General features: G+C 46.7%; 4 protein-coding genes across 6 annotated transcripts in view; 1 reads left to right on the forward strand and 3 right to left on the reverse strand.

The window, feature by feature from the left end:
• Positions 1-7,725: 7,725 nt before the first annotated feature.
• LOC142590068 (glucose-induced degradation protein 4 homolog) lies at positions 7,726-13,206 on the reverse strand. The gene is made up of 5 exons (XM_075701911.1): positions 12,944-13,206; positions 11,205-11,372; positions 10,625-10,726; positions 9,600-9,730; positions 7,726-8,760 (listed from the first exon to the last, which is right to left on the reverse strand). The coding sequence occupies exons 1-5, from the start codon at positions 13,091-13,093 to the stop codon at positions 8,697-8,699; spliced, it is 615 nt and encodes a 204-aa protein (XP_075558026.1). The 5' UTR covers positions 13,094-13,206; the 3' UTR covers positions 7,726-8,696.
• A 311-nt stretch (positions 13,207-13,517) lies between these two features.
• l(2)k14505 (ATP synthase mitochondrial F1 complex assembly factor 2 homolog l(2)k14505) lies at positions 13,518-33,496 on the forward strand. 3 transcript variants are annotated; one of them, XR_012830029.1, is made up of 9 exons: positions 13,518-13,739; positions 13,991-14,038; positions 14,132-14,277; positions 15,816-15,913; positions 17,484-17,564; positions 19,748-19,860; positions 21,124-21,239; positions 23,280-23,509; positions 28,906-29,035. XR_012830029.1 is itself a non-coding variant. In XM_075701910.1 (8 exons), exons 1-8 carry the CDS (start codon positions 13,649-13,651, stop codon positions 23,451-23,453), a joined length of 867 nt encoding a protein of 288 aa, XP_075558025.1. In that variant the 5' UTR covers positions 13,519-13,648; the 3' UTR covers positions 23,454-25,326. The 3 variants fall into 3 exon arrangements, 1 of the variants encoding a protein (XP_075558025.1); XR_012830028.1 differs by lacking the exon at positions 28,906-29,035 and adding an exon at positions 32,941-33,496 and having other exon boundaries at positions 13,519-13,739; XM_075701910.1 differs by lacking the exon at positions 28,906-29,035 and having other exon boundaries at positions 13,519-13,739; positions 23,280-25,326.
• hoip (NHP2-like protein 1 hoip) lies at positions 27,744-43,369 on the reverse strand. The gene is made up of 5 exons (XM_075701912.1): positions 43,214-43,369; positions 42,232-42,349; positions 41,070-41,173; positions 34,799-34,832; positions 27,744-28,105 (listed from the first exon to the last, which is right to left on the reverse strand). The coding sequence occupies exons 1-5, from the start codon at positions 43,214-43,216 to the stop codon at positions 27,981-27,983; spliced, it is 384 nt and encodes a 127-aa protein (XP_075558027.1). The 5' UTR covers positions 43,217-43,369; the 3' UTR covers positions 27,744-27,980.
• Positions 43,370-55,453: 12,084 nt separating this feature from the next.
• LOC142590070 (uncharacterized) overlaps positions 55,454-71,123 on the reverse strand; it is an 87,949-nt gene continuing 72,279 nt past the window's right edge. Inside the window, exon 3 of the mRNA XM_075701914.1 lies at positions 55,454-57,047. Coding sequence (XP_075558029.1) covers positions 56,886-57,047 — 162 coding nt within the window. The 3' untranslated portion in view covers positions 55,454-56,885. The remainder of the gene's footprint in view (positions 57,048-71,123) is intronic.

The raw sequence follows: 71,123 nt of genomic DNA on the forward strand, positions 1-71,123 counted from the left end.
ACAGATTAAATAAAAATGTTCTATTATTTAATGTGCCTGCAAAAGTCCTACTCACAAATTAGTGGTACTTCAGCGTGCGGTGTAATGCGACAACTTAATCTGCTTTAGATGTCTTAAGAGGTGCAGTTTATAGAACTTTTATGTTGTTCCTTACTTCTGGTTTACAGAGTTGTAAGCTTGATGCTTTTTGTATTGTGCAATTAGAAAAAAAGATATGCTTGTAAAAAAAGAATCTGCTCCATACACTCTGTTGATTGTAACCTTTCCTTCTAAACACAATAAACCTAACTGAGCTCAGTCGATGCTACAAAAAGACTGCTTCTCTGTACCCAATTATTTGGATAGGAGTTCTCGAGCTAAAGCTTTCTCTTAAACTCGTAAAGAAAGAAAGAAACAAAAACTTCAACACTGCCCATAGACACTTGTGTGTCAAAGCAAAGAAAAAAGAATCGACGCAATTCTTTTGAACCACAGAAAATATTTTATTGGGTCTTCTGCCACACTGTTCAACGAAACACCCGAGGGCAGTCCTCCCAACCACTTCATTGTAAGTGCACTGTCGTTTATAAACACAGCTTCACAGGTTGCGCGCGCGTGTATAAATTACTGTACAAAAACGAAAGCCCTGCTGCAATTCAGGTTGTTCTAACTTCCTCGTGATGGGCCGTCCTGTGTGAACCGCACAAACAAACAGCGCTGCCGGGGAGGCCATTCCTTCGCGAGGTACACGTGGAAAAACTAGGTCGCCACCGGCAAACCTGCCGCGCAGTACTGGCGTTGCGTAGTGGTTAGCGGGACCACAAAGACGGCCTTGTCACATGCGCCTTGGTTAATGTGATCTTACGTGAATAAGTGCATGCTTCGCACCATTTGTTAAACCAATAAGACGGCGAGAGACCATGCGTCCGTTAAACTGGGCACAGTTAAAAGCCATTTTATAGAAATGGGTGCGCATGCAAAGGCCTTTGAGAAACCAACGAGGCAGCACCAAATCAGATGTGTTCTTTATAAAAAAGAAAAAAAAAACCACGAACTGCTGCCATTAATGTTGATATATCACAGCTCTTGATGGTGCTCCGACAAATGCTCCAAAGAAAATTAGTTTATCTTCAAATGGTATTGAAACATTCCTGTCACACGAGCCTAGGTTACGGTCATCATCGTTAACCTATTTTTATGTCCACTGCCAGGAAGAAGGCCTTTCCCAGCAATATCCAATTACCCCTGCCTTGCACACTAGCAGATTCCAACTTGTGTCTGCAAATTTACTGATTTCGTGACCCCACCGAATTCTCTGCAGTTAAAGGTGATGTTGTGTAAATGAGCGCATGCTTGCCAGTGTTTGTTAAACCAACAAAACAGCAAGGGAGCACGCATCCATTAATCCAAACGTATATGAGTCATCTTAAGGAGGATTCATTCAAAAATGATAATGCACTAACGAAACAGCAACAAACCAGACATGCAACAAGCGTGGCCAGTGTACTGCTCTGATCAGTGCCAATTCACCACACTTTTAGATGGTTCACAGACGATAGTTTTCCAGAAAACTCATTTATCTCAAAACGGCATTTGAGTGAATGTAGACGGAGGATGTTTTGTGTGCACTAGCTGAAACTCAAGACCAGTACGAAACAAGAAATGCATGGATGCTTTGAAAGTAGCCAATACTGGTGTCATCAGTGCTGTCAGACCATGGTTTCAGGTCCCGTGCAGTTTTTCAGCGTCATATACCTGCTTTCGAAGTTGTAAAAAAACTCTGCCATGGCAAACTCGTCTCGCAAGTAAAAGGATTTCACTCTGCAAGTATGACAGTCGCCAAAGCTGGAGTAGCACAGAGGATGTGCTCACGGACAAATTGGACATGTGACGTGCATTGGATCACTTCGTAGCAAGCCTCCGGCGCAAACGTGACGAAGCCAACGATCCCAAAGGTGAATGGGCTTCCCACTGCATTGAACAACGCTTTGTGGGGACTGGGGGAGCATCATGCGGAACAGGTGACGTATGATCATGCGATATGCAATACACAAGTTCAAATCACAATTTGCTCTGCCATGCGAATACAGCTTAAATGCAAGATATTTTTGCTTGATACTGAAGTGTGTCTCTAACTGCCAATGTGGCATCGCTGACATCATGCAGCCGGTGGGACACGCAGCAGAATTTGCCGACATCGTGTTACAGTAAGGCTACGTATGATGACGTTGCTCACTATACAATAAAAATGGCATACGTTTTCTTTTGGCAGCACTCTCGTATGGCAGCTGCAGGAGCGAAGGGAGCCATTGACATCAAGCTCTTGCGACACGTACAGATTCTGGGCGCTGAAACCAAATATTGTTCGTAGAAACAAGTATTATAGTTAATCATTCAGGTTGCTTCAACGCCTGCCGTCATTTCTTAAGGACTTAAAGGGTTATTACCTTCACTTGATGCAAAAAGCAAGACAAGAAAGAAAGTGAAAAGCCAGTCGAAAACATGTCGTTACTCCTTTACAAGGATAAAGTGTTGCGACAGTGTGACACTAGTGACAGCGACACTTCAATGCAACAAATTGTGCTTTCAAGCGTGATCACAAAAGACCGCTTTAAACGGGAGCTCATGGTGTCACACGCACTCTGCAAACAAGTCTAATGACCATATTTGGACTGTGCAACAGTGCGAGAAACATTAATTTGCAATAGTCCTGCCACGCAACCAAGACGATAGTGTCAGATGACCGAAAACTAACACTGCGTGCCAAACTGCACATAGATGTAGTTTCGAGTGACAGCACCTATAGCTACTACCTTGTTTGCCAAAGCACTTGTAACAGCTAAGCTCTTGATAGCTCAAATAGGCATACATTTCTATAAAAGCGGCCACAAATACTTGGTGCTTGAATAAATAGACTCAAGCAAATGATTTTTTTCACGTTTTGCAGATGTCTTTTAAAGTGTTTCTGTCCTGAAATGGAAAAAAAAAATGCAGGCTGTTACATGGTTCACACATATGAAAATGTAGCCCGAATGTCATGCAGCTACAGTAATTTTACGAGGTCCAGTGTGAAGGTTGTGCCATTGTGGTCTGGGTTGGTTTGTGAAAGGCAAACAAGTCTTCTGGACAGCCCTAAGAAATAGGTTCAGAACTACTGAATTTCAGTCGGTGCAGGTAAGCACGTAAACTTGAATGTGCCCCATTGATGACAATTGCTAATACATATTTTGAAAAACTGAAGAATGAGCCGTGAAGGGCACGAGACAGGGCAAGCAAGAGCTAACACAAAGATGTGCACAGGTCTACAGGAAGAAAATTAAGGTACATTGAGATGTACGATTTGCGAAATATTGTTCAGCTGCACGGCATCAAATGTAAAAGAAATAAGGACTAGAAGCAGCCTTGATCTTGACAATCGTTGTTTCTTCAAAGAAATATTCTTCACTGATGTAAGCTGAGTAGTAATGGCAATGCAAGCTTCGCTATGCGATTCTGACAGCAAGTTGATGGGTGCTCTCGACAAACAACACTTCTGTGTTACAAATACCGACAGCCATGACACAATCTAAGGCCAGCTTAGTTGAAGACAGCAAAATAACTGCAGCAGAAAAGGAAATGCAAATTGATGACCTGCATGTCTCTGTCACTTTTAAAGTTGTACACCCTTTTGAGTGTAATTCTGCTGTACAACCATCAATCACGTGTACAGCTCCATTAATGCTGTGAGCCTCATACGTTTGTGCTGGAAATGCTATGGTATGCTGATGTGCCCGTGCCTTTCTTGACAGGAATGCACCAGATGCGTAGTGTTGTGATTGGAAAACACACGCAATGTTGACAATAATTCAGTGGCTAACGACACTCCGAAAGGTTTTCTTTTTTTAGATGATAAATGGGGTGCTGCAACTCCTTTATACTACAAAGTATTTTCTTTAAAATTATGCAGGTGTGCTGTGACCCCTATACACCCCGAAGGGTTTCTTTTTTTGAAGTGAAGGTAAATGGGTGTTGCTGCACATGAAGACACCTAATGGGAGCACCACAGAGGTGTAAACAAAAACTTGACGTCGCTCAAGCTTTGCCTTCAAGAGTGGAACGTGCTAGCATTAAAAAATACCCAGACTGCTCCTTGCGCTTTCTAGCAACTGCAGCTTATGTAACCGTAATGTTTACCGAGAAATGCTGGCGGGGAACGATATGCGCAAAGGCGAGCTTTCTGGTAGAAACACGGCGGCCTCTTGCGTGGGCCAATCCCGGAGGTAGTGCGCAACCGCGCCAAGAAAATTACATCATTTTAAGCTTTCTTTTATTGTTTAGCACCTCTAATATTTAAGTCTGAGAAGAGTTAACATAAAAGGCATGCGCTGTCGGTGTTTCATTTCGTGACATTTGTTTGTGGGCTGTCATTCTCAAAATTGCAAGGAATAACTTTGCCAAGAATGTAAGACAAGGTACGAGAAGCTTTGGTGACAGAATGGTGTGGCAGTATAACCGTCGTATACCGCAAGTCATATAGCAAGGCGTGGCATATACGTATACTTAAGTATGCGCGGAAATTTTCACTTGTGGACAACTTTGCTGGCACTGGATTTCCTGCGACATGGGGCCCTTAATGCTCTCGCTTTAAAAGTGGACAACCGCGCCGACTTCACGCTGACAATTACTGTGCGCCAGCTACACGCCAAGTTTTTTTTTAAGATGATAAAGGGGTGTTACAACTCCTTTACACTCCAAAGGATTTTCTTTAAAATTGTGAGGGCGCACTGCAACACCTTTACACCTTTACACCCCAAAGGGTTTTTGAGACAATTAACTCATGCTGAGACGCCTATGCACCCCGTTTTTTTTTTTTTTTTTTATATGTGGAGGCAACGGGGCGGTTACACATGGTGAGGATGGACACCTGATGCGGGCATCAAGGCATCAACAAAAGGAGACAAACATGTTGACTTCACGTTTCTTCCTTGTTATCAGCTGGAGCTGTTTTTCACAATGATTCTTTTCCTTTATGTTCTTAGCCTTCGTTGTACTGAGTGGCTTATCCTAGCGATAACAGCATGCTAGGTCCACGTGCCACTGATAAAGGGTGAAAAGAATGAATAAAGGAGCTGTTGCGAAATCAGCTCATTGCTTTGAACGATAACATCCAGCCGAAAACTAGTCGTAGCCTTTCTCAAGCTAGCTTAAAGAATAAATGTGGGCCTGGACGTCTTTTGCAGATGCGTTCTCTCACATGCATCTGTTATGCCAAACTAATTTTGAAGCAGTGGCAAGTTGACGTAAGTTGCTGTCAATGAATTAAAAGGCGGCACAATTGATGCACTTGTACGATGAATGAAATTTCAAGAATGTTAATGGTCAGTGTAAATTATCCTTGCCTCTCTCTCTCAAGCAAAGCTGAAGTACTCTCTACAGCTGTTAACCCATTAAGTATATTCTTATGTCTACTGTGTTGCAAGATCTGTTCCTGGCTTTGAACTACTGTTCAAGGCCTTCAGCAGAGAACTTATAAAGGCCTTCCATAGATTACCTTACAAAAACGAAAACAGCTGCGCCACGCGCCCTTGCAGACTTGTATGCAACATTACAGCTAAAAATCCTATGCATCTGGTGATGCTAGACTCACTTCAAGGAATTAGCAAACTGATGTATCACATAGTTGATGCATTAAAATACAGTAGAATGTTGTGCACTCTGTATTGATCGTTATTGTTTTTATGCTTCTTAAAGTGAGGTACAAAATATACTTCACGAGTATTGTTTGAAACATACTTTTGTATCCCCCCTCCGCCACGTAGTGCAAGGGAGGTTGTTTAAACGTAGATAAATCTGCGACACCATACTAGCGACACCGTCGATGTGGTCTGCGTGTGTCATTTTTAAAGAAATGTTCAGCATCCATTACCTCCTGCGACAAGGTTTTTCTGCCACATCAGTTCAAACAGTTTTGGACCTATAGTTTGCCAATGTACTAACTCAGTTTTGTTTTTAGCACGCCTTTAGAGCTGTATCGGCCAAGGCAGAAACCCATGATGTCGACTTGTGTATCACATGCTCAACAGATTTGATAATGTGCTATGTTCTGAAGATGCTCTGTGGGCTAGAAGAAAAACAAAAGATGTCATTATGGAGCACTTTGAATCAATCTTGAAGACCCGTGGTTCTTCAGTGCCTACATGAATGCTTCTGCATTCTGTCTAACATTGTTGCCACTCGTAACCCTTCTATCCCCCTGGATTTATCCTGGTGCAGAGAAGCCGGTTAATGATCTGCAGCCCAACAGGATGGAGACAAGGAAATGATGCACAGAGATCACGGCACCCGTAAAATTGCTGAATCTTTATGGAATGAAAAGCACGTGCAGTCTTGAATGAGCCAGCCACCCATTCCTCTAAGATGCAGTTTGCCTTTTTAGATAATACATAACTGCACTTCGCCCATGTGACCGTTTTGCCATCCTAGTTTTGACACTAATGTTTTTTTTTTGTGACCTTGTATATATAATCGGCGCACGTTTTCAATAAAACTTGCATGACGATGCTCATGTCCACCCTATTTCTTTCCCCCATCTGTGTTGTGTAGTAAATTATGAACCTGTTCCAACTTGCCCTGCAGTCCATTTTTATTCAGAGCAGCGGGCTAGAGGAGTTGAAGTCAGGCCGACCTCATAGCCATTTCTTAAATAATCCTCTCTCCCTGCATATTTCCTTAATTTAGAATGTGCAGCCAGGAGACTACAGCCTGCAACATGGTGCTTGGAGGCAGAGCACCAGAACCACTGCAGTGTTTCATCAAATGCTGCAAGAGCAGTGTTGGCAACTTAGCTACAAAGTTGCCAAGCTAAACGATTTTTTGGCAATTTTAACGATGGTTTCACATTTGTGGAGTCTTAGAGATTATGCTAGCGACAAAAATGGCCAGCAAATTGCCCCGGCAAAATTCCTCGAGGAACGCTGACTAAAGGGGACATGGTATGCGTCTTTATTTGGTCACTACTTCTAAGGATGTACTGAAGAGCTCACTAGTGGGGCGTATCAAAGCTGTTTTATCTTGGCAAAGCAGAATCTTAAGATCTGAGAGTGTTCTTAGGAAAACAGGTCTTTTTTCTCGTCCTTTTTCACATTCCGACCATTAACCTGTAACAGCTAGAAGTAATTCAAAGTTGCAGTTTAAAAATAATAAGGAAGACATTTAGGAATTGAACAAGTCACCATTGTCACTTAGCAACTTATTTTTCTAAAGATTGAGCGTTTTGGGATGTGAAGTGGCGATTTTGTCCAGACGAATGTTACCAACACTGTGGAAGAGGGACCATTAAATAAAAAAGAAAGGGAAACAATAAATTCAGATGGGCACGAAATGCAAGACTGGGCTGAAATTGAAACTCCGAGCACATAGTGGCTACAGGCATCTTCTGCAGACCTCGTGCACACCTCTAATTTCTGGATTACTAAGCTGAATATGCTTCGTTCACTTAAATGCCTTGAGGAGTAAATGCTCCTAGCCTCAGACTTTGGTGACACCTCGCAGGATGTTCCAAATGCACCAATTAAGTCAAATATTGGAAGCAACAAAAAAAAAATAAGACCACAACTTGGTCCTCACTTGGGCGTCAACACTGTGACAGGTGAAGTCGCGCTGATGTTCGAAGTGCAGCACCCTATAATACGCACACACGGCATACCGCAACTTAACAATTGTAAATGAAAACCCTCGGTGGCTTCCTGCCATCTGTAAACACATCTGTCACAGCACAGCCTTTCTTTAATTTTACGTGCATACATAACCGGGATGCATACTGCATGCAGTAATGTCTTTTTTTTTTTTTTTGTAGAACAGTACATGGCGACATAGCCGATTAAAATGCCAGCATAAATCTGTCAAAAGATAAATGTATGCCATCAGAAAAAAAAAAAAAAAAAAACTAGCATGCAAGGCATGTAAAACGAAACAAATCGGCACTGCTCAATCAGTTTGTTTGCAAATGATCTCATTTCGAATTATGCTTCCGTTGTACGATGCAGCAGCGGAACACACACACGCATCCCATGCATTGATTCCACCCCTACCCCAACCCAAAGAGCTACGATAAAAAATGCCAGGCCCGGGCATCACGAGGTTAGTTCTCGCCACATGCCTTAAATGTTACTCAGGGTGAACCGGAAGCACAGAATGCGGTAAGGCTTCGCCAGCCCAACGTATCTTCCTTTTGCTAGGAAAAACACCAGTCACAACCAGTGGAACAGAAGGGGGAAAAAAAAAATTACTGGTTCAACCTTTACAATCTCGGCGTTGCCGGTGGCGATGGGACTAGAAGGAAGAAATGCCATCCCCCTGCTTCGAGCACTCTTTGTTCAGAGAGCAGCGCGCGCATTCAGTTTTGAAGATGGCGGACGCGCACAACCGGTGAATGAAGACGTCTCGTCGGGGCTCAAGTCCGGTGGTGATGATGATGGCACGGACACACTAAACACACACAGCGCGTCGGCGGCAGCAGTGGACACTTGTGACGGAGCGCACAATTACGAAGCTGTCGTCGTCGTCGACCCGCGGACGTGTCGGGGCGGCTGGCGACAGACTCTCGACTCTCTCCGATTTGGAGAGCAACGTTGCTGCAGGACGGCGACTCAAGTGGCTGCCCTGTCGTGATGCAGGGGACGGGGGTGATGGCGGGAATGGACGCGCCGCCGGTGCCGAGTTACCAGACTGTGCTGTCCTCACCGGAATTCGTATATCTGAATGCTGTGCTCCGGCACGTGCCGCAGCGTTAGTGACTGGTACCTGCCAAGAGAAGAGAAAAAAGCGTGTTTCATTAAATGGCTGCAAGCAGCTGTTGACATTCAAGATATCGAGATACTTTAGTGCATCGCAAGGGAAGGAGAGTCTTCACTGTGGTGCACTTGAGAGGCACTTGAGAACACTAAGGTAAAACAATTTCATTCCATAACTGGTATTCATCTATGTAACTGCATGCTCGTACCCTCTAAATTTTCTCACATATAAACAATATAAATAAGGTTACAGGCTTAGCTGTAGAACAAATGTGTTCAGACACTCCTTCTTTCAGCAGATGATTAAAGTATGGAATTGTTACAGTATGGCTAACATTGCTTCTTTTCTTTGCTAGGACGAGTGTCTTGTTTCGTAGCTCGAGGCTTGACAAGTACCTGCATATTTCTATTTATGTAAAATGTTTGACAAAGTGCTACAAAACAATCACATACACTTGCAAGAGCTGCTACCTATTCATCATTGCAGATATAAGAATCGATTAAGCCATGAACATGGCGCGCAAACTTTGGCTGAAACTCTGACTGGAATTGCGAGTGTATGATGGCGCAATGGTTATCATCAGCAAAAGCCACACGGAACTGAAATGATTTGCTGGCTGGCTTATCAGACGATTCGTATGGGTGATCTGCAAGTGATCAGATGAACGCACGGGAAAGCATTGAAAGACAAGGCAGTTCACAACGGATGGATCCGAGAAATAGCTGGAGTGGAGGACGTTGTAGGCGAGGTTTGAAACTAATGAGCAAGGTAGTCAGACCACAGATGGCTACAGTAGCAGGAAAACATTCGTGGCAACAGCAGAGTTGATCTGTTTAATCTGGACATACCATTCAGAGCTTCGGTGGTAGTAGTAGCCTTCAATGGTGGCCGACTTTTTCTGGAAGCAGATGTAGTAGAAGCCCGCAAAGGATGCCCCATTGATGTCCTTGATGGTGTGGTCAGGAACCAGAAAGTGTTCCTGCAACGAAAGCACAGTACCGAGGGGTTGTGGGTGTATGTTTGCAACAACACACTTGAATGGCTTCGGGTGTGCCTCCCAGACATTTCCGCCGGGATGCAACGGCATCCCTCTCGCCACGGGCATGCAAACAGTCGAGAGGGAATTGTGATGCTATGCCCAGGCAGCCCTTGTTGGAAATGGGGAGAGTTACTCAAAAGTCCACATAATCATTGCTTAGCATGAGGTACCATTGTGACCAATGATCTCGCCTGGCTTTCTGACCCTCATATTTCTTTATTTATTTATAACCTCACTTATTTAAACTAACTCGGCCAGTTATCTGAATGTGCACGATTATGTAGCTTACAAGTAATGCCTAACTTAACCCTGTCATGTCCAAATACAATTCCGCATCAGCAAAAAGAGCTTGTTCAGTATAATTATACCAACAACAAAGAAAAACCAGGAAATATTATTTGAGTAAGATCTTAATTATTGAATTAGCAACTGGTCTGCTGACATATGCACAAGGGGAAAACTCGCGTCAGCATATAAAAAAAAAAACGCAACTATAGGCTGAAATATTAAGATATCAGGATCAGAATGAGACTCTGATTAAAATGCTTCCGCTAGTCTTCAGACACTTTTGGAAAAAGGGTGCCGGGCCATCTTCACCTGCCCATGAAGCGACGGGCACCACAAACGGTTGCAAGGTTGAGAAGGGGAAAAAAAAAAAACCTTCTCCAGAAGCCAGTTTTGTGCATCATGCTACGCCATGCTAAAGAAAAAGCAGCACTGACAGACCACAAACACAACGCTGTCATCACATCGTCCCAGCTGGACTACTTACAGGTGACAGGCGTTTAAAATGCACGCGGTGGGGTAAAGACTCGCTATCAGAAAGGCTCTTACCTTCCACCTCATGAAAACGTTTTCGGATGCTTTGAGGCTCGTGTAGTTGAAACTGTCACAGTTGAACGTCTTGGTGTAATCCTCGAATGACCCAAACTTGCTCTGTCAAGAGGGAAACTTTGTCATCACAGCATCCTTGCAAAGAGGACAGTGGATCAAGTAGAAAAAAAATCATGCGAGGTCAGTCTACACATTTTGCGCACTAAAAGGGTTGGCGATACATTTTTTTAAAAAGTTAGCACTCGTGCTGTTTCGTTTGACTCTGTCATGCTTGTTGTTCTCTTTTATCCTTCACGATGTTACACCAACTGACGTGCACTTCTGACGTGTATTATTCTGCCCTCAAGAGAAAATTATACCTGTTAGAATTTGTCACTTACAAAAAAAGTTCTGCTTGCAGTGAACGTGTCGTCTATGCTACCACATATTCGCACCTTTAACCGAAGTTTACTGACCACTGCTGTCATGACCAATCTATACAGGTAAGTTTCAGTTTATCAGCCTACTTTTTAAATAATGTAAGAACAAATAGACTGGTTACACACACACACATGCACAAATTTACAGCAGCCGTATGTACCCAGTGTTTCTTGTCGACTTCCTCGTCAGCATCCCATTTCCTCGTGAGAAATGGGTACTTCCCGCTGATGATCTCTCCATCGAAAAATGTGGTGAGTGTCGGGTACTCCTCTGTGAGGCCCTTGATCTTCAGGTAGCCGCACAAGTAGGAGTTGGCTTCGTCCACGTGCTGCACCAGGCAGAGGAATGCCAATGTAATGCCAGGGGCAATCAAGTCTAGAGAACATCACGACACGGTCACGGCACCAGCTGCGCACAACATTAAGCTGTTGCACCCTCAATTGCAGGTCGTTCTGCAAATAATCCTTGGGTACTCGGATGACGTGCGCGGCAAACAGCTTGCCACAGCCTTTCTACGCATTTATAAACCACCAGACTTGATACAATCCTGCGAAGGTGTTGGGGGTCAAATTCTTACGGGGATGCACCGATAACTGCTTTATTCTCTCAATCGCACAGATGTAGATCTACAAGCCATTTGTTATGTATACGTGTCATTGTACTGAACTTTGTATGACAACTTACATAAGAGTGGCTGAAACTCGAGAAAAGGCAGCACAGCGACAAGCCGTGCTGGCATCAATGGTACAACATTGCTCTCCAGTGCCTCAGTGAAAAAAAGTAAAAAAAAAGAAAGAAAGAAAGAAAAAGTGAGCCACCATGTTCCCACTAGCTGTGGAATGCTTATGATGATGCATGGATGATGATGATGACGCTTCATTTGCCCCGTGCTAGCGCGTCATGACGCCGTCAGCGGTGCTACGCAGTTAAAGAAGTACGCAATCACCACGTTCGCGTTTTATGAGCGAAGGCGTGTACTTTAACCTTGCATGCGAAAACGCGTTATCTCGCCAAAAAAAAAAAAAAAAAAAGAGTCGCGCCACTTTTGCTGAGCAGTGATACCTTTCCGCGTGAGCCTCGGCGTGATCGCAAGGGCGTGCCAGACTGACAGCGGCGTACGGAATGACAAATTTTCACGGCAACGCAGACCTGAATCTCGGGAGTAACAAACGACGCGTTACTCAAGCGCCAGGTACACGCTATCTCACACCGATGGTTCGTCCGCTCAGTTTGGGGTCTGCGTTTCATTGCGTCCTCGGAAACGCTGGCAAAAAGCCTTCGGGCATACTTGAATTGCGTCCACGTCCGCGGGGAAAGCACTGCGCAACCGTTATTTCCTTTTCTATATTTTTTTTTTCTCCGGCCTAATCCACCGACCTTACACAACGGAGCGGGCGACCCTTCAACGCGACGCAATCTCGGATTTTGCGCCGATTGCGCGTTCCGAAGGCATCCACTTTTATCGTGCGCTCGGCCACTTACCGCCAAAAGAGACTTGCGCACGGCGACGGCATATCGGCCTGCTGCGAGACAACGGCAGCTGCCAACGTCCCGAAATGGCTCTCGGGGGGGGTTCTATGCTTCTTAGACGGCGACAACCTGGCGCATCACGCGGGGCACAACAGCGGTGTTGCAACAGGCAGGGGGTAGTGTGTGCCAGCGGGCGAGATCGCCGCCGCAGCGACGCGCACCAAGCACGAATTCGGGCGCACCGCCTAGGTGACCCCCCGCGCTGTCAAGTCGGCGCGCCGATCGCGAAAGCCGAAACCGTAGCGATCGTCGGTGATCGGACATCGGGAAAGGCCGGTACCGCACGGGGTACCCGCGCGCACGTAAGCGAGCGTGACTGCACCCGAACGCAATGAAAGAACCGTGTTCGTCGGACCATTGCTCGCTCACCTGAAGCACAACTTCGACGTCGTAGCTGTTGCCTTTGCTCTTCTGTTGGCCCTGGAACCGGGAGCCGTTGTAGAGCAGCGACCTGGTGACGCCAGGTTGCTGCGCGTTGGCTGGCAAGGGTGGTACGATCTCCGTCGTTCTTACGGGCATGGCTGGCGGCTCGCTGCTCGGCGGCGGCAACTCACCGCAACGACAGGTGACCCGAACCCCTCTGTGGCCTCAGCAGCGAGCAGCCATGTTGAAGGCCCCTCTCGTGTGACGTCGACAAAAGCGCGTGAAAAAACGCGCCTCCCGATTGGTCGGAGGACACGGAGACGCGATTACGTAAGCGTACGCGTAGCTGGGCACCCGTGTGCCAGATTCTTGTCATAAATAGTGGTACGCATTCTCGAATTTTCCAGCAAGTTGTCGCAAACGTTTGTTGCCGGCCGCTGCTGTTCCCCGACGTGAAGCTCCCGCTGCGAGATAGTTCTGGAATTTTTTTTTAGAATTGCTGGTTTATGAAATATAATTACGGAATAAAATTCGGATGTGCCCGGCTTATCGCTACGTGCGTAAATGAGAAAGTTGTCGGTGCTCTCCGCCTGAGGGCGGTTTTTTTTCTCACGGCGCGTGGGTGAATGGCGGCTACGTCTGCCGGTTTTCAATTCAAGCGTGGTTAGTTTCTGACTTGTGGAGAAAGAAGTTACAAGACACTGTCAAAAAATGTTCGGGTATACGTGTAAAATAGGTCGTGCTCTATTAGTTGCTCGAGCCGTTGTGATCTCCGGTCGTCATTCGAAGAGGTTCTATCCAGGTAATCTACCATAATTCACGTTTTGCGATGCGTTACGGCGAGACGATCAACGATGCGATGCGTAACAAAAAGTTTTGTCCTGTCTCAAACTTGGGCAGCTAAGTGCTGTAAATAATTGTTTTTCTGGTTAAATGCACACGTTTTCGCTGTTTCATCACTGTCATCATCTCTGAGCAGCAGCGTTGCATTGCGCAGAAACTTTAGGGTAAATTAATCACCTGGCATAACATGCATATTTTTTTTTAACGCAGCCAAGAAGAAACGGTTTTACAAAGAAGTCAGCATAGTCCGATCTGGGGGTGAGTTTTATTTTACAAACGCACACAAGTCGCCCAACATAGTTTTTTTTTTTTTTGTACCACGGATAAGTTTCGCTTTTGACCGGCTTACAGATCAATTCGAGGTCTGCCTCGACCAGAGGAAGCTCAAGACGCCCCTGGGAAAACTGCTGCTCGTTCCAAACGAGGCGTTGGCGGTTGCTGTGGCAACAGAATGGGACTGCCAGCAGACAGAAATCAACCCCAACGAAATGCACCTGGTCAGTCACTGCAGGCTGCTCAATTCTTTCATACATTGGACTTGGAAAGATGGGTAGATGTATGTATGTATGTATGTATGTATGTATGTATGTATGTATGTATGTATGTATGTATGTATGTATGTATGTATGTGTGTGTGTGTGTGTGTGTGTGTGTGTGTGTGTGTGTGTGTGTGTGTGTGTGTGTGTGTGTGTGTGTGTGTGTGTGTGTGTGTGTGTGTGTGTGTGGGTGTGTATGTATGTATGTGCATATGTGTACGTGCATGTGTGTTGTGTGTGTGTGAATGAATGAATGAAGAGGGAAAGGAGTTGGCCTGTAGAGAGTCTCTAGCCTGGTATGGGGAGAGGTAGATGGTAATGGTACATGAACTGTATATATGCACATTGTCCAAATAGCAGTGTATGCCTATTGCACACAGAAGCAACGCAAGCACACAGAAGCAACGCAAGCACACAGAATGTCCTTTTGCAAACACATTTTGCACATTCACACGACACATGTTCTAAAGATGAGCGTCTAGGCCCGTCTCACATAGAAAGTCGCATAGTGATATTATTGTGCATTGGGCCTGGTTGACCTTGGTGTCGTTTGTTGGTTTATTATAATATATATATATATATATATATATATATATATAATGTCTCCCACCTTATATAGGTGGCAGTCCAGGTGGTCTAAAGTGTCCTTCGCTGTGCTGTGTACTGAGGGCACTTGCAAAGTGCCTTATTTGCACATAAATAATGCGCCTGCAAGTGTAAGGCAAAGGAGGACTTTTGGTCTCTCTCTCTCTCTCTCTCTCTCCCCCCAAAAAATATATATTACAATTATATGTGTCACGAAACCCAAATATAATGCGAAGTGCGTTCTTAGGCTGGCAATTTCGGGGGAAAAAGACGTGTTATATTTGTGCAAATGTAGTAGGCAAGTTATTGTCTCTGGAATCTGCTCTTATTGGAATTTCTTATGAACTAATGAAGGGGAATGGGCGACCCTTTCACATGTGATAATATACAGGATCCTCAAAGTTAAACTATCAGTAATTTTAATGAAAAGGCTATGATAGCTATTCAAGTGCTGCTTGCACTGGTGGCTTATGTGCTTTGGCATACACAACTTTTGTGATAAAGTGGAAAGAGCAAGTATGTAATTAAATTGTAAAATTTCATAATTAGGGCATACTAAAAACTTCAAGACAATTGTATTCAAAGGCAACTCCATTTTATTTAACATTTCTAAAGCATCTGTGTTCTGAGGTATTCATAGTCAAGTTTAATGCTCAGTACGGTAAGCTTGAATTGAGAGGCGGCAGTTTTGATACAAAAATTAACCCCTCCCCTTCTTGGGAAAATGAAAACTATACACCTATTGTAGTCTCCACCTCACACTCTCTGCACCGTACAAACTATATTAACAAAAGTAGAACTAAGAAGAAAGAAAGAATTATAAATGACCCTGACTGCCATATCTTTCAGTGACTGATCAGGCATCAAATGTTATGCCGTCTATTCTGACAAAGTTGTTTCTTTTCGCTCTTTAGACTGGCCTTTGCAACACGGTCGTGGACAACCCTTCCAAAAAGACAAAGGAAGATACGGCGTCCGATATACTGGAGTTCCTGGAATCGGACACTCTTTGGTTAGGTTTACTCTGCAGCATGGCTTAATCTGGGTCTTTCCGGGCTGCTCTCTTCATGCACGTTTTGTACGAAAGTCACCGCTTGCTACAGTATGTAGTTTTTAAATTTTTTGTGACTTGCTGTCTTCTATCCACGCTTGCAAACTGTACCCCTGCTATAGGCTGCCCGCCTCATTTTGGACACCAACTGTTCCGAAACCCACAGCTGTGCTTTAGAGTAGGTGGCTTTTGTATTGTAGCATTATGAAATCACACAAGACGCCTGTACAGACCTTTAAATGCCATGAAAAAAAATAAGCAGCTGAAGGGCATACATTTTATTAAAGATCAACCACAGTAAGCGGCTATGCTTGGGCATGGTAGTATCTAGTTGTGTATAATCGTTTAACAGCTGATTTGCTAGTGCAGATAAAAAAAGTCAAATTATTTCAGTCCCATGAACTCTTGCACCAGCAGTATTTATTCTGTCCGTGAGAAGTAGAACTGTACTCTCATCATTTGCAGCGTAGTTGCTTCAGATGGGAATTTTTCTGCTCTATCCTGCATCCAATTTCGGTAGCAATTGCCTAACTGAAAAGTGCCTATGCACATTTCATTTTTCTCCCATTATTGGCCGGGCATTTTCATGGATTGAGGCAAATTGTTTGTTTGTTTGCTTACTTATACTGCTAGCGCCTGTGGAAGTCCATTACAGGAGTGTAAACATACAGAACTGGCAAAGATTGCACATGCGTCATTTCATAGCTTACAAAGTGTTGCATTGATGACGTTTCACATATCAGGCATTTGGCATAAACGAATGCAACACAAAACAATTAGTGCAAGCACTGCTCAGTGTAATAGAGTAATTAACTCAAATAACTGCTATATAAGAGTAAACAAACGAGTCTAAGCAATTAAGGGATGTAATTAACCAAAAAATCAGGAAGCATTTTCCGTTCCCCAGTGGAGAAAGACTATTTTAAAAGCGTCATTTCGTGTTAAAGGTGGTGCAGCATACATGCTACGCTGGCGGTGACTGAAGGGCTCATTTGGTCAAAATTGGAAGAAGTTAGAGCCGTCGAATGTAGTGAATCTTGCGTACACCAGGTATACATGACTCCGCAAATTTTGCAAGCATGGAGCAGTGTCAACATCTCTCACTGTCATGGGGAAACGCAGCCCCTGCTGTGTTTCGCCCCCCATACAGGCAGCGCTGCCATTTCACTGCGGCAAAATTGACATTTCTGCAGAGTATCGATGCTAATGACCCACGCGTTCGATTTGCTTTATGTGAAACAGGGCATGCACTGTGAAATGCCACCCACTTGTGAAACTTTAGCATGAATAAGCCAGTGGTTTAGTTAGGAGAGTCGGGTATACCATGAGGCCTCATTTGTATGTGTGGTTTGGCATGTGCCTGTTCACACTGTTCGTAATCGAGGATATGGTTAGTAGCTTTCTGGTTACACTTCATACGTTGCCCATTCCTTTTTATTTAGTTATTTCCTCCCGATGAGGTTGGTTTATCAACTGCAAGCTCAGTGTTTACGTGCCTACTTTGTCTGACCGCTTATCATGACGCTTGCAGCTATCGAATGCAGGAGCCTGACGAGCTTGTCACCTTGCAAAAGGAGAAGTGGGATCCCTTATTGCGATGGTACGAAGAAAGGTGAGTTGGCGCACTGCATACAGCAGGCATTACCAAATCCTGACGGGAAGCTTGCCACTGTCGCTAAAAAGAAAAGTGTACAATCATTGCATTCTACTGGTGCTAACATACGGGGCAGAAACTTTGAGGTTAACAAAGAAGGCTGAGAACAAGTTAAGGACCATGCAGAGAGCGACGGAACGAAAAATGTTAGGCGTAACATAAAGAGACAGGACGAGAGCAGTGTGGATTGGCGAGGAAATGGCAATAGCTAATATTCTAGTTGACATTAAAAGAAAAAAATGGAGTTGAACAGGCCATGTAATTTCTAGGGCAGGTATCTGGCGGACCATTACAGTTACAGAATGGGACGTGAAGGGAAGGGAAGCCAAGAGAAGGGAAGCACAGTCGAGGACAGCAGAAAATTGGGTGGGGTGGTGAAATGAGGAAGTTTGCAGGCACAAGTTGGTATCAGATAGCGCAAGACAGGGGTAATTGGAAATTGCTGGGAGAGGCCTTCGTGCTACAGTGGACACAAAAATAGGCTGATGATGATGATGATGAAGGAGGAGCATTAACGTGAGCTGCATCGGTAAGTTACATCCCTGAGATAGCAAAACTGCTGCTTTTGCTGTGAGAGGAGGCCTGGTAAGCCAGAAAAAGTGCTAAAGCTAAACATGAGCGACAACCATTCCCAAAGTTTCTGCGCCAGCTTGCTCTGACTTCATGGTTTTTAAATGCATCTGTCTAGGTCGAATTAATTGTCGACTAACTGTCAACAGTTCGTTTACACTAAGCAATGCTCATCTAATTTATCACCCGTTATCTCCGGTGAGCCGCAAGGCACTGTCCTGGGGCCACTACTCTTAATATACATTAACGGCTTACCAAGAGGTTGTTCTTCGAAAATTTGTTTATTTGCTGATGATTACATAATCTATCGTCCTGTTACTAACGATGCTGATTGTCGTGCTCTCTAGTCCGACCTTAACGTCATTGAAACTTGGTGCAATAATTGTCTAATGTCTCTCAACGTAAAAAAAATGACGCTACTTACTTTCCACCGTCACCAATCATTTATTTCAGCTAATTACGTTATCGCCGGTTCTGAAATATGTGCTGTGACTTCTTATAAGTACTTAGGTATTAACTTGCCCAGTAACCTCAGTTGGTCCTCACACACTTAAAGCATTAGCAGTGATGCCAATTGTGTGCAATGCTACCTGCGCCGTAATGTATGTCTTGCTCCCCCTTCAGTAAAACTACTCGCATATTTAACACTTGTTCGACCGAAACTGGAATACGCATGCTCAGTGTGGGACCCACACCAATCTAACCTGGCAACAGCACTGGAATCCATACAGAATCGTGCAGCAAGGTTCATTCACTCTAACTACTCTTACCACACTACCGTCACTAAACTTGAGTCACCTTTGAACCTTCCAGCCCTCGAGCACCGCTCGAGGGCTGGAAGGCTGGCATATCTTTTGTTATATCTGATGTTTGTTATAAGCATATATTTGCCACACACTGATATCGGCAAGAAGCATCTTATGTTTATTTCGTTATACCCAATAATATAACTGTGTTCGTTATATAGAGATTTCACTGTCCTTTGAGATTCGTGATGTGATGCTGACACACTGTTGCTGAGGTTTTTGCATTAATTTTAAGGTAGTGGGATGTCGTCTTCGCTTTGCTACTTGATACTAAGCAGTATTTTTTCCATCCAAACTAATCTACTGTCACATTTTCGTGTCGGACAATAAGTCAGTTTAGGCTGGTAACTCTTCTTTTGAGTCTCTATTTTCATTCAGTAGTTGAGGAAAACGGTGGTAATTATTGGAGTAAGTAACGGCCACACTTCCTTCAAATGGCCCGCCAATTTCTGGTTGAAAATGCGAGTAGGGAGAGATGTCTCTCTAAGCCTGCTATGTGTAAAACTGAATATAAAGCGGGAACATTAAGCTAGTGTCGGCACCATTCCTTTGACTTGTGGTTCCTTTGGCTTCCCAGTCTTCCGTTCAAGGTAAGAGTAACTTTCTTGCTAATCGTGTGAACGTAATTTACTTTAAAAAAGAACTCAGCTTAACTTAATTTTTCTCTTTATTGTCCCTTTAAATTATGGATGCCGATTGTTCTATGTTGTATCTACGTCTTTGTGCATTACTGGCAACTCTTTCCGACGTTTACCTTTCTCACAGGTTCAACGTGAAGCTGGAGGCAAAGAGCGACCTGGCGGTGTCAACGCTACCTCAACAAGTGTGCGATGTTGCCTTCAAGCACCTGATGTCGTATTCATTGTGGGGTCTGACAGGTAAGAGATCAAGCAGAGCTTGCTTTTAATGCGAAAGCATTAAATGCTCCATTACGCGTAAATCCATCGGCGTCGGCGTGACCGAAGGATGGTACCGAAAATGGCCAAAGGCGCAAAGAGTAAAGAAAACGTACTCGGACTGACGTCAAATTTGTCAGGGAGGTTCCTGTGAACAAATTAATTAATGGCTTTGAAAAGAAAGTTTGGAAAATTTCGTTCCGGGTAGGAATCGAACCCGGGCCTCCGGGGTGCGAAATGAGCACGGTTTCCAGATGTCATGGCGGCTCCACATTTCTAGCTGACTAAAGATGTGGCCTAGTGCGTGCGTCATTGGGCACGTGACGGCGCAGCCACTAGGGAGGAGGTGGAGCCATGTCATGAGCATATAACATGAGCGTGTTCAAGGGGTTCCGAGGTCTGCAAATGGCATAATGCTTTTGCATTCGCACACATAAGCAGTCTTAGGTGTCCCTGCTGAACTTTTTGTTTTGTTTATATTGCATGATGGGACTGGTTTTGTTATGGAGGTTTGTTCACATTATAGCCTAGGGCAGTAGCATTCAACCAGATCTCACGGCGAATTTTACTATGCCATTGCTGGCTGCAAAGATTGCCAGTGGTGTTAGTCCTTGGTAAACTGAATGAAAAACACTGCTAGAAGCTGTTCGACGACCTACTTGTATTTCTTATGGGGATGCTTGTTTTTTAACCGTGACTAACTGGCTTAACTATTTTTTTGAAGACTAGAAACAGCACACAAAGGATGAAGGGTGGTGAAAGTCACAACACAGGTGCCGGCTCGCAACTGAAATTTTGTTGGGAAAAGGCGTCATATATATATATGCAACAAAAACATGCATGCACCAAGCAATTAAAAAAAATGTAAACGAAGTGTGAGCCATTAATCATCCATCAAGGTACAAAGCCTCAGATTGACATTCTGCTGACACTCGTGTCTGCATTTTTCTTTATATGGTATGCCTCGATGGCCAGTCGCACATAGCTATTTTTACTGTGGTAGTCTTCCAAAAATGTGCATGAAAAGGCTCCAGGCATACCTAAAGGAAAAAAAAAAAAAGAGGGTGTGCAACAACCCCACTTTCTCCCCACCCCATGCCCCCGGGATTTTTTACTATTTTTTTACGGGATTTTTTACGAATTTTAAAGTTTACAGATTGGTAGGCACGCTGCTGTGTCTACGTCACTGCCACTGTTGACCGACTGTGCAAAGTATCCACCCGAGCTTTGCTCACAATCTTGCAGGCATCCAATACGGCGCGGAAAGCCTCAAGTCTTTGATCCTTTTCCAAGCGGCCTTGGCCCAGCACCTCAGTGTGGAGCAAGCTGTCATGCTGGGAAGGCTGGAGAGCGAATTTCAGGTGTGTTCCTCCTTCTTGGTTACTTATTTGTTTTGTGGGCTAGTCGCTGCAATGCATGTACTTTGCAAGTTGCAGCGGAAGGCTAGATAGCTTACCTGCATGCTCTCGGCGTTGACTGAGATGCGAACAGCTGAGCACGCACTCATAGTGTAACTGAAGGTACAGTACGTGCCGTCGGCCAGTCATGACCAGACGCAGGCACGCATCCGGTTTGCCCGCAGGGTGCAAGCACGCTTTCCCTGCTGCAATAGCTTTGTTCCTGTGTTGTTTGACTTTAGTTTGCTTGCTTTAAAATAAAAGAAAGCAGAAGCAAAACTATCGCAGCAGGCCGAGCAGCCGCGTGCCCTCCGAGCGAACCGGATTTTCGCACGCCTGTCTCTGGTGATGACCGGCCGACGGCACGCGCTGTACCTTCAGTTATGCTTTGGGTGCAGGTTCGGCTGCTTGTTTGTGATTTCACATTGGAAGCACAAACGCAGTGCTAAAGGGCATGCCTCAGGATGTCTTCACTTGGGGAACCTTCTCGCCCGCAAAACGTTTTTGTACGCCTGCTTTTGTACAGTACGGTCCACTTGAAGGAACACCAGTTTAGTATCCAATTGTACATAACTTCAGTATGCTTGCGCCATTTAAAAAGGTGGCACCATATGTGATGCGATAAGGTAGGCACCAGTTAATTAAAGATCACTGCAGACGTTTTCCTGCCTAACCTGAATAGCTATTGATGCTGGAATTGGGTGTTCCCTTTAGGAGTGGACCATTCTGTACGTCTAAATTGAGATAATGTACTATTCTAGCTTAACCAAAAGCGCCAATCTATTTTTTTTCCCACAGTTATAAACAGTACGCACAAGCGAACGTAAGCGAAGTGTAATTGTGATTGTTACAAGTATGCTTGAGGTCTAGTGCAGAATGATTTTCCCAGATGTCGCCGCTTACCCTGCCTTACAGACCTCGCCCTGTGCATTGAAACGTTGCGGCCAGCCGTTGAGTAGTTGGCTTATTTCTCACTAACTGAATGTCATTGCAGCCACTGAGGCAAGCATTCCCTTGGTTATTTGCGCAGCAAATAACGAAGGGAAAATTCACTGGCAGTCCCAGGTACCATTCATTAGCGAATTATAAATGTGCCTTCGTTGAAAATAACGGTCTCTGACATCTTCCAGATAAAGGTTGTGTACTGTTGCAAGAACATTTGTAGGGGTACAAGTATATTCGAAAACTTCGGTTAACGATGCAAATCATATTTCTATTCGAAAGGCGGAATATTTATTGACTAGTTTTCAAATAATCAGCACCAACGTGTGAGCACTATAAAAACGGAAAAAAAGAAAGCCAAACGAGCAAGGAGTTTCATTTTTCCTCATTCCCGTCCTTGAAGTACCCACATCTAATGCGTAGGCCAAGCTGTTGTGCCCCTGTGGGCATTGATCTCCAAGCAGTGTTCCTGCTTAATGCTTTATTACGGCAGTGCTCGTATCCCACCAGTGTGATGTTATAATCAAATGGTTAGGGGTCTGGCTGGTCTGTTGCATTCTAGCGCAGAGCTTTCCGTATACAATGCTCTCGGCAGTACTCTGCTATGCTTGCGAAGTTGCCACTTTGTGAACCATGCATTTTTTTGTTTGATTTTACAACATTTAGGAGATGCTGACAAAGCAGCTCCTGGACACTAGTCACTGCTATTTCAGTGCCTATCGTTTTGATATCTTTGTTGTTGGTTGAAATTCACAAAGCTTTGAAGTAAAGCTTTGCAGAACTCGATGCAGTGAAAGAAGTCTTATTCAAAAAAAGTATTTGATTCGTATGGAAATTGATTTTAAAGGTTGCCATTTGCACATCCCTAAACATTTGTAAAGGCCAGTGTTCCAACACAGCTTCTGTGAAACTAAGGCCTAAGTTTGGGTCTGTTGGTCTTTTTTCTTAATGTTCCTTGAATGCTGTGACGTTTCTCATAGTTCCGTGAAACATGGTGGCCATGTTTATTCATGCACCCTTCTTTTCCTAAAATAAGTTTTTGCTTCACTGTGCGCATTGCAGACGAGTCGCTGGGGCAGGGTGGAGTGGGCCCACGACCTTGACCGAGAGCAAGTCCTCAGTCGAGTGGCAGCGGCAGTACTCTTTGTGCAGCTTACGTCCGAGTCGTCCAGCATCGTTTCCAAGTCGAGCACAGCGAAGCCAGCTCATCAGTCATCCGCAGGCTTGGAGAGGTGAAAGGCCAACAGCACGATAGGTTCTCCTTCGCCGACTTCGAGTGGTTCTTCATAGTGGTGCGTGAACTTGTTGAATAGATGTACGTGCTGTCTGCTGCGAAAGTTCCCGAGCCAAAGTGTTCGCAACCAGTTTGGACATTCTGCTGTGTGTAGGCATCGCGATTGGCGGTTGATTGATTGGCTGATGCCATGTCTCAAAGGAACACTCGGGCAAAAGGAAGATGCCATAGGCTTCGGATTAACTTTGACCTCCCAAAGGTCCTCTGCGTGCATTCAGGGCAACGCACACGAGCGTTCTTGCAACCCAAACAAGCCAGAATGTTGCTGGGAATCAGACCCACAACCTTTTTCTTAGTAGCAGAACGTTGTAGCCCTTGAAGCAGGTGTGCTTTCAGGTAATGGCCCAGTTAGTGCCTGCGCTATATTACTATTAGCATTAATTCAAAGGTGACAAGGTTGAAAACAACTACAGAAAGGGTTGTTGGATTTCCAAGTTTCCAAGTTGTAACAAAGGCCTAATTCAGGCTCCAAAGCGTGCATTTGGAACACTGCTCTATATGCAGCAGGCAACCCAGTGAAAGCTATGCTCAAAGTGCATTCATAGAAGTCTTGCTCTACGCGTTTCCCAGTGCAGTTGTTTCTTGATGTGCGATGCTTCAAACGAAATAAGTACTTCATACATTAAAGATACAACTTGTCGATGTAAGGTTATGCCAAGGCACATGTTATTTGTGCAGTTTCATGCTTTCATTATGCGACTGTTATGTTCGGTCGCAAGCAGAAGCCCTGGGCTGTGGCCACGGGTCGCAGAAACATGTCGCTCTGCTCGCTCGCTGTTTAATAGGTTCATATCTGTGATGCCTTCCAGGTAATAATGAAGTCATAGTTTACTACGTGAAATTGACAGTTATTGTTATATCGAAGTGTATGATGCGTACCTATCTTTATCCTTCATGTGACACACTGTTTCTTGGTCAAGAATTCGAGCAGTGAGAGAAGTCTAGCCTTTGTTAGCATTGCCTGCTATGTACGAGACGAAGTACGAGCAACTGGCTGCAGAGCGATTACATGTCTCACTCCCGTGGATTTGAGTGCTACAGTGTCATGATCAATTTTTACTTCTACGTTTCAATTTATTCTTATAGTGGGCGATCCTAGATCCCTAGAGACATCTCTACCCTGAAATCGTTCAAGCAATAGCTACACAGCTACGTAGCACAGTGTTCCGAGCTTGCAGCAAGGGATTCGGCCCGGGAACTTTTGCGACGGCATGTTGTCTTGCAAACTTTGATTCAGGTTAGGAGAAGAAACAAAAAATGAATGAATGGCCATTGAAGCCACACAATGTAGTCGTTGGTGACCCCGAAAATAATGAAAGATTGTGACAGATACAGCATCATGAATCTCTCTGTTAGAATCTTCACTGGTAATCGTGACAGATCGACAAAATTATTGAAGAAAGGTCGTATCCACCATGAAAATACCTTCATTATATCCGGTATTTGTTATAAGCATATATCCCTTACATGCTGATATGTTTGTACGATTTGCTTGCACCATTGCAGCCTCTGAACAACGTTGTTTGTTCCAAATGGTCCAGGAGAGGTGCAGGGCTAGTTCACGATTTCGCTGCACCCTCCCTGCTGACTGTGCCGACTTGGTACAGATGTGCAAATGTAAAGCAGCAATGCAGCAGACAACGCAGCAGACACGATTATGCGTGTCTGCTGTATCCGTGTAATGCGGGGTGCGTTTTATACGTTTGTTTTTTGTGTACGTGTGTAGTAGCATGTAGTGTGTTTACCGTAGCCCCCAATTCAGCTGTTTGTGCTGATGAATGCAACACTATTTCGGATTAAACATATCTGCTAGCACTGGTGGTTTCCTTGCGATTTTAGTGACGTGCAAACGTCGAGAAAAATGTTAAAGAAATCACCCCCATGTTGGCCAGTGTCGACAAAAGTTCAGTCCAATATATATGTTCCCTCTGTATTCATGGTAGAGCGGAGGACTGTTCCAGAATACAAAGGGTTAGCAGTTAAACTGAAAGGGGTCAAAACACGGTTGCCCAACTATTCTCAGCTCATCATTGTAATTCAGGGTCGAGTGGTAATATAGTTAGGTACAGTTGGGAGCAAAAGTCTAGAGACCGCATGCAATGGCAAAAGCTTTAAACTTTTTCTAGCGCAGCCCTGCAATGTGGAATTGTCTCTACGCATTACGTTGCTATACATAGGCCGTACTGCTCGATTTCAGCCTGCATGCCTAGGCTGTAAAGAAAAAAATCTCTCGAGGCATCTGCAATCTTGAGATTTTCGCTTTTGACTGTAGAGAGAAACTGGGCTCGCAGTGCACATTTTAATCTGAGGTTTCAGTTTGAAACTGTTACCTCCAAGCCCCTCCCACAAATGGCGACCACCATTTTGGCATGTCTTGTGTGGTGTCGAGAAGTGCGGGGCCAGTGCTGTGTTGTCCACTCTGACATATTTAAAAACTACTTGCGCACCGTGCCAAGAAAGGTGCAAGCCCACTACTGCTGTGCAAGTGCTTCAGCAGAAACCTTTGACCACCGAGAAGTACGTGGAAAAACGAAACCACACATATACTGCGCACATGTGTGGCGTCTAGAATGCGGCGACCACGGGTACGTTTGATTTGCCTGCACCACTGTGAACCAGTTCACGGCACAAGAAGTTCAGCAGTTTTCCAGCTATACTTCAGTGGTACAAGCACAATGCAGCATCCAAAACAAATTCCGATTCCAGTGCGGTGCAGGCCTCATGTGTTGACCGCCTGATGTGCGCTGTACACTTAAGTTTGAGAAGTCTCGGTAGGTATGGCCGGTTTCCTAGGTGTAAATGCACTCCATGTTGCGCACACAGCCAGACCCACGTAAGCAAACTTTCAACGGCACCTAAGCTTGTGTGTCGTCTCCTGCACGTGTGTACCAAGTTGGCACTGTCGGTAGGGAGGGTGCAGAAAAATTGTGAAGCAGCCCTGCACCATTTGAAATGAGCAGTGTGGTGTGAAGGGCACCATTGCTGCACCGCCGAAATGAATGGCGGGGTGCAGCATCTCCTTAACGAGTTCAGATGGTGCAGGCAAACTAAACAGACTTCAGAACGTGTGTCTGCTGCTCAGAAGCATGGCCTTTGGGATCAGTCCCTGTTACTGTGAAGGATAGGTCGCTGGTGATGCAATAGGTTATGTCCAAAACCCGATGTCCAAGGTGTGTTTCCGGCTCCCGCCCTCGTGCAACCAGAAAAGCCTCGCCTGTTTACCCAGGGGGCACCACCACTGGGGCGTGGATTCGGACACCACCTGTCGACCATGTAGAATGCGCTTCATTTACTTTGCTGTTAAGTGTTCTTAAACTGTGTTATATTAAAAAAAAAAATTTCTACTGCTCGAATTCTGTTGGATTGCTGTGAGATTAACATGCAATGCATAATTCAAGCTTCAAGATTTGGTTTCACAGCTAGAAACATCTATAATTCTAAATTATCAGGGCAAGGACAGGAGAGACATCAAAACTACATCCATAGTGCAATGCTATTAGAGCAAGGTGTGCCTTGACGATATGCGACTGGCTTCAACGAGCACTCCGTTTGCGTAGGTTAGGATGTACTGCTGAGGCAGGAATGCGCATGCGTGAATTGCCACACACTGAACAAGCCAGGTAGAAGTACGAGGGATCTAAAAAAAAATGTTTTCCACCCAGCTCATTTATGCAGTGCACTCTTGAAAGGAGCAATTGGTACTCGAACAAGCATAATTTGAACATGTCAGCTTCACAAGGACAAAAAGAAGTGCTTCATGTACATAATGCATTAAGTGTGTCTAAAGTGGTAAAATATCATTGCCAAGGCCATTATGCAAGAGCCGAGCTTTAGTGTTCCACAGTGTGCATGTCTGAGGATGCCACTTGCCAACCACATAAGTACAAGTGCTTATCCTCTAAATGGCTTGTGGCAAATAGCTTAATCAAGCAGACTTAAATCTTAAATTAAAATTACATTCTGGGGTCTTGTGTGCCCAAACCACGATTTGATTATGAGGCATGCTGTAGGGAGGGACTCTGGATAAGTTTTGACCTGCTGGAGTTCCTTTGCACCCAATGCATGGTACACAGGTGTCCTTGCATTTCACCCCCATTGAAATGCGGCCACAGTGGCTGGGATTCGATTCTGCACCCTTGGACTTAGTAGCGCAATGCCATAGTCACTACAGCGGGTAAAGACTTAAATCTTGAAAGCAATGCTAGGCAGTAAAGCAAGACACATACAACCTGGAGTGTGTTAAATGTTTATTTCTAGACCTCTCGGTCACTTGTGGAATAAAAAAAAATAAACAGGGCTTTAACAAAATATGGCTCACAGGAGCACTGTCTCAAACCACACAGTAATGAGCAAAACGTAACAGTGTGGATAATGTACAAAAAGCGAGAGCACGCTTCACCTATGAAAAAAAAAAAAAAAAAATTAAGGATGAGGTGCAGAGAAGTTCATTTCTGTCTCATTCTTTTCACTTAGACGAGCAGCTTTTCAATCTCTTGCTGGAGACTCTGTATTTGAGGCTTCAGCTGCGACCCCTCGTTGACTGTGACCGAACACGCGACGACTGGCCGAGAAACTCCACATGCTCGTCCCAAAGCTGTGAAGAGAAGGAGAGGAAAAGAAAGCATGTTGCAATGAACACCCAGCCACTGTTTGTTTGCACACTGCTGGCAGTGTCGGAAAAAAAATCAAGCTGGACAGACTTGGAGAGGAATGATTGTACTGTCATGGATGAATGGAAAAATATGAAGAACACATCTTATGAGTAACAGTGCGTCCCAAATGATGTGTACAATCAGTGTGTACAAATGTGTACAAACAGTGGTCCCAAATGATGTGTACAATCTAAAATCACACTGACATCACTGCAGCCAAAGAAGTTTGTTCAAGGTAGCCCTAACCTGTTTGAACTTTGTCTACAGTAGTGCAGAAGCAAAAATGAAGTCAACAAACGACATAACACACTTTCATTGACACCCCTAGTGGGACATGCAAGTGGTTCAAAGAAACAAATGCATTTGGAATCTGCCCGAAATTAACAGGAACTCCCTTGGTAATGTGGTCTCTACCTGTGCAACATCCAATATGCATTCGAAACTGTCAATTGCCATGGGACGTTATTGCTTGTTGCAATTTCTCAACAATGAAATGCAGCTTACAGCATTTTGTATCCCCAAATTGGCTATGGCAGGTGATAACGATTTGGCGTTAACATGCTCTCGCACTTCAGTAGACTAGTGTATTTGCATGCTGCTATAGAGGTCGCCACCTGTGTATATAAAGTGGCGCTACAATCTGAAAATACTTTGTATATAAGGGGTTTTGGGGAGTGGGAATAAACATTGTTTTGGTTTCCGCCTTGCTGGTAGTATGCCTCGTCCCTCGGCTCCTGCGCAGAACATGGTGTCGGGAGTGGGGTCCCGCCATTAGCGCTGACATGCCTGACATGGAATCTACCCCCGCCGAGACCACCGAAGCGAAAGTGCACATCGTTCACGCTGGCGCATCTGGTCTGCGCCCACCGGAGAACTTCAAGTTTTCAAACCCGGGAGAATAACCAACGTGAATTTCGACGTTCAAGGATTACGCTTTCGTGGCCGGCCTCCACAGTGCTGGTGACGAGGCCTAGGTACCGACACTTCTTTACTGTATGGGACCGCAAGCCAGGACCATCTTTTTTCGTCCTTGGGGGTGTCAACACCCGGAAGCGCTTTCTTTCACTGCCGTCAAAGAAAAGTTGGGTGCGCACTTCGTGCATCCAGTAAACGAGATATACGAAAGTCGGTTGTTTCCACTGCCGCACTCAGCAGCCAGGCGAATTTGTGGATGACTTTTTTTCGGCATTACGCAACCTGGCAAAGCGCTGTAGCTATAACAGCCCACTCGTCGAGGACCGCCTCGTTCGCGACAGATTCGTCGTAGGCATACGCGACGAGAAACTGAAATTGTGCCGTTGCACAAAACTTACCGCTGAGGAAGCACTGTGCCAAGCCCGCATACACGAGGACGCAGAAGAAGAGCAGTTATCGCGCGCTAGATTGAATATGGATAACGCTCTTGCTGAAACGATAAATATTGACTCGGCTAGGCGAAACGATACGCCCACCCCTTTGCCACATTTCCGCTACCAGTCTGAGCACCCGGCTAGGTTATCATGTGGCTTTTGTGGACGACAGCATCACTCTTGAAAAAACTGCCCAGCCGGAAAATCAGTTTGCCACTACTGTAGAAAGTTAGGACATTTTGCCGAAGTGTGCATGAAGGACACAAGAAACAATGAAGCCAGGGGAAGTTAACTTCAGTGTTTATTTGAAATGAATAAACACTATTTTTGTCTTCTCTACTACTTGGCTACTTTTTACATGCTTCATGCATCAACATAATAGTGTATTGCATAGAGCAGTCATGTTTCGCGCGGTCAAACTAACAAGTATTTGTCTCTGGTGCTACTTCAAGTACAGTACAGTTGCTGACTGTTTATTTGGAACTCACGGGGACAGCGGAAATGTGTGAATAAACAGGTGTCCAAAAAAACAGATTCAGAAAAAGAAATCCTTTATTTCCACGCCCTTATTTGGGCGTGGCAGCAGGCTCGAACAAATTGTGAATGCACCGTTGCATGCTGTTCCGTTTAAGCGCAATCAGATAAGCCCGAATCTCGGACAGGGTCGTGCGGTCACTGTAGGCGACTGAAAGCACAGTCACTGCTTTTACAAGCTCCGCATGCGACGGCAGCGGCGCACACGGTGCATCATCCTCCGACTCGGAATCATCATCCGGCGGGGCAGCAGAAACCCGACGAATGATCTCGTCGTCAAGTTCTGCGCACGTCAGTACAGCGCTGTCAGCATCTGTAAAACTGTCAAATGAGACAGTGTCCGGAATCCCAATGCCACCACTGCGCAGGTCTCGAAGAACATTTTCGGCTTCGGTAGGGAGCACATTGGAAGGCAACAGATCTGGGGCCTCCATGGCACTCACTCCATCGGTTACAGCAAATCCAGCTTGCCGAAAGCAGTTCTGTAGAGTGGCAGGGGCCACCGCCTTCCAGGCATCTGCAAGCATGTTTATTGCCAACAAAAGGCTAACAGCGTACTGCTTGCCGGCGTCGAAGCAGACGACCATGCGGTTCAAGAGGCGTGCTCTGTAGAGGACCGAATTTTTTATAATGCCCTGGTCCATGGGCTGGAGGACATCGTGGTGTTGGGCAGCAGGAATTCCAAGCGGATGGACTCGAGATCATGGATGTGACCATGTGCACCGCAGTTATCCACAAAAAGCAATACTTTCCGGTTTTGCGACTTGAACTTCCTGTCGAGTTTGCGTATGTAGTCGCGGAAGAGCTGCTGCATGATCCATGCTTTCGTGTTGGCCTCATACCACATGGGCAGCGACTTCGCTCCCTTGAAACACCTTGGTCTTTTTGATTTACCAATCACAAGAAGCGGAGGCTTCTCTGTCCCCGACATGTTGCTGCCTACCATTATGGTGACGCGCTCTTTACTATGCTGCCTGCCGTGGCAGGGATCGCCAGACAAAGAAAGGGTCTTATCAGGCAGCATCTTATAGAATAGAGCTGTTTCATCACAATTAAAAACGTAGTCTGGCAAAAACTGGGACAACAGTGACTCCAGAGTCTCCGAGCGATAATTTGCAACACGGGTCCAATCGATGGCACCACTCTCGCCACACATACTCCTGAAAGTGGTCATACGTTTTCTTGAAGTTACGGAGCCATCTGTCACTGAACATAAAGCCCTCGATGTTCATCCGAAGAGTGAGCGTCTCTGCCTTCTGCTTCATAAGGTCTCCAGACACAGGAATCCGCTTGGCAACTGTAACACACAACCACATGTGGAGGGTGTCTTCAAGCTTCCGGTGGCTGCCGTCTCTAAAATTTTCATTTCCAAGCTGGAGGAAGACTTAGTTGCTTCGCTAAGAATCTTCCGTCTTGTTTCTCATGTAATCTGAGACCGTCTGCTTCAAAGTATTAAATCCTCGAGCAACTCCGCTTTGAGACTGGCCACTCAGGACTTGCTGCACAATGGTGATCTTTTTCGCCATTGACATTGTGGTACATTTAGTACCATGCTTGCCAACATTCCCCAGCGCAGTCTGCGCAGGCACTATCAGCGCCATTGGACACTTGACGAGATGTTTCCGTATAACATGTTCGATCACTGCAACTTCGACACATCGCATAAAGCGAACACCACTGCGCTGTCACGCTGGCACAATTCGCACAAATTAAACACTTGGCCTACTCGCATTGTCGTGCATGAAGAAAGAAGCAAATCAGCTGCTGGGTTGCCCTGACATGGCTTACTAAGCTGAGACCGAAACTGCTGTAGTCACTCATAGCCACTCTACCGAACCAGGCAGAAACGGTGATGATGGGCGGGGATTTTCAGTAGTGCCACCTCGTGGGGCAGCAAGGAGGCTCAGTTCAAAACAGAAATGGTGTTGAGCAAGTCGAACCGTGCACCGGTAAGAGTTGGTGGGGGCAAGTGCCATCGATCGAGTTGGCTCAAGGAGTGTCCAAAAAACCAGACGTGAGGTTGCAAGGTGTCCGAACTTTTGACAGTTGTTATACGTTATGGTCTATGGGGAGAATGGTGGTGCCGTGAAGCAGCCCGAATAATCGAGCATGTCCGAATTTTTGGAGTCCGAAAAATCAGTCGGTGACTGTACCTCCGTAATCGAGTCAATGACTGACGCATAACTGCGAGTCGGCCTAGTTGGAACAAATGCATATTTATACTTTTTGTGCGCAAACAAACAGGGACGAAGAATAGGGGCAACACAAGGACGAGCGCTTCGTCCTTGTGAAAGCGCTCGTCCTTGTGTTGCCCCTATTCTTCGTCCCTGTTTGTTTGCGCACAAAAAGTATAAATGACTGACGTTTGTCTGTCATGTCCACACTGACAGACTATTGGTATTGTGGTGGTGATCACTTGGTTGCAGCTTGGCTACTTCTGCGACAATTTTTTGTTTGGCTAGTTATTGAGCTTGGGACTCGGACTCGGGGCGTGGCTAAAAGCTCTTGTATTCGTAGCGACAGCCACTTCACCTATGATCCGCTTCGCCAACTCCATGCAATGCAGTAAAGGCTATTGGGGCTCGCATCAGCCAATCAGTAACGAAAGCTGGCTGCGTGTTCTAGAGAAGGGCTCACCCATTGTGCACTACTCATCCTGCCCTGTTATAGGGACAATAAAGAAAAAGCAAAATCTGTTTAGACTAATAAACTATTCTTTCAATAATTTCACATTTTTATTAATTTCTTGATAACAGTCTGATTACCGTATTTACTCACATAATGATTGCACTTTTTTGTGAAAGAAACTGATGCAAATTCAGGGGTGCAATCATTACGTGGGTTAAATTTCCTGCGAAAAGAATAATTTTTTTTTTCATCCGCATTTGCTGCAGGATGACAACAGGTCAGCAAGCGGGCGGCTGCCGCTGAACAGTGCGGGGCACCAATACAAAGATGGCAGCCGGCGGAGCAAGCCAAACGTGCCGAACGTGATTTTTTTCCTTTCTGAGAGTACCTTACGTGCATTGAATCAGTTTCTTCCGTATCAGTAATGAATAATATTGTGAATACTGGAAAGTTCGCTGCAATAACATGGCCATGTTGGCTTTGAGGGGACAGAAACAGAGGTGGGCATGCTGCGGAAACTGCGGCATTGGTCTTCACTACTGTCCTAATACGGCACGTTTTCACCAAGGGTGGGCGAATAGCTTAGCTGTGTTACAAACGTCGGCGTATGAATACGCTAACGTATCAGTGTAAACGTAGCTCGTGATTTGTTGCGTGCCCACGAGTGCAGACGAGAAGAATCGAAAGGTACCTTTTTTGTTGTTTTCTTGACCAAAACGATTATGAAGCCTACAAATAATAAAGTCATGGTAAGTTTGGTTGTTTTTTTTTTTTTTTTCACGGAAGTGCGGAAAAGTGATTAAAGGAATGAAATGGAGCACCTACTTAATGTTTCGTGTGTGCAGAGCGCTTGGTACGTCTTCAAGAGTCGTTCGCGTGGCATTCGACATACGGTAAGCCAGATCACCATTAGCTAGACTTGGCACACGACACATCGCAGCTACAAGTTCGCGGTGCGATCATTACACGAGAAAGAAAAATTAATTGAATTTTGACGATAAAATTCAGGGGTGCAATCATTACACGAGTGCGATCATTATGCGAGTAAATACGGTATTAGAAGAGGAAGTGAAGCACCAGCGCATCGGTGTGACATCCCGGATTTTCTTTTGTATTTGAGCCGTTGTAGCGCAGTAACGTACAGACTCGTGCAAGGGCCACACTTTTGATGAGGTGCGACGGTACCGAACCTCTTACTCAATATGGTGCCGGCGCAGCCAGTGACTTGTGCACGCCCCGGATCCCGGCATCGGGGCACCGAACACGACTGCTTCTCTGTTGGAAATCTATTTTTCCACATTCTGGGCTGCCAAGTTGGGGGTGCGGTGCATACATGAGTTTATACGGCAACTGAAACTTGCCAAGTTCCAGTGTTTGGTCGGAATAAAATGCAGTCAATCTTTATGAATAAAATCTAACAAGGTCCGAGCATGGATGACATGCAAAATTTATGACGTTGACGCAAGCTGGTGTGAGAATTTCAAGGCAGCGTTGCCACCTGTCTTCCCCTCTCTGCTTCTTTCCTGGCTTACAAAACCCCCTCCTCACGGTAAGGGTGGCTTCTCTGGTATTGTAAAAGAGCAATTTACTGACAAAGCACAAATATTTTTTTTGTTAGTGTCTTTCTAAACCGGCACTCATGTCAGTGTAACGTGCAGGATCCTAATAAGGATGACATGATCCGAGGTAGACCATGGAGGATCCTTCTGGTTAGCAGAAATGAACTTGCAGCTTTTGCTTCACTGCACAAAGCTGGCAACATGGAGTGCAGCGCCATCTATCTGAAATCCAACCAAGTTTCCTAGCCATGGGCTCCTTCAGGAGCTCTTGAACACAGATAAAAGCAATGCAATTCCCCAGCTGCCCTAGGAATTGAGTCAAGAAGCACTGCTGACCGGACTGCCCTGACAATTTATACTGCTTCACTATGCGAAAAGTGGAAAACGGACCTGGTGAGAGAGAGGGAGAGAGAGGCTCACATGATACCAGGTAATCCCACTTTAGTTACTTGTCACTGTTACCTAAAGTAAAAGTCCTGCAAAGTATGATGTCGGGCTAAATGGTGCGTGGTTGTCAGTGTTTGTGGCAGTAAGAAAGTCTTGGTTCAGGCAAAGCACTACTTACCGTGCTTAGACCGCACGAACACGTATGGCACATTCTGCGAGGAGAAACAGAGACTGCAATTAGCATGGAAACGCACACAAAGAGAGAAATGTAGGCTACGTCCATCTCCGTACATTCGCTGGTGGGGCAAGTCTGCTAAGTGTGCACTTTATATCGGTCTCCCCAATTTAGTTGCACTTTCTGCACTGGCTCAGGGAGTACAGCGTTTTTCTCCTTGATCTGACGGTGTAGGGCATGCCACCTGCATTCTGCTGCTTGATATTGCCACCTGGTGTTATGAGCCAGCGACCATTCAGCATTGTGTGCCCAGCAAAACGGCGAAGAAGACGACGAGGTCAAGGATCCCGCGCCAGCTGGAGAACCGTCGCTTAGTGCTTGGCATTTTTTCGTCTCTGGCTACTCGTACTGTCACTTACTCCTGCTTTAGCACGTGACAAACTGGTGGAGGTGCGGGGTAATCTAATCTATGCACAACACCCCTCCGAGCAGCAGGAGCTCCAGCCCCGTACCGGTGGTTACGCCTGTACACCGCGCCAGCAGAAGGATCCGTGGACAAGCCCCTGAGTTTGGACTCCTCGCAGAGAAAATGGCAGCTCCGACCACGCCAACAGGTATGGAAGGCCCAACGCCGATTCAGTGTACGCTACTGAATCCGCGAACGCCAAATCCCTTCCACGGCGCCATACATGAGGATGTTGAAGACTGGCTGGTCCACTATGAACGTGTTGCCGCGTTCAACAAGTGGGATGACGCAGAGAAACTGAAAAACGTATATTTCAGCCTGAACGATGGTGCACGTGTTTGGTACGAGAACCGCGCAGATGCCCTAAATTCATGGGCAGAATTCAAACGCCGGATTTTTGAGACGTATGCGAGCCCTGATCGCCGGGAGCGAGCTGAGCGTGATCTCCAGTCCCGTATACAAATGCCGAACGAAGGTGTCGCAATGTATGTCGAGGACATGACGCGTCTCTTTCGACGAGCCGACCCCATCATGTCGGAAGAAAAGAAGGTGCGGTACCTGATGCGCGGAGTGAAAGAGCAGCTGTTCGGCGGTCTCGTGCGCAGTCCTCCCAAGACTGTGTCAGAATTTCTTTCCGAGGCCGTCACCATGGAGCAGACGCTTCGGCAGCGGGCACCATCATACGAACGCCAAGTGAACGCTGCCTCACCTACGGACTTCTTCGGAGCTCTCGGGGGCCACGTCGATTTCTTTCGAGAGCTCATTCGCTCCGTAATCCGCGAAGAACTCCAGAAGCTGTCGGTACCCTCACAGCCGACGCTCAACTCCTTGTCCAGCGTTCTCCGTGACGAAGTCCAGCAAGCGCTAAGAGAACCACCCTTCAACACAGAAGCTCGACCGCTAAGAACTGACAGCTCCCGTATGTCGTATGCGCAAGCTTTGAGGCAACCTGCCCCACCTCCCTCCCCGCTTCGCACCGCGTGCCCGGCCATGCTACAGCCCGTCCAAGCGGCCTCGTATTACCAGGACCACCGACAGGCCCCAAGGAAATCAGACGTGTGGCGGGCACCTGATCGCCGACCCCTTTGCTTTCACTGTGGCGAAGCTGGGCACGTCTACCGACAGTGCTCCTATCGAGGGCTCGGACTACGCGGATTTTCAGCAAACTCGCCGCGACCTAGGTTCGGCCAGCGTCCTCCGGAAATTGAACAATACGTTGCCCAGCAGTGCGGATCCCCATCAACTCGACACCAGTCACGCTCCCCTTCGCCGCGGCGGTTTTCTCCGACTCGCCGTACGTATTCGAGCGTGGTGCGGGGTCGGTCGCCCAGCCCGCGCCGGGAAAACTAACCACAGCGGCCTTCGGGGGCGAGGCCGCTCAGTCTGGACGTACTCAAGGACCCCTACTGACGCGTACACGGACCGACGATACACCGCCGACGACAGTACCCGCTGATTACAGAAAAAGAATTTCCTTGGACATTCCTGTACTGCTCGACGGTCGTGAATTGACTGCTTTAGTGGACACTGGAGCGGATTATTCTATAATCAGTGAAAGACTGGCCACCCTTCTGAAGAAAGTGACGACGCCTTGGAATCAAACGCCAGTTCGTACAGCTGGCGGGCACATCATCACCCCACTCGGCATGTGCACGGCAAGAATACAGATTCGTGGCTCCACGTTTGTTGCCAGCTTAAGCATTCTCCCTCAGTGTTCTCGAGACCTAATCATCGGTATGGACTTTCTCAGGGAGCACGGAGCTATCATCGACATTCGAGAACGCCTCGTCACTTTCTCGACAAAGAGCGCCGCAGCGACGACCAACACCATCCACCCTCGAGCACCTCTTCGTGTCATCGACGACGCTGTCACGTTACCACCACGTGCAAGTGTCGTGGTTCAGGTGGCATGTGACAGACTCTTATACGGTGAAGCGGTCGCAGAAAGCAATCGCTCTCTCCTGCTTTCTCAAGGTGTTTGCGTAGCAAGAAGCCTTATTGATCTCCGTGATGGCCACTGTGAGGTTCTTGTCACGAACTTCAGCTACGAACACCGGCACCTTTTCCCCGGTACTGTCATCGCCTACGCCGACCCGATCGCCGATGTCACTGAGTGTTTTGTTTCCGAGGCAATCGACAATGCTGAACCACCTATACGCAACGTCGACATTAGTCCAACGCTTCCTGAAGAGAACAAACAACCCCTACGCGAGCTGTTGCTCGAGTTCCGCTCTTGCTTTGCACGGTCGTCGAAGATACGTCAAACGTCGATTACGAAACACCGTATCATCACCTATGACGACGTGCCCCCCATACGGCAACAGCCTTATCGTGTTTCCCCGACAGAACGACATGCGATTCAAACGCAGGTGAAGCAAATGCTTCAAGACGGCGTAATACAGCCTTCATGCAGTCCCTGGTCATCGCCAGTTGTTCTCGTTAAAAAGAAAGATGGCACGCTTCGGTTTTGTGTGGACTACCGGAAGCTAAACAACGTCACAAAGAAAGACGTGTACCCGTTGCCTCGTGTCGACGATTCTCTGGATAGATTGAGGCGCGCGAAGTATTTCTCCTCTATCGATCTGAAAAGTGGCTACTGGCAAATTGAAGTAGATGAGCGGGACCGCGAGAAAACTGCGTTTGTGACTCCGGACGGCCTTTACGAATTTAGAGTACTCCCTTTCGGCCTCTGTTCCGCGCCAGCCACATTCCAGCGAATGATGGATACCGTTCTCGCTGACCTCAAATGGAAAAGCTGCCTCGTCTATCTCGATGATGTCGTTATCTTTTCGGAGACTTTTGACGAGCACCTTCGACGCCTTCGGAATGTACTCGAAGCCATTCGATTGGCTGACCTTACACTCAAGCCAGAGAAATGCCATTTCGGTTACGAGGAACTGAAGTTCCTTGGTCACGTCGTGAGCGCGGCAGGTGTTCGGCCCGATCCCGAGAAGACTGATGCCGTAGCTGCTTTTCCCACTCCAACCGACAAGAAAAGTGTCCGACGGTTTTTGGGGTTGTGTGCCTATTATCGACGTTTCATTGAAAATTTTTCGAAGATTGCAGAGCCGCTATTTCGCCTTACACGTGACGGCGTGCCATTCCTCTGGACTGATGAACAACAGACTGCCTTTGCGGAGCTACAACATCGATTGTCTTCTCCTCCTGTGCTCGGTCATTTTGATGAGGATGCTGACACAGAAGTACGCACTGACGCCAGCAATATCGGTCTTGGAGCTATCCTGGTGCAACGGCAAGACGGAACTGAACGAGTGATCGCCTACGCGAGCCGCACTCTGTCACGGGCAGAGTCCAATTATTCCACCACAGAGAAGGAGTGCCTCGCGGTTATTTGGGCTACTACAAAGTTTAGGCCGTATCTCTACGGGCGGCCATTTAAAGTTGTGACCGATCATCACGCTTTGTGCTGGTTGACCAACCTCCGAGACCCTTCTGGACGATTGGCACGTTGGAGTCTGCGACTCCAGGAATTTAACATCACCATCGTATACAAGTCAGGTAGGAAACATGAAGATGCTGACACGCTATCAAGAGCACCTGTTGAATCTCCGAATCCTGACGAGGAAGACGACAGCGCCTTCCTGGGAGCCCTCAGCAGACCGGACCTGCTCGCTACACAACGATCGGACGCTGAGTTAAGGCCCATAATTGATCACTTAGAAGGCAGCATCGCGTCCATTCCTCGCCCACTTTCGCGACGGTTGTCATCATTTTGCCTTCGAGAGGGCATCTTATACAAAAGAAACACAGGTGCCGGCGACAAACCACATCTTCTAGTAGTGCCTCAAGCCCTTCGCGACGACATTCTATTAGCCTGCCACGACGAGCCGACATCTGGTCACTTGGGTTCCTCAAGGACTCTGGACAGGGTACGGCAACTGTACTACTGGCCTAGACTGACCGCTTGCGTCAAACGCTACGTGAAAGGATGCCGTGAATGCCAGCGCCGAAAGTCACCACCCTTCAAGCCTGCAGGCCTTCTACGACCCATCGACCCTCCGCGTACGCCGTTTGATCAAGTTGGAATGGACCTTCTTGGACCATTTCCCTTGTCTTCCTCCGGCAATAAGTGGATCATTGTCGCAACGGACTACTTGACGCGTTACGCTGAGACGAAGGCACTACCACGCGGGACAGCATCTGAAGTTGCCCAGTTTTTTATGCATCACATTGTGCTTCGGCATGGCGCACCATCATTCATCATCACTGACCGAGGGACGGCATTTACGGCGAAGCTTCTGGACGACATCTTCAAGTTGAGTTACACGAGTCATCGAAAGACCACTGCATACCACCCTCAGACTAATGGTTTGACAGAAAGACTAAACAAAACACTGGCAGACATGCTCTCTATGTACGTCGATGTGCAGCACAAAACGTGGGACGAAATCCTGCCGTACGTAACGTTTGCGTACAACACTGCCACACAAGAAACTACACGATTTACGCCGTTTCGCCTCGTTTATGGTCGAGATGTTCAAACTATGCTCGACGCCATGATTCCATATGAAGACATCGATCAGCTCGACCAGTTAGCTCCCGACGTCGAGGAGTACATTCAGCGTGCCGAGGAAGCCCGTCAACTGGCCCGTGTCCACATACGACAGCAGCAGTGTACCGATGCCATAAGGTACAATCTTCACCATCGACAAGTTACCTATGAGCCTGGTGACCAAGTTTGGGTTTGGACCCCCATTAGACGGCGAGGCCTCAGCGAGAAACTCCTGAGCAAGTACTTCGGACCATACACGGTACTAAGGCGTGTAAGCGACGTGAATTATGAAGTGGTTCCGGACGGAGACCTACCATCGCCCAAGCGCCGTTTACCACGCGCAGAGACTGTACATGTCGTCCGCCTCAAGCCGTATTTTGCACGGTGATGTTAAGTCTACCGGTGAAACAAACTTTTGTTTTTGCTGTCGTCGCGTCGTCCTCCAAAGAACTGCGAAGTGTTTTTTTTCTATTTTTTTGTTCCCGACGACAGAACCCAATTTTTTTTTGCCTCGTGTGCATGCCCGTATGTGTGCTAGCGCTTTTTCCCTTTTTTTTAATGTCTTACCTAATGTGCGTACTTTCCGTGTACGTCTTGTGTTTGAGCATCGAGTCGATGCTTCATAGGGAGGGGGAATAATGCCACCTGGTGTTATGAGCCAGCGACCATTCAGCATTGTGTGCCCAGCAAAACGGCGAAGAAGACGACGAGGTCAAGGATCCCGCGCCAGCTGGAGAACCGTCGCTTAGTGCTTGGCATTTTTTCGTCTCTGGCTACTCGTACTGTCACTTACTCCTGCTTTAGCACGTGACAATATGATGTTGTGCAGGAAACAGGCATGCCCGAGTTTTAGGTGCTCTCACACTCACCGATCTGGAAGCACAGGCTGTGCAGACGTGCAAGCTCTTTATAGCAGACGACATGGTGCTTTTTTGTGCTCTTCAATTATAGCTGTGTGTCCAGTGGACGGAATCAGCTGATTAAGGCAAGAGCCTAGAAGGTTGTGTCGCGACAGGTTTGTAAAGGTTTATAGTGTGCCAACTCATGTCCATTTGAGTTTCCCGTCTGTTGCCATCATAACCATCGCCGTACAGTTTTAGAGTGACAAGGGAAAAGAAATTTGCTTTGCACTGCTGCATGCATCCATGATAGATGCTGATTTCGCAGCAGACGACACATCTCAACTGTCGCTGCACTTTCATCTGCAACTCTCGCTACTGTCACTGCTCTTGCACAATGTGAACTTGTTATCACAAACTAGCACACATTACTGCATGATGCAAGGTAAACCCTACCTTATCTTCACAAAGAAGTGGCAGGTGTAAAACGATTTCCAGGGGCGTTGCATCAGCAGCCATGACGATGATTTCGGCAAGCCCACGGTTCAAAGCCTTTGTGGCTGAAAAATAGGCATATGCAAGTGCGCGTATAACTATCAACTTCATCTCCTGACATTGAACTGCTATCAAGATCTGGTGGTGCTAAGGTATGTATTGTGTTTCATTGTGATATCACTGTTGAACTGTAACACACCAAGTAGTGATTACCAACTTAAATCATTGCAGAAATTGCTAGTGTGAAGGTCGACCTCATGATCACTACTAATCAGAACACTCGTGACATGATACATACTGTTCTGCCTTTGGACAGTGCTGTATGCCATATCTAATCCAGTGAATCGGCAAGCATTATTATAGCTTTGAAGATCCTGTCAACTTAATTTCCCTCTTCATTTCTCTCGATCAACTTAAGAAGTATGTTTATTGCACAAATGGGTAAAAGTTTAGGCTGGTTGCATACTTTCATTCATAAGGTCATTTCAAATAATGTGGGGCTTTGTGCAGCTCGTAGGAGACTCTCTAATCACCCTGACACATTTATAAACTGAAAGGTTCAAGCTCCTCATGACATTGCACAAGATGCTTTTCCTCAGAAATGCAACATACAATTATGACTGTCAACAAAAACAAAATGGGCTAGGAGGGCTGCCATCATTCAATAGTTGTCTATTTCAGGGTAATAAACATCCACAGGAACTGATGTCGCAATGCCACAGTAGGTAAAATGGAAGGTGTCTATCAACATTAACACAACAAAAGTAACCCACTTTATGAAAGTAAAATTGGCGTCGACCCGACGAAGCAACAAAGGCAACCCGTACGGGTTTCGCAGAAAGAAAGCTTTGCAGTTAAATAAAAATTCATCCTGCACCGGGGATCCGAAACCGGGGCTACTTACTGCCTTTTCCTCCACCTCGCGGGCTTACGCAGAACCACCGTGCGCAGAACTGATTTGCCATAACCCAATTCATAAGTTAACTTTCAGAAAGCAGCACCAATGCTCAAAACCACTTAGTTCACGGGGGGATAGAACTTTTTCGAAGACGAAATTGATGCCTCCAACAGACAAGCAACAAACGCGCGACAGTTTCCGAACAGACGGTCAACCAGCTCTCACCTTCGTTCGCGCCTTTTCTCATCTGCTTGTAGTTGGTGGCCTGTTGAACGATGTTCAGGATCTTCGCCGTCAACTCAGGATCGGCCAGTGGGTAAGCCTTTGGGTTGACTTCGTCGGCCTGGGGGTTAGATTGCAAAGGGCGAGCGAAAATAATACTGACGGAAATCAAAGAAGCCGTCGAGTATCACGCGTTGTTCTATCAAGTGGTCTGTGTGCACTAGCGATGTCTAGAAGCCGCCATTATGTGTAGAGGCTTCATGTCGCGATTCAGTGGTTAATTAGGCAGAACAGGGGTGGAATCGCCCCCACTACTCGGTTGATTGGTGCCTTGTGTTATGGCTCAACTCGCTACGGGGGGCCGGCACTACTACGTGGGCCAAAATGCCGATAAACAAGCCGGGGAAACCGGTGGCACGCACGCTCTAGAATGGTGTAGCCGAAATATCAGAAACCAAAGCAGGGACTGCATATAATGCGCTACACTTATGTGCCTTGAAGGTACACATATGAGCGGTCATTACGTTTCAAAGTATGACGTCGCGATTTCTTACTTCATTTGCGGATAACAGAGTTGTGCTCACTCGCACCATTAAGCCGCTCGAGTACAACCAAAGCGCCCGGTTAGTCGTACTGATGGCACTCAACAGGTAGAGCCCAATAATGCATCGCACTGAAATACACGAGTGGCGTCAAAGAACACGCGGCACATGTCACAGCACCGCTACAGCGACTTGACGTTTAGCGGCAGCAAAAGCGCTAGCACGCCGTGAAGTCGCACCAGATCGAGACTACACGAGAGAGAGAACAAAAGTTGCAACGAAGGCGGCTTCACGCGTCACTGTTGCATCTTCGTTTTAGCAACAAATTAAAACGCAACGAACAACCGGTGTCCTGCGGCAATGCGCTTGTAGGCTTACGGCCGGGGACACCGGAATTTCGTGCAGTTAGCGTAACCGCGAGCGTGGGTCCGCCGAGAGCTCACCATTTTGGAAGTTCGCTGTGGTCGCGAGCCGTCTGTTTCGAGCAGCAGAATTTAATGTGAACGCTAAAATGGGAAATACTTCGATCACCGTCTCGTGGTTCCCGGTAAGCAACCACGTGTTGTTTGTTAGCGTCGCGTTCGTAGCGCCGCGCCCCTTCTAACGGCAAATCCGGAAACTATGCGTTTTCGGTGGCCAGATTTCTGCGGGTTGCTGCTATGCTTGGCTATGCTTTCTGAAGTTTTGGAAGTTAATCTCGAAGGCCATACTTCTGTGTACTGCGAAGCTGAAAACGATCATGTTAAGCCCATGGCGCTCACCACGTATTCTGTCGAGATGCACCGATCAGCGACCGCTGCCTCAGGGTAACAAAAACTGATCTTGAAGGCGATGTTTCTGCAAACTGCTTGCGCCAAAAAAGCCGAAAGACACCATAACCGCCATGTTTTGAATACCATCTGCAACTTGTTGCGTCTGTAGCCAACGTTATTCTCGTAGAAAAAAAAAGAAAGAAAAGAGAAGCATGCTCTTCAAAATTTAGAGTTTCATACAACAATTACTGTGTGAAACTCTATGCCAAAATTACCTCCCGTCATACTTACCTGTGCTTTCCCGCGCGGTGGCCATGACGTCACTGGTTGTTTCCAGCATAGGTTTCCAGATCTTGCAGGAGGCAACACATAGCCTTCGAGATCCGTTTTTTATTTTTGCTGTATTTAGATTTTAAACAAGTACGTCATTTCTGGAGCGTTAGCAGGGTCATTTTTTTTTTTTATCGACATTAGCTACACGAGTGTAGCTAGCGTAGCAAGCCGTCTTTTTTTTTTTATTTGGTGTACAAAGGGTGTAGCTCCGCCCACATACACGAAGTTTATCAAGCACGAGAACTACACTTTCTACACTGCAGTTTCAGTCAGTGTAGGTAGCAGACGACAAAGAAACAGGCTGGCGTTGCAAACGCGTGGCGCCATTCTACGTGAGACTGGCGGCGCGGATATTGCTGACATGGTGACGATGGTGAAGGTTTGCCGCAGGGACGGCCAACGAAGAGTTTGCGTGACCGTGTGTCGTAGTAGGTCACAAATGAAGGTGAGCTAATCCTCCAAGAAGACAAAATTATCTTACTTTACGGATGGTGCTGGCTGTTTCAGACGCCGCGCTGTATTACACGCATAGAGATGTTGTCTTCGTACGCTGCGCATGCGCTATGTATTAAGCTGCAATTTGTCTTCATTCGTTGCTGAATTAAAGGAGAACTTCTACACTGGCTTTTAGTTCCAGGCAAGGGCATATACGCAGCCAGTAAGTACGAAGTCAGGAAAAGCGCGAAGTCAGGTGCTTCTCGTCTGCTTAATTATGCAGAAGACGACGCACACTCTGCTCTGATTGGCTACAGCCCAGAGAGCCAAGTGTAGCGTACGACGTCGTAGCCTCAACCCGAGACTACACTCGTCTGCACGAAGTGTAGGTAAAAATAGACAAGGGCACATGTATTTATTTTCATCATTTGGTAATGGTAGTGACAGAAGTTTTGTGATTACTAATACTGCGATATATACACATTGATTGGTTCGGTTACGACCTGAGACAGAATCTTGGCCAAAGTTAAACCTATATACGACCGTTGATGAGTAGTTGGGTGACTCGGATTGGTGTGGCACTTCAAACCAAATTCTTCCAGCACAAATTGAGTGAACTGTTTCTTGTCTGGTTTTGAAATGTCCACATTGGTGTCTTCAACGATGATCACAGGGGCAGAGTCATCACCGCTAACCCAGGTAAAGTGCGTGGTCGTGAACTTTTCGATGAAACACTTGGGTGTGCCCGGAGATACATACGCAGTGGATATCACAGTTCCGTCTTACGTTTGTACGGCACAGACATCCCCACATTCGCTGGCATTGTACGTCGATCCTCTTGCGAGTCAAGGATCTATGGTTGTACCCGGCGGCCGTAGTTGTACATGCTATTTGTCATTTGCGTGTGTGGCGATGTCCCCTGCTTGTGAATCCATGTGCTGTTGACAAACGATTCCAGCATAGCCACCTACTTGGAAGAATGCATAGTGAGTTAGTTATTCTATTTATTATTATTATTATTATTATTATTATTATTATTATTATTATTATTATTATTATTATTATTATTATTATTATTATTGATGGAGTGCTTGAAGCCTGCTGCACTTCCGCCACGGGTAGGTCCGGTATTGCATTACCTCCGTGTTCAGCCCACATTTTCCCACACGGACACGACAAATACATTGGGGGGGGGGGAATACATTGGGGGGAATGAGGGGTGGGGGTAGAGCTATAGCTTCGCTGTAAAAAAAAAATAGCTCTAGTACAACTGCCGATTCCACTGGTATTTCACCGTGGCTAGAGTCTTCTAGATAAAGGGGAGTAGGTCCAGCGCGTGGTTCAGCGTGGGATCCACGCTCGGACGTTTTTTTTTTTTATTTAATTGAAAGGCTGGTGGCCTGAAAGCATGCCACAATCAGTTAAACACTGTTCCAACAGCGCGCGCGCGCGAGAGAGAGAGAGAGAGAAACTTTATTTGGTTCCTTCAAGGATTTAGCGTCTCGAGGTCTCGGTCGTCTTGGGCGCCGGCGACTTGGAGCCTCTTCCGGCAAGGGTGGGCCCCTATTCCAGGGCTCCACTGAGCCTAGCTACCTCACTAGCGTGCTGCACTAAGGCCCTTTGGGCCGTGAGCTCGCAGCTGGTAAGCCGACTCTCCCATTGCTCCGCACTCGGGTTATTGTGTTGGTGGAATGATTTATTGTGTTTACATTCCCATGCGACATGATATAGTGTGGGTGTGGCCCCACACCATGGGCAGGTGTCTCTGTGTTGTGTTGGGTACATTTTGTTTAGGATGTATAAATTTGGGAAGGAGTTTGTCTGCAATCTGCGCCAACTCGTTGCTTCCTCCAACTTTGAGTGTGTCTTCCTCTTTCATGCCGTATCTTTTTTGGGAGACCCTGTTGATCATCCGGCCCACCTGCTCCGTCACTTTGCTCAGCAGGCTGATGGTGTGGCTGCATTTTCTGCTGCCCTGTAGCCACATGCCCAGGATTTTGATCATATTCTTTTCCGGGATGTTTTGACCGTCAAGCGTTACTTCCAGTGTTGCTTGGGTGGGGTGTCTACCTACTCTCAGTAGTTCGGATTTTTCTGTGGAGCACACCAGTCCCCTCTCTCTGGTGTACTTTTCGACACAGCGCGCAGCCTCTTGTAGCTTCTCTTGTTTTTCTCCCAGTGAACCTTGCGTTACCCAAACCGTGACGTCGTCCGCGTACATCGCGTGTTGGATGCCCTGAATCTCGCCGAGTCGTTTTGCCAGGCCGATCATTGCCACATTAAATAGCACGGGCGATATCACGGAGCCTTGGGGTGTGCCTTTACACGGTGTGGAGAAGGTCTCGCTTCTCAACTCCCCCAGCCCTACCGTTGCCGTTCTGTCGGTTAGGAAGTCCTTGACGTAGTCGTGTACTTTCCTTCCGGAGTTGGTGTTGTTGAGGCCCTCCATTATGGCCGCGTGGCTGACGTTGTCGAAGGCGCCTTTGATGTCGAGCGCCATCACAACGTTTTCACCCGCCTTGGGCATTGTGTCGAGTACCTCCTCTTTGAGTTGCAGGAGGACGTCCTGCGTCGATAGGTTGGCCCTGAAGCCATACATGCTGTCAGGGTACCACCTCCCGTTCTCCAGGTGCTGCTGGATCCTGCTGGTGACTATTCTCTCGTACAGTTTTCCCAGGCACGACGTAAGCGAGATCGGCCTGAGATTCTCGATCTGTAGTTTCTTGCAGCGCGCGATCAATAAGTGGTGTCCAAATCCTAGGCTCACAGAGTGGCTCCCTGTGGATTTAAGATCCAGGTCTTAAAGGCTACACTTTTGCCGGTTGAAAGCTCCGGACGCGACTTAGAGAGCCGGAAATACGTCACAAACGCCGGCCTTTCGACACCACCTATAAGGCCTATTCGATTCAGCCAAGTTTCTCTGCACCTTCTGCACCTATTCACGGTGAACTGCACTTAGACCCTCGATTCCCCGAGGGGCAACAGTGCACCCTACACCGCCATGCTCGATTGAACGGGGTGCAAGGCAAGGTGCCGCCACGGTGCAGAGCACCCTTGAACCTTGCAGCGAGTGGGTGCAGCCCGGCGCAGCTGGCACCCCCTGCACCTTTTCGTTTGTGGTGCCGTGCACCTTTTTTCTGAATCGAACAAACCTATAAACGCGATGAACGCACTGTGCCTTTTGCTACGGTGGCTACGGCGGTTCGAGCTTCTTGCCCCTAGCAAGATGGCGGAGACCGGCTTCGCCTTTGGAGATACACCTCCGCTCCAAAAGTTCAGGTATATAACCTCCCTGGAATTAGTGATCCCGCGTAGAGCGACGGAAACAACGCGAGCGACGCAAGAACGACGGTGCGTCTAGCAGACGGGTCGATTCGGCGTTGCCAAAACAGCCGCAGCTTCAGATAGCTTCAAGATGAATGGACGATATATGGGTGGATGGATGCTATGAGCGTCCCCTTTGAAACGGGGCAATGGGTGACGCCACCAAGTTTCTTAGTTTTTCTTAGTTTGCCGAATGTCTTGCCTGTATTACCTCTTAAAAAAAAAAAATTCGTTTACTGACAAGCATTTGCCAGCATCAAACTTTCTCAGTCATTATTGGGAAATTCTCCATCGTTTGTGGTCTCCCTACACTTTTCTGCCACCAAACCTCCAACCTCCTTTGACTAGTTTCTGTTGCGGATATGTTTGCTTTTTCCCCTGCTATCCCTGAACCCACGGACGTCAAGGAGGCCAGTGGAGCTTAAACCTACAGCCGGGTAGCTATACCTTCACATTATAACGTCTTCCGTCGTTTCCCTAGCTTTACTTCAGCTTGTACACGCAATTTCAGCGTTCTTCTTTCCCCCTTACTCTCGGCGCTTGCCGCGGCCCACTCCCCTGATTTCAGCGCGCTCCACCGTGGCTGGTTTTTCGGCATTGGCTGCGCAGCACTTATTTTTTTCCGTTTCTACTTCATGCGATATTGCCCTTGGAAAGTGGGCTTCACCAAATGACACTGCGCTTTGCAGTGAAGATCGCTCACTGCTCAGAGCGTTGCCCCTTTGCGGCTTTATTGGCGTTCCGTCGAAATGGGATGTCATGGGAACACATTTAGTGTGTTTAGTGTGAACGCATTTAGTGTGAACACATTTAGTGTATTTAGATATGAGCTTCCGAGCTAAAGCTCCCTCTGGTGGTGCAAAAATGATTCACGCTCTTCAGCGCAGTCGAATTTAAGAGGAAGCTTTATATCGGGAACGCCTTTATCAAATACACGGGGACGGAGGAATCACTTTCCTCGGCAGAAACTGTACTGAATTTGATGAAGTTTGTTGCATTTAAAAGAAAAAAAAAAGAAGCTAGAATCTAGTGACTGTTATGAAGCAATCGTGTAAACTGCATATCACACACGTAAAGCGGACAGAATTAACCTGTTATGCTCCCCTCTGAAATATATCGCTAACATAGCTTAGAAGGACTGCTGCAATAGCCTGGAAAGTACCGTAACATTTTCACGTAAGCTATAAATTCATATATCAAGTTTGTCCGCGTTAGATGCTCTAACGAATGCAGTTTACAGAACTGCGATATCTTGTTTGGTACATAGTTACGGAATTGTAAACTTAAGCTGTAAATTCATGTATCAAGTTTGTCCGCATTAGATGCTCTAACGAATGCAGTTTAGAGAACTGCGATATCCTGTTTGGTGCATAGTTACGGAATAGTAAAGTTCGTGCTCTTATTATTTTTTTGAGCTTGCCGATTGTCGTCAATTATCGCGAAAATATTCCAGAATTTATATCAAAATTCTGCTTCCTACAGCTACTAGAATTTAATTTTCTGGACTTCAACACATTTCATTCAAGTGGATCCCGCGGCGATGTCTTGTAAAAGCATTTCTGGTGTTTTAAATGCATTTGAATAAGCGGCATCGGAGTTGGCATCGGGGCCTCCTCTTTAGTCCTAGCTTTCCTCAGAATGATCGAAACATAGTGCTTTCTTGCCGTTACATAACTGTAGGCAGACCGAATCGGATACTGTCGGAATTCCTGACGTGTCCGCGAGCTTGGGCGAGCATTTCCGAGTATTTTGTTGGCCGGGCCTCTTCTTGGGCCTACCAAACATCCTCTTACGGTAAGAGCACGGCCAATTTGCTATTGCGGAAGCGTAATTTAATTCTCCGGTACAGTTTAACTTGATTCTTCTGAAACTTGTATGCCCAAGTATAGACAACGGCACAGGAAAGGACACAAAGAACCGTAGTAAAGCAGACGACGTCAGTAACACAGATGACGGGGTTTGTCTTCGCTACTTCTGTCGCTTTTTTTTTCTTGGTTTCCTGCGATCGTTTGTCTACATGCGCAATAAAGTTTCGCAATGATGAAGCAACATGGCCTGCTTTAATGATCTGAGCCAGGTTAAGTTAAACAGTTAAGCTAGCAGGCGTCAGCAGAGAGCGACTTGCATTGGGTTTGCATTCGCCGATATGTGGCGGTACAAATTCTGCATGGATAGCCGCATAAAGAGCAGAAAGGTGGCCAGATAATTTGCAGAGGTCCCGGGAGGTGCCATGTGGTACGAGTTCATTGTGCAGACAATGTATAGCGTATATGGTGACGTCCCATTGCACCGACTGTTGGAAGCTCTTGTATACGGTTTAATCCGATTCGAAGCAATATTACGGTATTCGACTTTAATTGCAGCGAAAGGTGCGGCGCTCGTGAGCATGGTAGGAAACTCTATGGCGTCAGCCACTCAGAGTGAGCCAATGTGCACGAGTCCGCGACGTATCACTTCACGCCCGCACAGACCGCTTTCTCCGAAGGGGAACGGAGCAGACGACACGGCAAGCAAGTGCTCCGTCTGTTACAAACGCTACCGTCTGCGGTAGCGTTTGTAACGACTGATGCGGAAATAATTAGCGCGTTTGCAGCGTCGAATCAGTGCGTTTGTTTATCCCGAAGAAAAAGTCCGAGCGTCGCCCTAAAGGCGAAGCATCGATTGCGATAGAATATTAGTGGACAGCCTTAATTAGTACAGAGATAGTAGTTTTATCGGCCGTATAAACTTGTAAACACTCGCTTACTAAGTAACTGAGCAAGTATGGTGTCAGCGCGCACAGGCGAACATGCATCACACTCGATGACCGCGGAGACTCGCTGTGCAAACGCTGTTGTCAGGAAGCGCAGCTGCAGTAGTAGCAGCTGCAAGTGAAGTGGCACGTTAAAGAGCCCCAGTTGGTCGAAATTTCCGGAGTCCTCCACTACGGCGTGCCGCATGATCAGAAAGTGGTTTCGGCACGTAAAGCCCCGTAATTTAATTTTGTGAGTGAAGTGAGCCTCGTGCTGTTTATCGCTCCGACGCAAACTGGGCAGCGAGAGCACAGCACGCGCAAAGCTACGAGCCGTTCGCCCACCTGGACTGCCCCCCAAAGTACGGCGCTTTCAAGATAAAGCCCGCGCTACTGCACGCGGTCGCGCCGTACGCAGTTGCTGCCTATAGGTATACAGTGCCCCCTCCGTGCGCTTCCTTCCCGCCCGCTTTCCTCCCCTGCGCGCGCGAGATTGAGCCGCGGTCGTCGGCTCACCCTCGCACGCCTTCACTAGCACATACAGGGGCTACGGCGCGCGGCGACGGTGTTGTCCTCGCACTTCATACGGCACATCACGGCGACGGCGACGGCAAGAACACGCCTGGAGCGTCCATATAATTGCTGTCGCAGTAAAATGAGTGTTGAGCCGTTTCGTGAATTTAAAGTTTTCGTCGGATTTTATTGACTTTGAATGCTTGGAGAAAAGCAAACAAACCTATTTGTTTGTTCGTTTGTTTCTACGCGTGGAATTCTTGTTTGGTTGCTTCTCGATCGAGACACCACGGGTCCGGGTGTGTAGAAGACGAGTGAATATGGCGACTGCCGTCCCTCCGACTGCGCGCCACACTTTTAAAAATGTGTGAGCATTACGAGTGATACGAGTGTCAAAGCGAAAAAAAAAATGTGTGACGTATGGCAGGCCGGTCACGTGGTAGAAGCAGAGAGCTTAGAAGAGCGTGTATGTATGTATGTATGTATGTATGTATGTATGTATGTATGTATGTATGTATGTATGTATGTATGTATGTATGTATGTATGTATGTATGTATGTATGTATGTATGTATGTATGTATCGCTTAGTGACGTCAAGTCGCCGGATGTTGTTGGTATGATAAGCTCTAGCTCTGGGAGGCGGGCCTGCTGCGTAGGGCTATGGGCTCTAGTAAACCCATTACTAATCTTACAGGGGTCCGTCTGCGGAGTGAATATTTGTTCTGAACTCCTTGAACGAGATAAGGGCAACGTTGTAGGAGATTCCTAAGGAGAGGAGACTGCTGTCGGAGTGCTGAATGAGTCTAACAAGTGGAGGAAACTACGTAGCTAGTCCCTTATTATTTCTGCCTTTTTTTTTCACCTTGCTTTATTAAGTTTTTGGCTTCGAAGCCAAAGCTCTCAAGCGAGCTTGGAATGAGTGGGTGGGACGTCTTAGGGATCCCAGGTGAAGGGGCTTAAGCATCTACTGGGTTACTAAAAATAAATAAATAAAATAATTTGACGTTTGAGGAGTTGCTGCGAACGGCCGTAACGCATCTACGACATACACATTGTACAAGAAAATAAAAAGAAAACATTTTTTTATTGCGCACAAAAAAAATGTCTACAAACGAAAAAAAAAAATAAAGGAACGATGGCAGAAGAGTCACAAAGCGCGCTGTACTTTGCGCGGTCGACAAGTAGTACCGCTATACAATATGAACACAACGCGATGCACACAATGAAAGCGAACAGAAAAAAATAAAATAAAAATAAAATAATTTTAAAATAAAAGAAGGCACTGCTATTTCGCTGGCAAAACTCGAAACAGCGTGTGGCTCGCAAGTGTTCCTCCTTGTAGAACTCGTGGCGTGATCCATCTTGGTTCTTCTGTGCAGGCGTTAAAAAAAGGAGAGAGAGAGAGAGAATCGAAAGAACAATACTGCAGACCAACAGGTCAACGATCGGAAATCGTGCGATAAACAAACAAACAAACAAACAAACAAACAAAAGAAACATCTTGCGGCCACGTATGTAAGCGTCCAAGACCATTCGCAACAACCAAGCGCAGTCACGCTAGCATGAATCATACGCAGCGAAAAAACACTTTCACAGTGCAAGTATGTAAGGCACTGATGACAGCACCTTTCTTTCTGTTACAGGCTCACAAGCATCCATCTCGCTTTCTGTAACCACACATTTATACGCAGTCACTACTGTCACAATAACACAAATGCGGACAGGTTTGAAAATCCGAGGGGCGTAACATACAGGGTGTTTTAGCGAAGACTACGCAGTCCAGTGACAAGTAAGACGATTCAGTTTAAGTTCTTCCAGAAATGAGTGTTTCGTTTTGGTGGGCACAAATAATCGTACGGTAATCGTCAGCCTGTTACATAATTAGGTAAACTTCACCAACTTGTAACTTTCACTTTTCACTTTTGCTTAAAAATTACCAAATAGAACGCAGACGTTGAAATTGGCAAAGTGGCAATTGAGCGAATACTCGAGGTTTGTCTATATCAACAGGAATTCCTAGACTAACACTACACATTAAACACAGTAATTTTTTATAAATGTGCATATTTCACAAGTGATCGGCAGTCTCAGGCCCAAATAACGGTTACGTTATCTACGTAATGACAATGCTCTCTATACAACACTATATGAGGCCTAAAGTAATGTAAGGCCTAGTTTTACATCAGTTTGGGCGAAAATTTGCAGAAGCCAAAATTATGTAACTGCGGCGCTGGGTGCATGTTGCAGCATGTATAACATGACCCCTTGAGCTGATAATCGGTGTATATTGTTTCGACAGATTTTAAAAGCGTCGATGATCCCTGTAAACCTATCGAAAAATAAGTGAAACATTAAAGCCTAAGCTGCTATTTGTCTTACTTAGGCTAAATAGCACAGTTTACTTATAAAAATATCAAAATTCACATCTTTAATAAAGGTTACAGTGCTTAGTGCGTATAGTTTCGAAATAGGCCTTCCCCAAAAATTGTAGATGAATAGATTGGCGTTTCATGTACCGTTTATCTACAGTTAGCCTTCCTTAACGTAGCGTGAGCTAAAACTATGTGAAACATCTATACGTGTATTACGCGGCCGGATTTGGGGAAGAATATCTCGAAAAATGGTGCTAAAGACTCAGGATTCGTATTGACTCGAGTCTCTGAGTAATCGACAGCTTCGATTCGACAGTTGAATATGCGTTCAACTCACTCATTTGAAAATTAATTACTGAATTTTAGTTAGAGAACTTACTGGTGATTATCACGCAATTCCTAACGCCTACCACGCCGAATGACTATAAAAGAGAAAAACAAAACAATTACTTGCAATCGTACTTCTTTTAACCTACCATACTTAAAAGTGCCTGGCTGAAACAGCAAGCGTATAATTTTTAAAAAGATTTCCTCTCCTGACGCAAGCAGCTACGTCTCGAAATGCGAATGATTTACCCCGTAATTTTACCCCGAATGATTTACCCCTGTAATGATTTAATTTGAATTCGCGTTTATATACAGTGCATGTATGTTGCAAATGCGCGACATTTAAAACAATTATCGAACCATCAACTACGCCACGACTTCGAAACATTCACAACATTCGCACAACCGTTGGATTACGAGTCACATGACTACTGGCATTGAAATCTCATTAAAAAGCGGGCAAATGAAGCCGTCGTAACACCTCTATATATTTGTTTGCTCTCCCATCAGTGTTAAATCGTAACCAGCTGACGCTTTCCTAGTTGCCTTCTGTAGTCATGCGCATCACACTGACGCCAATTTTAACAGCGATAAGGTTGGTTTGGTAACGGAAGTACTTGTTAAGTATTTTTTTGTTGCTGACACACTCATACAGTAGTTAAATTGCTGAAGACAAAATATTTAAAAAAGTAATGCCGTTATCGGTGTTACGTTTACACTACGTTGCCAAAACAAAATACGTCTGCAGCTTTTACACTGTTATAAGGCATATTGTGTGAAAGTACGCCTTTCGTACACCCATGAACGAATTAATGTGTGACATGGGCGTCTTGTTCATGGTTACATCCTATCAAATAAGCTGCCAAAGTTAAGGGTGTAAAGCAAAAGTGTCTCGGTTCAGCGCCACAATAACTCTATACGCGCAAGTTTGCCATATCGTAAAAAGCTTTCGGCCATACCCGGAATCTTCACGTTTACGTTCGTGGTCAGCACATCGCACGTATTTGAGCTACAAATGTTTCCCCGACGCTTAATGTCGCCACTGCGTCTCCAAGTTCACCTTGCTAAATGGCTACCGCAGCGAAATCTTGCATCGCTGTAAAAAAAAATATATATATTTATTGATATAGCGTGGCCAGATAGTATAATGCTCAGTGCAGAATATGTGCAAAAAGCGAACGAGTGCATCGTCGAAAACAACGTGCAAGAAAGTCCGCATGTTTTTCGTGCCGAAACTGAAAAAAAAAAGGAAAGCGCTGCCATAAAGCTCGCGGGAAGTGACGCGGAACCCAGACACGATCTGACCCGAGGTGTCGTACGTGTTGTCCAAATCGCACCCCCCAGTGAAGACTTTCTCGGAGTAACGGAAACCGATCTCAAAGGCCATGTTTTTGTGCACTGCGAGCGTCGAAAGCAGTCGGGGGAGCCAGAAGCACGTCGTGACCGCTATGTCTTGGACACCACATGATCTGGACACGGTGAAATTCCGCCATATTGTCGAATTCTGCAATGGCGGCGTTTTCAACCAATCAGAGGAGCCATAGCAGCCTTCTAAGCCAATCACGGCCGGCAAGATGGCGAATTACACACTATGGACCGAATCTGACAATGTACAGCACTCCCATGTGCAACGGGAGGGTACAATGCAATAACTGATGTATAATGCAATAACAGGTCAGTACCATGCGTACTGACCTGCCCGCTCTACACTTAACATGCATATAGTATATGCTGCGTGCGACTGCAATTGCGAAACATTTACACGTATTAAAAAAAAAAAAGAGAGCTCTCAGAACGTCGCCTGCGATTCTGGGGCTGACGTCATATCCGTTTTGCGCGGCGCACCGTTATCGGTGCCTGTCGTCTGCCATACGAGGCAATGGCAGACGATTTCACGAGTGTCACCTACGATCCTCTTTTAACGAATTGAGCTCAAGTGTGATTTTGTTGCAGCTAGCCCTTGAGTACATATACAAAAAAAAAGAAAGGTGACGTGAGGCACTTCGTTACCTTTCCTTGCAACAGCTGCCTCAACACGGAAAGCCGGGAATAGAGTTATACCCTGTTCTCATTTTTTGCAACGAAATGAAGTCAGCAAACGCGTAATGTAATAAAGAAATCACGTATTTTCAATGAACGGCGTAAAATCAAGTACGATGTAAACCATGCGAGAAGTCGTGTACCAGATGGAAATATATTCTCGACACAGTCGAAATTCGCTCATCTGAAGTCCTCCGAGTGAGCCAGTCAGAGAGGGCGTGACAGCCTTATGAGCCAATGAGAGCAGGCAAAATGGCGGAATGCAAAAGAAAAACACGCGAATGCCGTCAGCGTGCGCGATGACAGTCCTGTCACAGATGGCGACACTGAATGTAAAGAGGCAATGCTCGGGCGAACAAATAGGGATAGATACGCTGGCAGTGGTAAGTCAGGTTTGAACGGATCGGGGTCTCTTACGTAGCTGAGTGCGCCGGTCAGTGACACAACCTGTAGCTTTTAGCCAATATCTCGGAAGGGCTTTACACGGTAGCAAGCAGAAACTTGTGACAAAGTACATTGAACCGTTGCTTTCTGTCATACAGAGGGCAGCACAAGTGGCATAAGAGCGTTGTAGCTTTGTAAAGAAACATGGCGTGGTCGTAGACAACCTAAGGGGAATAAAGCTAATTGAAAGAAAGCGTTGACTTGAAAAAAAAGCCCATTATTCACATCGGCTCTGTCTTGCTTTATTAATTGCCGTTTGAATTGTATTCCACGGCTTAAGTAGCATCACGTGATGGTAATCAAAGGCGCGGACGACTTTCAATGTCTGCGTGAGGTCCGTGGCGTGCTAAATCTTACCGTTCCAACAACGAAAGCCGTGACATCGTTTAATTATGCGCAGCACAATCGCAGCTCACAGGCTTCCGGAGCCGAGTCTTCAGTCGGAGTCAACCAGGCGGCGCCACCACCGCCAAGGGAATATCTACGCCAGCGCCGGTTCAATGACGTCACAGCGCGGCGTGTGCCGATTCGCCTTTTGCGTAACGCCATTAGCTTTGTGAGACGAAGAAAAGAAAGATAGCACTTTCACAAGAGAGAAAAATAAAGCGCAACAAAAATGGTAGACAACACACACGCACATATCCGCACTGCAAAGACGTTTTCACTGCGGTCCGGCCATGTCGCTACCGACGGCCCGCTGATGACGTCACGGAGGGCCCACCTCGCAGTGAACCAGTCCAGTTGTTCACGTCACAATGTGCGGGTGAGTCCGAGACGCTCGGGCGAAATCACTAGTGACGCGTGGCGCTGCGTCGTTGTCGTCTTTTCGTGCGCGTCCTTTGTCTATATCCGGAAGTAGTGGGGCGGAGTCTTGATGACGACACGTCGGCGCGGCTTCCCATTGGCCAAGAACTTGATGGGCATGAGGATCATCTTGGAGGTCTGGTAGAGCGACTGTTTCCGGTAGGGCTTAGAGTAGGGCGGCTTTCGGATGCCCTTCACCACCTGCGCGAAAAAAAAAGAAGGACGACAAATGATCGTCACGTATAATGATATCGAGCCAGAAATGTGTAATGACACAAGTGGAGCTCGAAAGATCGATTAAAGGGGTTAGTTGGTAGCTGTTCACATTTCCTTCTTGCACTATGCACGAAATAACGGCTTAAAAAATGCATTGAGATTTTGACGTCGCACTGACGTCAAGAGAAGTTCAGTTTGCGTTTTCTTCGTAAGACGTCGACTATTCAATATCAAGGGCACGAAAATAGTGTTTCGAGGGAACAAATTTGCATATATGCCAGTCCGAACTGACTTCGTAACTGCCGCGGTGGCTAAGCGGATTGCGCACAAGCGAGGCTCGCGAGTTCGATCCGTACTCCACTCGGGGTCGAGTGCGAAAACAGTCGTGTACCGCATTTACTCGCACCTTTAAAGGTATACCGAAGAAAAAAACAACAACAAGAACATAGTCGAGCTAGATCGATAGATCACCCGTCTGTAAGTCGGCCTTCGTTTTCAGTGTGCCAATGTAGCGCTTCGTTGCGTACAGAAAATTGCCGCCGAAGGTCCCCGCTGCTGGTCCCTGATTTGGAACTGGCGGCGACAAAACGGACGAGATGACGTCATCTACACGTGACGACCTTCTATGCCGCTGCCTGTGAATCCTGACGTCACGTGTGGGATACCATAGCCCACAATAAGTGGAGTCTGTCCGATTTTTCGCCCTCGTCGTTTTTTTTTTCGCTTACGAAATGCGCCGTTCTCGCTAGAAGCGTGTAATCTTTCAATCTGTAGCTCGACTTAATATTTTGCTTTAGTGTGCACTTAAAGAACGCCGGGTAAAGTCATCGGACGCCGGAGCGGCAGTGATCGTACCACCGCAGCCAATTGCAATAAACGTAATCAGAATGGCGCAGCCTTGTCGTAAAACGTAACTCGATCGGCCTGCTTATATCGCTACTCATAGAACCCGTCGTTTAACGATTTTGGTCGTTTAACAAAAACGCCTGCCAAGAACGATAGAATTACGTCTTGGAATTAACTAGAGATTAAGAGCAGATATACGGCTTAAATTCAGGTAAGCAGGAAAAGTGCCTTCTTCTATGTCTTTTTTTAACTTTACACTTGCGAAAACATATAGCGTATCCAACAACATCGCATAATCATATGATATGGTACACATATGTTACTGGCTGTGGAGTGTCGACACACATGAGATCTTTTTTATGTGCTTTCATGTTCGATTTGTTTCATTCATTCATTCATTCATTCATTCATTCATTCATTCATTCATTCATTTAAAGTACCTCCAGGGTGTCCGCATTACAGAGGGGAGGGTCACTGTGGCACACTTAAGTAAAAACAATGACAATGAGAACAACATTAGAAATAACACAAATCAGTCAAAAACAACGTTGAAAATAACATATAATGCGAGGCACTTTGGATAAAAGGAATATTACAGAACAATGGCAAACGCTCTCACAGGTAGCACATGACAAAAGTTCAAAAATGAATATGGCACATCATGGCCACTAATTTAGGTGTTAAAACGCCAATCAGTAGACTTCAGGCAATAAACCATAAGGGTCCCAATTACGTGATTCATGCCTGTAACAAATCTTCGTGTTATGGTCAGACTGGTATCACTGCTAGCACGCAGATGTGATATACACTGTAAAATAATTTACACCTTTAATCGGTTCGGGACTAACACCTTCATACACACACACAAAAAAAAAGGTGTAAGGGTGTGAGTTATAGACCGATTTGCACTATTAATTACTTTTAAGGGTTTGGATTGCTTTACTGCGCATACGTCAATCACGCTTAATTATTCCTTTTCTGCTTAAACCTCGGGAATACACGCGCGAACCGCTTGCATTTAGAGCAAGAATGCGTCGCTGCTTCGCCGTGGAGAAACGCATCACCGTGATTACCGTTGCTCGTAAAACGACGTCACGTTACCTACAACGAGAATGCCTGACAAACAAACAAACAAACAAACAAACGTGCAGCTTCCAAAGGCGCATGTGACGAGACGATAATGTGCGGAACTTTTTTCTAAACGGCGTAATTGGTTAGTCTGGCTTCGGCCAACAGATGGAGTCAGCGATACGATGGAAGTACAAACGGAGACGTACAATAGCGAAGTTCGCAATAGCAGGTCAGAAAATGTGGTTGTGGGAGTTCGTAGTCTTCTTTTTATTCTGTTTTAACCTAGGTAGCACATTAGGCAGTATAGTAGCAAGAGCTTGGTGGCGCAACTCACCGCCCCGTTCCAAAGGGGACGCTCATAACATCCATCCATCCATCGAGTACAAACGGAGACGTACAAAAGCAAAGTTCGCAATAGGGGGTCAGAAAATGTGGTTGTGGGGAGTTCGCAGTGTTTCTTTTTTCTGTTTTAACCTAGGTAGCACATTAGGCAGGATAGTAGCAAGAGCTTGGTGACGCAGTCCACCGCCCCGTTCCAAAGGGGACGCTCATAACATCCATCCATGCATCCATCCGAGTAGACAGTGACTCTAGATGGGAGTAAGGTGGGAGCGAGAGTTTAACGCGTTCCCGCGCAAATGGCATGCGGATTTCGTTGTCTTCGCCGCGTCCTTGTGGGCGCGGAATGTGGCTAGCAGCTAACAGCAGCTCGTCGATTCTGACTCATTCTGACAAGCCGAACATTACCGGAGACGAAAGAAAGAAAAAAAAAATATTGGCTCGCGCGGGTTACGGCGACGTTTGGCACAGGCGCTCGCTCTCGCCAGTGACCGACGATTCGAAAGCAATCGTCTTGACAATCGGCAGTCGTGTTACTTCAGGCGACCGCTAGAGGACGTAGTCGATTGCGCGGACTCTTTGAGTCACCGGTTGTATTTATATTCGCAACGACCGTTGGCTTCGTTCGTGGTGACACATGCGCATACTTCGAAAGAGAGAGAGAGAGAAAGAAAGTGCGATGTCCATCGACAGTGATTGTCAGTGTGAGCGAATAGCCGAAACGCTTCTATAAAAACCTACTGGCTTTATCAAAGGAACGATGCACTTTAAGGCAATGTTTGTAGGAGTAAGGAGAGAGAGAGAGGAGGAAGGAGGAAAGGCAGGGAGGTTATCCAGACTGAGTCCAGTTTGCTACCCTACACGTAGGGAGGGGAATAAGGAGTGAGAGAGAGAGAGAGAAAACATGGGTCTCTACCGCACTTTCACACGCACTTAGGTGTATAGGATGTCTATAGTCTGGCACTCAAGTCTGTTGCCTTCAGTTAGTGAAGAAGCGCTCGTACTGCTTTCTGGGCTAATAAATTGCGAGGCTACGCTCCGAAGACCTTTGCTACTGTAAATGGCCTGTCATCCAGTCCATTCAAGGCACACTGGAGAGTCATACGTTGGTTATCAAAGCGAGAACAGTGGCACAGAAGATGACTGATGGTGATAGAGTAAGGATGCTTTAATAGCGATTTTCGTTTCATTGCGTATTTGCGCAGATAACGGAGCCGCTAACCGGCACAGCTGAAGCGGTAGTGTAAGTGGCTATGCCTATTTGCCACACGTATGTTAATTAAAGCCCCTTGAAATTGGTAAAGCAGCGACACTCTCCCCCTCCGCCTTCACTCCTCCTCGTTTCTCCTCTCTTTCACGCTCCCTCTTCGACGTTATACGCCGCTTGCATCGCTCGAGAGTAGCAATGGCGCCAACATGCGCTCGTCCCCACTCCGTAGACGCTTGCCAAGCGAAAATGGCGCTGAAGCATGACTGTAAACAAGCGAAGCCTGTGCGAGGGCCCACGTGATGCTATTGGGCCAATAGCGACGCGGCGTCGGCCTCGGCCAGAGCGCGCGAGGAGGAGACGGCATTCTTCAAAGAGTGTCTCTACTTTGCGAAGTTTAAGGGGTTTCAGTGTTAATGCCTCCGGTGGCATGAGTGCCGGCGCGGATGGCGACTGCCGTCCTCCTCTCCCCCAGCCGCCACAGTGGGAGAGGGCGGCGTGCTGGCATGTCAGTAACGAAGGTCGATTGAGGATACTTGATCGGCTATACATTCGACCCTTACTGATTTTAAGGGTGTGGGCTACGTTACAGTGTACCCCAGGACAAAAGTAAAGCGTGGCCGGTGACTGTTTCGATCTTCGATTGGTTGTTTTGGAGCACTTTGGCAGATCTACTAAGGTCGCACGAGACAGATTTAAAGGGACACTAAAGCGAAACAATAAATCAGTTTAGACTAATGAAGCATTGTTTGAGAACCCTGCAGGCAGTCATTTAAAAAATATAGTTTATTAGATGAGAAAATGAAGGTCCAAGTATCAGTATTTGAATTTCGCTTCAAAACCCCAGCGCTGGTACGTCAGCGTGACGTCAGGGATTCCAAAGTATGTTTTCGCATTTGGGCCGCGTTGGCTGAATAAAGGTTCCCGAAACGTGGCATGTTTAATATTTGGTTCATTTAGAACACAATGTAGTCAATCTGTACCGCTGAATATAATTAGTAGCGCCTAGAAGATGCCATCAAAACCCAAGACGTCACAGCCCCCAGGTGCGGGAACTTAAGTAGGCGTCGCCACCCGTATTTCGTTCTTGCGCTTTTTCTGGCTTACCAAACGTCTTATCGTTGTAAGAGCGGTGTTTTTGGTGCTGTAGAACGGTAATTTACTGATGCAGAAGAAATCATTTTTCACTTTAGTATCCCTTTAAAAGCTGCATAACGAGAAATAGCCGATCGCCCTTAGATCCAAAACACAAGGATGTAGAGGTTTGAGTTTTACATAATAGTTACGGTGGCTAAGGAACGCAGGAACATGCACGATATCGAAGGGACATTTCTTTGGCTGCTGCCTAGCTGGGTCGTGGACCCCAGCTTAGTGAAATGGTTCATCCTTATTTGACTGGCGACAAACTGTCGACTCGGGAACTGAGCTTCCTGCGTCCCGTCTGACTTTTTTATTTTACGGCCTCTTCCGTGTTTATCTTGTCAGCCCACCTCGTCCAGTGCTGAACCCTCTCCCCCAGGACCCCCCCCCCAAATATAAGCAACCACTTCGCCCATTTTCAACTTTGTAATTCGTAACTATTGCAAGGAGCTAGAACTATGGTACGGCCAGTATATACCGCGCGTAGGACGAAAATTAATAACCGAGGCGCGCTTCTCCGCACAAGCGTTCTTATTGTGGAGAAGCCCGAGTTGAATAGTTAGAAAGAAAAAAAAATAAGAAAGTGAGACGAACGACTCACTTACGTCTCTCTGAGTTTCTCAATTCAGTATATCGTTAACACTGTTTTCCTTATCGCATGATACAAGCGCTACGTTTTCGAACTGTTCGCGAACCAATTCTAAACCGCTCGACGCTATATTCACGTTTAAGGGTCGTAAATTACCTTAAAGTGCAGTATAGGCAACTGCAGCTCAGCGAGCTCCGACAGCTGCAGTTTTCTCGATCGGAACCTGTTATATATATATATATATATATATATATATATATATATATATATATATATATATATATATATATATATATATATATATATATATATATATATACCTCTCACAAAGCCTGCGCAAATTCGGTGTTGATGGCAGGCGAGGCGTTGCCACCGTGGGGAACAAAAATAGCGCCCCGGCGCGGACAGTTGTTCGAGCGACACGCCTCCACGCGCGGAAGGGAGGCAGTTTAAACCCGCACGCGATGACAGGGTGCTACCGCTCCCGTAGGAAAAAAAAGAAGAAGAAGAATAGAGACGTTGCATCGAGCATTCTTGTCCGAACGGCCCCGTTACAGTCTCTGTACATACCCGCGAAGTTTCCTCGGGGAAGCGAGGAGCGCGCGTACGCGTCCGACGGGAAAAACTTAACGGAAGGAACGCATGCACACACCGAAAGAAGATTTTTTTGGCGGCCGCCTTAGCTGCGTCGCGGACGCTTTATGAAATGGTGCAGCGTTATTTGACGGGCGACGAACGGTTAAGAGGAAGCGTTAGCTCAGGGGGAATCCTATATAAGTACACGTAAAAGGAAAATTCGTTTTTCTCGGCAACCACTGCGCCAAATTTGGCGAGGTTTGTTGCATTTAAAAGAAAAGCTTAAACTGTAGTGACGGTTGGTTTCGAATTATAGATTTAGGTTGTCAATTTTTTTATTAAAAATTGGTACAGATCGCGAATTTTTGGGAAACGAAACTACCACGTTTACAACTCTGTAACTTGGCAAAGAAAAACGATAGCACAATTCTGGGAATTGCATATCACAGTACGTCTAAAGCGGACGAAATTGATGTGTTACACATGAATCTAAAAAAAATGTAAAGTGTAAATACAGCTTTTGCGGAACACTTGTACACAACGTAACAGATTCCCGTAAGATATAAAATGGCAAATCGAATTTCTCCGCTTTCAGTGATCTAACGGATGCCGTCTACAGAAGCGCGATACCTGTTTTTGATGCAGAGTTAGTAATTTGTAAACTTCGCACTTCTATTTTTTTTTCAGACCTCTGAATTTTTTGAAAATTTTTGTAGCAAAATTTAGGCCCTTAATCGAAATTCCGCTTCCAGCAGTCACTAGAATTTAGCTTTCTCGCTCAACTGCAGCAAATTTCATTAAAATCGGTCCAGACGTCATCTCAGAAAGACGTTTTTCCGTTTTACGTATATTCGAATGGGCCGCGTCGAAGTTGGCCCCGAGCTAAGGCTTCCTCTTAACTCGGAAACTGAGTTTGCTGCGTCCAGTCTGCCTTTTACTGTACGGGCTCTTCGTGTTTATCATGTCGTCGTCGTCGTCAGCCCACCTCATCCCGTGCTGCATCCTCTCCCACAGGATTAAGAAAAAAGAAGGAAAAGGCGAGACTTCGTCCACCGCGAACATTGCGATTCGTGATTATTGGAAGGAACTCTTATAGTACGGCAAACATACAACCTGTAGGACGAAAAGGAATAGCCAAGGTGGGCTTCTCCGCACGAGTGCTCTTATTGTGGGGAAGCCTGAGTTGACGAACGGTTAGAAAAAAGAAAAAAAAAAAGAAAGACGTGAGAGCAACGATCTCTTACGTCCTTCTGTGTTTCTCAATTCAGTGTCTTTAATACTTCCTTATCGTAAGATGCAAGCGCAGCGCTTTTGAAGTGTTGGCGAACTAACCAGCCATAACCAGTTCTAGACCGCTCGACACTATTGTGTGCCGTGCCACGAGAGTCATTAGTATGAAGTCTCACTGCACCATAAAAAGAAAAGTAAAATAAAAAGCAGGAATACCGCTGATTGTGAACTATTTTCCAGATACCTGTTTATCCGGCATTTCGAAAAACATCTACAAGCGCCGGATATGGTATGGCGCTTTTGAGTTCGCTTCGCCTCAGGGCATAAATTATATGCAGTGAAGCTTCATTACGTGGTGGTGGACAAGAAGTCTTTTTTTTTTTTAAGTTTCGCGAGGATATCCTTCAACGGGGCGTTGTTCACAAAGCACTGCAGTGCAGTCTAATTCGCCGGTCTTGTGCCAGGAGTCTTCGTATCGTGGTTTTCTTTCTCTTCGGCTAACTCTTGTAGCGCGCTCGTTATATTTTTCTTTCTTTTTTTTTAACCCGTAATTCATTACACGTCGACTGTGCACTTATTGTGAAGGTGGCCCTCTTCGCTTGTTGCGATGCTTTACCAACACGTTCAGCAGTCAGCTCCAGTATGCCTCGGTACCGGATCGCAGGTTCGACGCCCAACCTAGTTCTGACGAAAATTGAGGGCGCGCGTCTTTTGTAGTTATCTGCATGCCTGTTAAGAAGAAAAAAAGTCCGGGTTGTGGAAACGCTATAGATAGCACGAAAACACCATAGTGCGTGAATCAGCGCAATAAAAATGGCGTCGCAAATGTATACGCTTACTTTTATGCGTTGCATATTGCAATCACTCAGTTCAGCCCTTGGGCGCGGCCGGGCAGCCACCATTGACCTTTAGCGCAACCACGTGACGTGACGTCACGACAGCCGGAGGAAAAGCTGGGCCCCAACTCGCGCAATATGCAACGCATCCTTGGCTTAACCAAGCTAAGCCTGGCCATTTTTCTTTTTCGGTATTGAGCCCAGTATTTTTTGCTGTCAATTGTTTTGTTTGCACAATTGTAGTTCGCTAAAGCAGATGTCGAGAAACCTTTTCATATTTTTGTTTCTAGGTGTCTTCGTCGTTTATCTTTTATTGTGACTATAGATTTGCGCAAGCACCGAGAGTACAGGGTTTGTTGCTGGGCACTTACTAACCCGTGCTTTGATTGGTTGTCGTTCCTTTGGAATTCGTATAACCAAACAATGGTCCGTTGAAGCAATAACAGAATGGGCACCGAGGGGAGGAAAGAGAATCGCGCAGTGTGATGAAATTCAAGAAAGTCAGCGGGCAAGTCAGCATGGGGGGTCGGCGGATGCGAGATCCGTCACGGCAGCCCAGTGGCCGTGGCGCTGCGTTGCCGAGCACGAGGCCCCGGGTTCGACTCCCGGTCGCTGCGGCCGCGCGTTGCGGTGCTGAAAATTCATTCGGAGTTTCCTCCACTTTGCGACGTACATTCTTCGCGTGTGTGCAGTTTCGGGACGTTATACGCTCCGCAATTTAATCTCATTATTTTTTAAAATTTTGTCCCGCAGTGGACACAAAGTAGTATACCGGCGATGTTGAAGATCACGACGGTTACGATCGTGATTGCGTCCAGAGTCTTCCAGCAACGACACATTCCAGCTCGTTTCTAAGTGCTCACAAAGCACGCGCGTTAAAGATTGAATTATACGGTTTTACGTGCCAAAACCGCTTTCTGATTGTGAGGCACGCCGTAGCGGGGGACTCTGGAAATTTCGACCACCTGGAGTTCTTTAACGCGCACCTAAATCTAAGTATAGACGGGTGCTTTCGCATTTCGCCCACAGCGAAATGCGGCCGCCATGACTCGATCCCGCGACCTCGTGCTCAGCAGCGCAACACCGCAGCCACTGCGCAACCACGGCGCGCAGCGCCCGCGTTTCGGTCGAAGTATACTTGCCGAGTCAATCGATCGATCATCACTTTAGTTGTCGCCATTATCATCATTATCACCAGGGTCGTACTCGAGCATCCCAGCTCCGTCGAAGAGAACGCGACGGATCGGACGCTGGTTACACGTTGGCTATATTATACTCGAGGGCCATCGACGCGGCGTCCCACTCTTCTTTCTGGGACGCCGACGAAACGTCCTTGGCACACGTAGCCCCCCCCCCCCCCCCAAAAAAAAAAAAGACACACACGCGTACACAGACCCGTCTTTTCTCTGTAGGCCCCCCCAACTGTTGCGCTCGCATCCGTCCTGTGTGTGCTCACCTCGCGCACCACACCAATAACCTAAACAATGTCCCGCAGCAGCGAGTGGGGAGAGGGGGAGGGAGGGGGGGGTGCGTGCGTGGTATACGCGGCAAGCGGCCTGCGGTGGTCATTGTTGGCTCAGACAAAACAAACAAGAAAAGAAAGCAAGCCCAACTCCCTTTGTCCGAACCGCCGCGCCTCCGTTGAGAGCGTGCGTGTCTGTACGTGTGTGCACAAACGTCAGGGAGAAAGAAAGAAAGAAAGAAAGAAAGAAAGAAACGGTGAAGGAATTCGGTCTTGCCTATGATGGCGAGGCTGTCGACGTAGTTTGGTTTTTTTTTTCTCCGCCGACCAGTGGTCAGCGAGGCGGAAACACCGATCCGCGGTGGCTGGCGCGCTTTGACTCGTGGATAGAGAGAGAGAGAGAGAGAGAGAGAGAGAGAGAGAGAGAGAGAGAGAGAGAGAGAGAGAGAGAGAAGAACGTAATAAAAGGCGCGGAATCGGGAAGGGTACGAAGCGGTGTGCCGAGAAGGTTCCCCCTCCACCTTGCGCGGAATCGACCAGTAATGCCTGGTTTGGACAGACTGAGCCCACCTTTGTCTTTTGTCCGTTAGAACGCGATTGCCTTATCCTGCAGCGCTGTTAACGCCGTTTCCCAACTACCATGCGCCGCCAAGCAGAAAAAGAAAAAAAAAATGCGATGCCTACTATACGTGGATGAAGCCAAACGCACGTTTTTAGCAACAGCTTGAAGGAAGGTCCAGTATGTTTACGCTGTTCCTAATTATTTATTTTGTAATAGCTAATTATTAGCGACATTTAAATGATATGCTTGCGGCCAAGACTGTTAGAGACTTTGACTTTGGGACCATCGTCTGTATCTCATCTGCAACCCTTTCACGGTGTGTTAGCGAGAAATGAACAGAAGCTGAATTGTTTTCGGAGTGCTATCTCTTGCGTGGCTCCTTTGTAACGCTTTTCAAAGGTAGCCCGTGCGAAAATGCAGAAGCGGCCGACGCGGCGCCCCACGAGCGCGCCTCGGAAACAGTAGCCTTTTGACTGATTACTCACCTACGGGGCAGAAACCTGGAGGCTTACGAAAAGGGTTCTACTCAAATTGAGGACGACACAACGAGCTATGGAAAGAAGAATGATAGGTGTAACGTTAAGGGATAAGAAAAGAGCAGATTGGGTGAGGGAACAAACGCGAGTTAATGACATCTTAGTTGAAATCAAGAAAAAGAAATGGGCATGGGCAGGACATGTAATGAGGAGGGAAGATAACCGATGGTCATTAAGGGTTACGGACTGGATCCCAAGGGAAGGGAAGCGTAGCAGGGGGCGGCAGAAAGTCAGGTGGGCGGATGAGATTAAGAAGTTTGCAGGGACGGCATGGCCACAATTAGTACATGACCGGGGTTGTTGGAGAAGTATGGGAGAGGCCTTTGCCCTGCAGTGGGCGTAACCAGGCTGATGATGATGATGATGATGATGACTGATTACTGGGTGGGTGTTCACTATCGTCTCATCGTGGAGAACACATTTAGCCGCGTAGCGAACTAGCCATGGATGTGGTTGAGAATTGTGGAGGCTGTTCGACGCGGCGTCACTTTAATTCTGGCTGCAGAGTCCTACTTTAGTCTTTAGATTTGTCCTGTTGCAGTGTTCTACTTTGGTCTTTAGATTTGTCCTGTTGCTCTCCTTTCCTCTTTCCTTTTTCCTCCCCACCTTCCTATCTTCCATTTCTGTGTTGCTGTCACCTCCCTTCTGTAGAGCAGGCAGGCGTTGTGCCCCTTCCGGTGGCAGTTGCCAGCCTGCTCCTCGCTTTCCCTTTCCTGTTACCTGTGTATATGTGTTGTATATGTGTTCAAAACAAATAATAATAATAATATCGTAAGAGTATCGTCATGTACATACAGACAACGGGCTTCTTTCCTTTTCTTTTTTTCCACATGCACTTTCCGCGTTCTGCACTGGAAGAAACGTTTGAACTTCGAGCATCAAGCATGCGATCGTCAGCAGACCGATAACGTTATCTCGCAAAAGGATAAGAGAACTCGGCGAGTTGGTGCGGTAACGTATTCTTCGATTGTAGCTCGAAGCGACGCGTACACAGAGAGACAAGAAGCAGACAGGACGAGACACTGTTAACAATTGCTACTTCGGTGTTCACAGGACCCCGCAGCGAACGCGACCATCGCATCCTGCCCCAATGAGATTGGTACGGTACGGCCCAAGCTCGCCCCTATGTTAAACTTATGCGTCAGTCTCCCTGGCCATCTATACAATTTGAGCTGACTGCCAGCTGAAATCGCTTCCGACAACAATCACGACGCATTTGCGTACCGATACGCAACTGTTGAAGTACTTATTTATAATCTCCTGTTTCATGCTTAAAGTACTGTTCTTGTTTTGCGTGTTTTCATCTTTCCCTCGCATGGCTGTGTTTTCAGTTCACAAGTGCACCCGCAACCAGGTAAGTGTATCCGCTCATAATGTGTACGAAGGCACCAGAGTAACACGCCTATTCTCTAAGAGCGAAGCTGGTTCCGCAGGCAGCGAAACAACGACGTTTGAATCCAAACTTCAGGAATGCATCGCTGAATCAGTCCTAGGGAAGTGTTCCCTTTTCACAATGGAGAGGGCTGGTGCGGTCGCGCTCTTACTAGGGAGCTTTAGGTTAGGGGACGCTATAACTAGGGGCCACGCTACTGCGCATACGCAGACACCTACGTCTGAGTCTGCGCATGCGCAGTAGCGTCGCTCCCTAGTTCTCGCGTACGCAAGCCGCTTGCGTCCCCTGACCTAAAGCTCTCCACTGTTGAAGGCTCAGACTAGCTCTTTAAACATAGGAACAGGCATGTTTGAACCGCAACTTGAGGAACTCTCGCTGGGCCAGCGCAAGTCTATATATAGTTCCGTTTCGCAACGTTCAAGACTGTGCGGGGTCACACGCTTGCTATCGGAGAGGCCCGCTATAGTTCCGCAGGCAAAGAAACAGCAATGCTTCTTTAGGCAAACCCACCCAGACCTGTCATAACTCCGATTAACTGATCAATAAAGTTTTCTCTCTCTCTCTCTCCGAAGAGCTCTCGCACTCCCCTTTCATGACGTACAAGACTGTGCGTGGCCGCACACTATCGGATAGCCCCGAGAAGTTCCGCAGATAGCGATGTAGGACGCATATCGAAGCTAAACTTAGGGAGCATCAGCTGGACCCAACGCCAGGTAAGTGTTCTCTTCCACGAGGAACGGTTGGCCGCGGAAGGACACAGCATACGTCGCTTTCCTCCCGATTGGCTGAGGCGAGCTTTGCGTGGCTTCGGCACACACTGCATCGTTTTAGGTTATATACCCAGGACAACGCGTAATCCATGTTTTTTTTTTGTTTGTGTGTGTGTGTGTGTGTTTGCGTACGCATCACGTCACATGGACTCTTCCGCCGCCCCGAGGCGTCGTTCTCTCTCCCCCCTCTCTCTGCGTCACGGTTACGTCGTGTTGGCTGATTGCCTCCACCTTTTGGCGGCTCCTTGTCCTCGTGCCGGGACGGAGACGGATGCCCGCATGTTTGCTCAGAGAGAATTCGGTGGGGGTGTTCTTTCTGTTTTTCTTTAGGTGTATTGGCAGAATGTACGCCGCAGGCCTTGTAGCTGTGCAGGAAGAAAGTGCGGGGGGGGGGGGGGGTCAAGGGTGTATGGTGTTTGGAGGTTCTTTCTTTCTTTCTTTCTTTCTTTCTTTCTTTCTTTCTTTCTTTCTTTCTTTCTTTCTTTATGCCAGGAAGGGAGGGACGGAGTTTTGGTTCCTGCTCGCGTGTGGCTTGTTTTGCGGCCAGCTAACGCAAAACATGGGGTAGGTAAACCTCGTGGTGGCGGCAGGGTGGGAAGGGGGGGGGGGGTTGACGGGGAGCGCATAGTACACGTTAGTGATACACATGGCGGTTTGTTGCGTTTGGTACAAACGGGCAAGTCGGAGGAAACGGACAAGGAAATAGAGCGGAAATTTCTCAGCCACCCAGCGCCGCCCGCGGCGTTCAAGTTCACGTTTCATGTGCTGTAGTCGCTCAGGCGCCCTCGACAAGGTCCCCGTCGAACAACCGCTGCTTTCCATTCGTGCTCTTATAAAGCGTCCCATTCTGCGTGCAGAGAAAAAAAAAAAAACGCGTGGCACACCCCTCTGTCCCCATTGCTGCTTTCCTTTTTTTGTTTGTTTGTTTCCTGTGGAACGAGTCACGAATGTTTGTAAATGCCGCGTTCTCTTTCCTAATGTCGGGGTATGTATGCATACAGCTGACGAGCGTGCCGGAGTTCGCGTTAGAATGTGCTCTCGGCCTTTCAGATTTTAATTTTTTTTTTTCGTTCAACGTTCGGTTGTTTGTCACGCGGATGTGTACGACACGATGTTGATATTACGCGCGGATCTCAAGCACAAGGGCCCACGGACACTCCTGCCCTACGGCCGTTTCTTCTTGTTCTTAATAGTTGATATGCAAAGTTCCGCAACCAGGCTTTCCCACACGTCTAACTTGCCCTCGCCAAGATGGCCGCGTTCCCGCTAGCAGCGCAGTAAAACGCGAGACGCCCTTTTTTTCGGAAAGCTTGGATGGTGCGTGGACGCAGTGCGTCGGTAGTGACGTCACGGGCCAGCACGTTGACCCCTTGTTTACGATTCTAGCTCGAGGCTCGCCATCTTGGTTAGGTTAGGCAAGGTGTGTGTGGGGAAGCGCACTTGGAGTGTATCGCATGTGCTCCCCCTCCCCCTCAGCTTCCTCTTTCTCATCTCTTGAGTGTTC

Source organism: Dermacentor variabilis, chromosome 8 (assembly GCF_050947875.1).
Source record: "Dermacentor variabilis isolate Ectoservices chromosome 8, ASM5094787v1, whole genome shotgun sequence".
In the NCBI taxonomy this organism is placed as follows: domain Eukaryota; kingdom Metazoa; phylum Arthropoda; class Arachnida; order Ixodida; family Ixodidae; genus Dermacentor; species Dermacentor variabilis.

What these genes read in the sequence shown, in the direction of transcription:
- LOC142590068 (XM_075701911.1), bottom strand. Translation starts at nt 13,093, where the DNA reads ATGCCCGTAAGAACGACGGAGATCGTACCACCCTTGCCAGCCAACGCG. An exon ending in ACGTCGAAGTTGTGCTTCAG is followed by an intron (nt 11,373 to 12,943) that starts GTGAGCGAGCAA and finishes TGCCTGGTGCAG; the next exon opens with CACGTGGACGAAGCCAACTC. An exon ending in AAGTCGACAAGAAACACTGG is followed by an intron (nt 10,727 to 11,204) that starts GTACATACGGCT and finishes CCCTCTTGACAG; the next exon opens with AGCAAGTTTGGGTCATTCGA.
- hoip (XM_075701912.1), bottom strand. An exon ending in GAGAAAAGGCGCGAACGAAG is followed by an intron (nt 41,174 to 42,231) that starts GTGAGAGCTGGT and finishes CCTATTTTTCAG; the next exon opens with CCACAAAGGCTTTGAACCGT. An exon ending in GTTCGTGCGGTCTAAGCACG is followed by an intron (nt 28,106 to 34,798) that starts GTAAGTAGTGCT and finishes TTCTCTTCACAG; the next exon opens with CTTTGGGACGAGCATGTGGA.